Source organism: Saccopteryx bilineata, chromosome 5 (genome assembly GCF_036850765.1).
Source record: "Saccopteryx bilineata isolate mSacBil1 chromosome 5, mSacBil1_pri_phased_curated, whole genome shotgun sequence".
NCBI classification, from domain to species: domain Eukaryota; kingdom Metazoa; phylum Chordata; class Mammalia; order Chiroptera; family Emballonuridae; genus Saccopteryx; species Saccopteryx bilineata.
In genome coordinates, this window is record NC_089494.1 from 238096047 (window position 1) to 238168135 (window position 72089).

At 42.0% G+C, this 72089-nt stretch overlaps 1 protein-coding gene across 4 annotated transcripts; it reads right to left on the reverse strand.

The window, feature by feature from the left end:
* Positions 1-14583: 14583 nt before the first annotated feature.
* On the reverse strand, positions 14584-51159 carry KLF3 (KLF transcription factor 3). Of its 4 annotated transcripts, XM_066233292.1 has the most exons (7): positions 50841-51159; positions 41535-41591; positions 34980-35075; positions 27020-27506; positions 26206-26356; positions 20282-20442; positions 14584-18335 (listed from the first exon to the last, which is right to left on the reverse strand). In XM_066233292.1, exons 3-7 carry the CDS (start codon positions 35034-35036, stop codon positions 18154-18156), a joined length of 1038 nt encoding a protein of 345 aa, XP_066089389.1. In that variant the 5' UTR covers positions 35037-35075; positions 41535-41591; positions 50841-51159; the 3' UTR covers positions 14584-18153. The 4 variants fall into 4 exon arrangements, with proteins under 4 accessions (XP_066089389.1, XP_066089388.1, XP_066089387.1 ...); XM_066233291.1 differs by lacking the exon at positions 41535-41591 and having other exon boundaries at positions 50841-51157; XM_066233290.1 differs by lacking the exons at positions 41535-41591; positions 50841-51159 and adding an exon at positions 47859-47881.
* Between the last annotated feature and the right edge of the window lie 20930 nt (positions 51160-72089).

Genomic DNA, 72089 nt, shown 5'->3' on the forward strand with positions numbered 1-72089 from the left:
GCTCAGGTTTTCCCTTTCTGCCTTCTAGGAGTGTGTTATCTGCCAGCAACACAAATTCTCCTCTGCCCAGTGTTGGAGGTGGCACACCCCACCTCCTCCTTCTCCCCCAGGGCGTGTACCTAGCGGCAGTTAGTTCATATTTGAAGTACATAGGGGCTGTTAGTATCAATATTTGAAGTACCTAACCAGAAACCCACAGTTGAGAAATGTGGCTTTTACTATAAAAGTGGTATCAGCTACATCTGTTCACTGGAGTCACTGGAATTTCACCAGAAGAACCTGATAGTTGTTGCCTAGTCAAATTAGTTTTTAGATCAGTTTGTAACAGATTCCAAGGTATTAGATGTGTCATATAAATTTTGACAAACACAATCAAAATCCTTCCTGAAAGGTTTTAATCAATGGTCCTGTTAACAGCAGTAGGGAATACCCATTTCTATAACCTCAGCAACTCTGGGGACTTCTCCTCCTTTTTGTTTGAATGTCCTCCTTACTCATTCTGAAAGCACAGATGGTGATATAGTGAAAACAGTAACTATGATTTATCGAGCAAAGTGCTACATTGCACTATGCAGTTTATAAACACTATTTCACTTAATTCTGACAACCCATCTGATAGCTATGACCAGCCCTTGTTGTACCGACCGGGCGGCTGGAGTTCAGAGAGGGTAGAAAGCTTGCCAGAGGTTCCAAATGCAAAGCGACAAAACAGGAACGTGGACAAAGGCGATCTGTCCTGAAGTCTGCACATTTGGGAACAGAACGGTTTAAAAAGAAAAGAGGCAGACTTCACGACAGAGGTGGTTATTGTTTTAAAAATAGTATTTAATTGGTATTTGACTATTCAAATGGTAGTCAAGGTTATAGTATGAATATCAAATCTCTTATCCTCCAGGAATGCTGAAATAAAGCCTTCTTTTTTTTTTTTTAGGAGAAAACTCATCCTTCAGATTTAGGAGCTTCCTATGGACCACACTGATTTGCTCACTCACCTGAACTGCCTGTATAAGAGGTGAGCGGAGGTATAATTGCCTCCATTTTACGACACGGGGAGAAGACCGAGGAGTGTCAGTTTCCAAGGGGCCAGTCTCAGATCCCAGTCGATAGATCTGGCTCTGACTTAGTGTTTGCCCTCATGGTGGTAACTCAGAGAAAGATGCAAGGGGTGTGTGTGTGTGTGTCCCTTATTTAAAAGGTTCAGAATGGGAGTGAAAAAGTTGTGGGGCACATGTGTGTTTGTGGAAGAAGGGCAACGATAGTAATTTGGAGAAGCTGGTCCCGGCCATTGTTTCTTGGAATGTTACAAGACTAAAAATGAGCAGTTCACAGGTTGCTAGAACCAGCCCTGTAAATGATGGTTTCTCTTCCTTTATTTAAGATACCGACAGCTCAGTAGGTCCCCTCTGTTCTCTCCTGCCTCCCTTCTCCACACCACCTTACCCCATCCCACTTAGCTTCCCAAAGCATCACCTCCCTTTTCACTATTGAGTCAGCATCTCCAGAGATGAAAACTTAAGAGTCTGTGCTCTCCAAGGGGCTGCGGATGAGTGGGATTCTCAGCCAGGTTTGCAGCCCCTTAAGGCCAGGGATGGATTGACTGTGAGCTAATGAAGGTGCAAGGGTCTCACCTGCACAGCCGGGGATACTTTGCTCACCCACTGGGCTGGCTCAGCCTGCATCCACACGTGAAGCTGCAGGCTCAGGGCTTGGATTGCACTGAGAGTGTTCTGTGGTATTTGGTCCAGATGGGCCACTGGAAGAGAAGGCTTGAAATGTACATGGGCAGAATCTAACCCACAGAAACTTCTTTCAGTCATCAGGCACGTAAAATCATTAGGTAGGGGACTTCGTTCTCACCAACACCTGGTCCAAACAGAAGTTCTTCCCTATCGAGAATCTACTCAATAATGCAGCATATATAATTCTAAGTGAATCTTATATGTCTTTCCTTTTTGATGGAATCACATGAAATGTTTTTTTGGAATTTCTGTATCTATAGGGCACAAACCTACATTAGTCCTTCAAAAGTGAGTACATCTGTGTGTGAAGTCACATGTTTTACACATCCAGTTATTAGTAATAGAAAACAGATTTTAATCAATATACTAGAGGAAAAGACTGGCTTGTCTTTCTGTTAGAAAAGTATGAAGGTGTCGTAGAAAGGGTCTATGTAGCCAAAAGATGCAGAAAACAAGAACTGTGGAGATGGTCAGGGGGTTTAAGAGATAGTATAATATTTTTTTTTAAGAATTTTTTATTTATTTATTCATTTTAGAGAGAAGAGGGAGAGAGAGAGAGAGAGAGAGAGAGAGAGAGAGAGAGAGAGAGAGAGGAGAGACAGAGAGAGAAGGGGGGGAGGAGCTGGAAGCATCAACTCCCATATGTGCCTTGACCAGGCAAGCCCAGGGTTTCAAACCGGCGACCTCAGCATTTCCAGGTCGATGCTTTATCCACCTCGCCACCACAGGTCAGGCAGTATAATATTTTTATAAATATTGTTATAGTTAACATCGATTACCTTATTTTCCCATGTATAAGACGCACCTTAATTTTGGGGCCCGATATTTGAAAAAAAATGTATTACATAAAGTTATTGAACTCAAGTTTTATTCATCATCAAATCCAAACAACTCTGCATCACTGTCAAGCTCCCATCCATTAGCTTGTCCTCCTCTGTGTCTGATGATGAACCACTGTCATCAACAGTGAGCACAAAAACAAGCGCGAAAAAGCGGGAAATGCAAGTAAAAAATCTACAACCACTGTATAAGACGCACCCAGTTTTTAGACCTCAAATTTTTTGAAAGAATGTGCATCTTATACATGGAGAAATACGGTAGCTTTTAAATTTCATGGTTTAATGGGATTTTTCTCATTTGAAATATTCACAATCATAGCTGATTCTGTGTTCATATTTTTTAATATTCTTTTTCTTAGAAGTCACTATCCACACCCCAAATGAGTAAACTTCAAGTCCCACAAAACTTCTTTCTCTCTTGTCTAATTGTGTTGCATTTCTGAGGCCCATTTCCTGTATGGCTGCCTGCCCTTCCCTGCCAGCCTCTCCCTCTTTCTCTCCCGCCCCTTCCAATAAGGTTATATTCCTCCTTGATTTTTCTGTCATTTTCACTTACCAAGATAATCTCCTATTTAATCCCAGCCAAGTTGTCTTCCTATGTATTAAATTCTTACAAAATCAGCAGCAGAGGTTTTTGCAATGCCTGGCAGGCAAAATATTTGTAGGTATATGAAATTTGGTTTAATTAAAAGCTCAAATGCAACCAATTGTTTCACTGCATTCTTAATCAGGAAAGAGAGGCCTTGGAAAGAAATTAGTGAGATGGGTCTTTTCTCATTGCAAATATTGAGTTCATTTGATTGCTCACTATTTTATTTTTAATAAAAAAAAGTTTTGATTAGCAATATTGAAAGTTTCTATTTATTGAAAAAAATATATGTGCAAAAAACCTAGGCTGGGTTTCTGTGAGTTTTTAAGGTTATGGCAGCTAACAACTGGGCAGCTAGTATATGAGCTACTTGACTAGACATTTTTATTGTTTTGACTGGACATTTTATAAATATTTTCTAGTCTAATGTGTTTCTGCTTAGAATTGAGTTACTTACAGACAGACGGTGATCTTATGGTCTGAGCTGAGGTATAAGTCTTCTTTTTTTCTCTTTTTCCTTAGTCCCTACTCTTTCTCCTACTTCCATTGTTACACATTTTAAGTTGTGGCTTTAAATATGCAAGTATTAGAAAACATGAAGCATTGTTTTGTATGTAGGTATGCATCTAATTTATTTAAATGGAGTGCCAAATTAATATTGTTTTTCCTGCTTTTCTCAACACTGTTTCTGAGATCTATCAGTGTTGATTTACCTGTATTCTTGTATAGTCCTCATATGGATATTGGAAACATTTTCTTCCATTCTGTTAACTTTTGCTAACTTAGTCTGCTGAAAGAAATTAATTTTGATGCTGTCAGATTTGTCAAAATTATGCCACATAGTTTATATACATTTTCAGTCTAGTCAAGGAATCTTTCCTTATCTAGATCTCACAATGATGTTCTCCTACATTTTCTTAAATTAATTTTTTTATATCAGACATTTGTCTTTGCATATAAGGCAGAAAATCCAGCTTATTTTTCTCCAAATGGTGATCCAGTTCTTTTCAAATAATTTTTCTAAATAGCTTTTCATACATTGATATATGGTACTACCTTTTCTATGTCAAGAGCTTATACATGCAAGGATGCATTTCTAACTTATCTATTCAGTTCCATTGGTCTATTTGTAGTCCCAAATATCTGTAAACTAATAAAATATTATTAAGTAACAGGTTAAAAAAATAAAAATCATAAATATTTAGCACATGCAAAAGGTGTGTGGGCATAGCCTGACCAGGCAGTGGTGCAGTGGATAGAGCGTTGGATTGGAATGCGGAGGACCCGGGTTCGAGACCCCAAGGTCACCAGCTTGAGCGCAGGCTCATCTGGTTTGAGCAAAGCTCACCAGCTTGGACTCAAGGTCACTGGCTTGAGCAGGGGGTTACTCAGTCTGCTGAAGGCCCATGGTCAAGGCACATATGAGAAAGCAATCAATGAACAACTAAGGTGTCACAACGAAAAACTGATGATTGATGCTTCTCAGCTCTCTTCGTTCCTGTCTGTCTGTCCCCATCTATCCCTCTCTCTGACTTTCTCCCTGTCTCTGTAAAAAAAAAGAAAGAAAGAAAGAAAGAAGGTGTATGGGTACAGTGGTGAACTCCAGTGGGTACAAAAGCAGCCTTCACTGCAAGATGGCTCCAGGAATCCTTCAACAACATAGAGTTTGCCCCTCCCTCCTTAAAACAAACAAACAAACAAAAAACCCAGAGTCTCCACCACAGAAAATATAGGCCAGCACCAAGAACTGTAAGCACAGATTTCCCAGTTTTTTTAGTTTATTCCTACAAGTACCCGGATTCGCTTTCATATTTTCTACATTTTAAAATGGATTCATTATCAACAAGATAGGTAATAACAAATGTTGGAGAGGCTGTGGAGAAAAAGGAACCCTTATCCACTGTTGGTGGGAATGTAAAGTAGTACAACCACTATGGAAGAAAGTATGGTGGTTCCTCAAAAAATTAAAAATAGAACTACCATATGACCCAGCAATCCCTCTACTGGGTATATACCCCCATAACTCAAAAACACTGGTACATAAAGACACATGTAGCCCCATGTTCATCGCAGCATTGTTCACAGTGGCCAAGACATGGAAACAACCAAAAAGCCCTTTAATAGATGACTGGATAAAGAAGATATGGTACATATATACCATGGAATGCTACTCAGCCATAAGAAACGATGACATCGGATCATTTACAACAACATGGATGGACCTTGATAACATTATACTGAGTGAAATAAGTAAATCAGAAAAAACTAAGAACTATATGATTCCATACATAGGTGGGACATAAAAATGAGACTCAGGGACATGGACAAGAGTGTGGTGGTTACCGGGCGTGGGGAGGGGAAGGGAGGGAGTGGGGGGAGGGGAGGGGCACAAAGATAACCAGATAGAAGGTGACGGAAGACTATATGACTTTGGGTGATGGGTATGCAACATAATCAAATGTCAAAATAACCTGGAGATGTTTTCTCTGAACCTGTGTACCCTGATTGATTAATGTCACCCCATTAAAATTAAAAACAAAAAAGATCCACACAAATCATCCAGTTATGCTCCTCATACTTCAGAAAGTCAAGCACAATTTTTATGTCATTCTTACTAAGTCATTCAATTTGGGTTGGCTAAACTGCTGAGGGGTTAATGACTGCTTGGCATCAGAAGAAGACCCTTCAGATTCTACAACCATTTCCTCATGCATCTTATCAAAATACACTTGATCGCCATGTTCACTTTCTTCGTCCTTAGAAGAAATAAAACCACTGAAAACTGGAAAAAAGATAAAAATAAAATAAAATGGATTCAGTCCAGCCAGTTTTTCAGAGAAATTTTGCCAGACTTTCAAGAACCTGTATCTTTCATAAGTTGTTTTAGAAAATTAAAAAAGAGGGAAAATTGTACAACTCAGTTGAGAGACTAAATGTACAAACAGATCATGGCCAGATCATATGTAAAAATAGAACTCTGACCCACTGCATGCAGTAATCATCCTAGGAAACTAATCCATTATCCATAGTGACAAGCCCAGGAAGCCAACCTACTATTTACAAGTCAGACTTGTAGGACTTTCCGTAATCATTGGTCATATATAGCTAGGACTTGATTAATAACTGACAATTTCCTTAATTTTGTTCCCACTTCCAACTTAGGACCAACCAGTTCTGAGGTTCAACTTAGTACCAAGCCAAATATATACCCCTAACCAATTATACAGGATGCCCTGTGTCTAGTCAGCTCACCTCCCATTTCCCCAGGCCAGCAACTTCCAATCAGGGCATACTTGAAGGTTCCCTTCTTTCCTTACTGTAATGCTTTCCCCGTCTTCTGCCTGCCTTTGATTCTCCGCCAGAATGCAGTGATGCTGGCTGACTCTCTTGTTCTAGGAAGCTCTGAACAAATAGCCTTTGCCTGTTCACATTTGGTTGGTCTTCATTCATCTCCACATAGTGTGGGAAGCTGTGAAACCTTGCTCAGGCAATTATAAGCTCATTTCACTTATTGTCATAGATACAAAATCCTAAAAACAACATTGGCTAAACAAATTTTACATTTCATGAACATATACATAGTTATATATCCCATGTACAAGCAGGCTTTATGTAAGAGATGGTTTCACATGGAAAAAAAAAAGATCAGTATAATTTACCATATTAATGGTCTAAAGGAGAAAAGACATATGAATACCTGAAAAGATAAAGAATGTTCATTAAAATTTAACAACTATTTAAAATAGTAACCGTCAGAAACTAGAAGAAAGAAAACCTTTTTTTTTTTTTTTTTTTTTTACTCCAAAACAGCTAGTATACCGCCTGACCAGGTGGTGGCGCAGTAGATAGAGCGTCAGACTGGGATGCGAAGGAACCAGGTTCAAGACCTCGAAGTCTCCAGCTTGAGCATGGGCTCATCTAGTTTGAGAAAGGCTCACCAGCTTGGACCCAAGGTCACTGGCTCGAGCAAGGGGTTACTCGGTCTGCTGTAGCCCCACGGTCAAGGCACATATGAGAAAGCAATCAATGAACAACTAAGGTGTCGCAACGAAAAACTGATGATTGATGCTTCTCATCTCTCTCCGTTCCTATCTGTCTGTCCCTATCTATCCCTCTCTCTGACTCTCTCTCTGTCTCTGTAAAAAACAAAAAACAAAAACAAAACAAAAAAACCCAGCTAGTATACCAAAAGTCTTATAACAGAAATCAAACTTATTAAATAAATGTTGGGTACATTTCTGAGAAGAGCATAATGAGGCAAGGATACCACTAATGCTTAATATGAAACTGCCGAATTTGGCGAATACATAAGACAGCAGAAAAGCATAAGAGACTTGAGGATTGAAGGGAAAAGTCAAATAGTTATCGCAGGAATTATAAGTATCCTCACTTAAAAAGAAAAACAACTCAATAGCATCATCAGGTATAGTAATAAGAACTAATTAAAGTAGTTTAGACTGTTTGCCAGATACAAGATCATCTGACATAACCAACAGTGTTCCTGTACCCCAGGAACTACAGAATATAATGGAAATAAAGAGGGAAGAGCAGGCAGCAGGCTCACTCCAAACACAGGGGCAAGAATATCAATGAAGACCACATCATACATTTAAATGTCTACAGTTAAAAATTAAAGCTACTTAGAAGAAGCTGTAAAATGAGAGTACATTTAGCAGTATCCACCAGCAAGCTTGCCACTTGCTCGTTTTACTACACCGTCTGAAAGGAGACGGAGGGCCACCGCTTCTCTTTGCCCCTATGCCAATTGGCACGTCTAGGCCAGGCTCCCTGGAAATACACTGCAGGGCAGGTCTGCATACAGGTGGCGGCTTAATATGGAATGAATCTTGCATAAATGAGAGAAACAGGATTGAGCAGAGGGAGAAACTGAGAAGTATTATTTAATTTTTGGAGATAGTAAATGTTTTTTTATAAAATATGAAATATTATCTAAAATTAATATTATATAAGATCATATAACCTATTATTAAATGTTTTTCTAAAAATAAAGCCAGTGACAATTCTGGTATTTAATACCCATAGAGTAGACAATAGAAAGATTCACTATCATGTTTTATGTATGGTATGTCTAATCCCACATTTTTTTCTTTTTCATTTCCAGCAGTTTGATTATGATGTGTTTAGGTGGGGGTTTTTTCTCAGTTTACCGTTTTGGGGATTCAGTCAGCTAGTTGAATCTGTAGGGGTTTTTTGTTTGTTTTGTCTTTCAACAAAATAAGAGAGAGTTCAGACATTTCAGCATATTTCTTCAGATATTTCTTGAGGCATGGCACTTTCTCTTAGGACTTCAGTGACATGAGTGTTAGATCTTTTGTTATTTTTCCACAAGGGCCTGAGGCTGTGTTCATTTATTCAATCTGTTTTCTGTCTGTTGCTCAGATTGGATAATTTGTATTGATCTGTCTTCATCTTCGAGTTGACTGATTTTTTCCTCTGTAATCTTTATTTTGTTATTGACCCATTCAGTGAGTACTTTTATTTTGGATATTGTATTTTTCCGTTCTAAATTTCCATTTTATTGCTTTTGTAAAATCTTCTATTTCTTTGCTGAAACACTCTAATTTTCCATTTGTTTCAGGAATGTCCATAATTGCTTTTAGATTTTTCATGATAGTTCCTTTAAAATCTTTATCAGCTAGCTCCAACACTTCTGTCTTTGGGCATTATTAATACTTGTTGATTTATTTTCTCATGCAAGGTAAAATATCCCCGGTTCTTGCTAAACCAAGTAATTTTGGATTATATCTTAGAAATGCTATGTGGTATGTTATGAGACTTTGGTTCCTCTTTTAGTCTGCTGTTTTAGCAGGCAGTCAACCAATTTAGATTTAGAACACACATCCTGGCCCACTTCTGTGGGCTGTGGTTTGAATGTTAATTTACCTCTTGAACCTTTGCCATGCTGTTCTGCACTGCCCCACTGTGATGACTGGGAGGCCAGTCTGAAACCTGGGTGGTATTCCATACTGCAGTTCAGTTCTCAGAGCTTTGCTGTGTTGATTCTGGTCAGTTTTAATGATAGATCCACTCAGAGATGAGCCAGGGACTTCATACTTAGATGGAAAAGGTCTCTTTCTTCTGCTCCCTCTTCTTCATGGTCTTCTCTCAACTTTCTTTTCCCAACTTCTCCCAGTGCTTCTGTCGCCAGCACTGACGACAGGATGACACCCCGCACTCTCTCACCACTGTGCTCGGTGCTGAGAAGGAGAAGCAGTGCCTTTGCTTACATTTATCTAACATGGAACAGGGATGGCCAGCAGGCGTAAATGTAAAACTTAAAACTAGAAAACTTCCAGGAGAAGAAATAGGAGAAAATCTTGGTGATCTTAAATTAGGTAAAAACTTTTTTAAATTATTAAAATTTTTAAAGTTTATTTTATTTTTTAAATTTTTTTACAGGAGACAGAGACAGAAAGAGAGAGAGAGAGGGAAAGATTGGGACAGACAGACAGGAAGGGAGAGAGATGAAAAGCATCAATTCTTCGTTGTAGCTCCTTAGCTGTTCATTGATTGCTTTCTCATATGTGCCTTGACCATGGGGCTCCAGCCAAACCAGTGACCCCTTGCTCAAGCCAGCGACCTGTGGGCTCAAGCCAGCGTCCATGGGTCAGGTCTATGATCCCATGCTCAAGCTGGTGACCCCACGCTCAAGCTGATGAACCCATGCTCAAGCTGACGACCTCAGGGTTTCGAACCTCAGTCCTCTGCGTCCCAGGCTGTTGCTCTGTCCACTGCACCATCGCCTGGTCAGGCAGATAAAGATTTTTTTTCAGACAGAACACAGAAAGTATGATCCATTTTAAAAATTGATAAATTGCAATTCATCAAAATTAAAAACACCTACTGTTAAAAAGATACTGTTAAGAAATGAAAAGAGCCCTGGCCGGTTGGCTCAGCGGTAGAGCCTCGGCCTGGCGTGCGGGGGACCCAGGTTCGATTCCCGGCCAGGGCACATAGGAGAAGCGCCCATTTGCTTTTCCACCCCCCCCCCTTCCTCTCTGTCTCTCTCTTCCCCTCCTGCAGCCAAGGCTCCATTGGAGCAAAGATTGCCCGGGCACTGGGGATGGCTCCTTGGCCTCTGCTCCAGGCGCTAGAGTGGCTCTGGTCGTGGCAGAGTGACGCTCTGGAGGGGCAGAGCGTCGCCCCTGGTGGGCGTGCCGGGTGGATCCCGGTCGGGCGCATGCAGGAGTCTGTCTGACTGTCTCTCCCCGTTTCCAGCTTCAGAAAAATACAAAAAAAAAAAAAAAAAAAAAAAAAAAAAGAAATGAAAAGACAAGTTGCAGATAGGGGAGAAAGTATTAGCAAAACAGCACTTATATCCAGAATTGTATAGAGTTCTCAAAATTTAATCATCTGAAAGCAAACAACCTAGTAAAAAATTGGTAAAAGACTTGAACATACACTCCACCAAAGGGGATATATGGATAGCAAATAAGCGCATAAAAATATGCCCATCATAAGTCATGAGGAAAATACAAATTAAAAGCACACTGAGATGCTGCTCCACTCATTAGGATGGATAAAACAAAACAAGACACTGGACACTACCGAGTGCCGGTAAGGTTGTGGAGTATCTTGGAATGCTCCTTCACTGCTGCTGGGGGAAATGCAAAACAGTCCAGTGACTCTACAAGACAGCCTGGCAGTGATAGCACTGACATCCACCTCCACACAGTCCAGCTGTTCCATTTTTAAGCAGTTGTCCAAGAGAAATAAGAACTTATGTTAACACAAAAACCTGTCTGTGAGTATCTGTAGCAGCTTGATTCATAGTGGCCTCAAATTGGAAACAATCCAAATATCCTTCAGCTGGAGACTGTCTAAGCATATTGTGGCACATCCATATTAAATAATTAAGAGGAACAAACTACTGCTACATGTAACAACATGGATGAATGCATAATGCCAAGTACCAGAAGCCATGCCCAAAAGGTGGTGTACGTTCTGAAAAGACAAAGTACAGGGAAATCAACTCGGCTTGGAGGTGGAGATTAACTACAAAGTGTCATGAGGGAATTTTAAGGAGGATGAAATTGTCTTAGGTCCTTTCTATTTTTATTATTGATCTGAGAGCGAGAAAGAGAAACACCAGTTTTTTGGTTCCAATTATTCACGCATTCATTGGTTGATTCCTGTATGTGTCCTGAGTAGGGATTAAACCTGCAACCTCAGTGTATGGGGACAACACTCTAACCACCTGAGCTACCTGAACAGAACTTTGTCTTAAGCCTTGATTATGGTGACTACATGAGTGTATGTGTTTGTTAAACACATTGGATGGTGCACTTAAAAAAAAAAAGATTTTACTTAGTGTAAATTATACCTCGGTATACCTGACATTTAAAAAACCTATCAAGCTTCTTTATGGAAAGTGGCAAACTTTTCCCTCCTTCGCCCCTTGGAGATTTCTGGCCATACGGTTACTGAAGAACTAGCAGTATTTTTGCAGTTAAGGAATGGGGGTGAGTGGGGCCTGAGATAATGGGGAGCGCATTTCAGAAGATGGCCCCATATGAGCACAGGCAAACACATGTACGATGACTTTTGAGAGGAGGCATCAAAATAACCTGGAGGTCACTTGGAGCAGAAATCTATGTGATAGTTAAGAGCAGTTTCTGGAGTTAACAGTCTGAATTTGAACCCTGCTCTTCTTCTACTTCCTATCTTTGTGACCTTGGGTAAGTTACTTAACCTGTCTGTGCCTCAGTTTCCATCTATAATCTGTATAAAGAGAATGATAATAGTTACATGCCTTACAGTGTTGACAATTAAACTAATTAATACTCTGAGCATACAGTAAGTGCTCAATTAATGATAATAGATGAGGCTTTAGAAGGGCAGGGCTGAATTAAGAACAGTTCAGGTGCCAATGAGTGGCATGGAAGGATTTTAAAAGGTGGGACAGCCACATAATCAGACCTTGGTTTTGGAAGGACGGCCCTGGTGGCTGCAGGGGAGGAGGACTGAAGTGGGAGAGTGAGGGGACTTGGCTGGCAGTCCCAGAGGCCTGGGCCAGGGTACGAGAAGACTGGTTCTGTTTCTCTGGAGAACGCTAACATGCTGAGCCTTGAGAGAAGAAACATCAAATGTAATCAGTGTGAAAGAGATATGGATTAACAGCCTGAAGATCCAGCTTCTGTCTTCTGTCCTTAACCCAGACCATCCATAGGAAATGCAAAGCCAGGGAAATAGTGAAGCACTCAAAGCAATAAACATGTATGCCTAGACTTGGTGAGAACTGCACCCTCCCTCCAAGTAATGTTTAAAATTTTTAATTTACAACATGTATCATTCTAATTTGGGTCTCTCTCTCTCTCTCTCAGATCATAGGCAATAAATAGCAACAGGTTCAGCTTACACATTAAAATGAACCCTTGAAGAGCAGTTCATTGTTGGAGTTTTGTGCACACACACACACACGTTATTATAGTCTTTAATAGCTTAACTTACACACATCTATATTTTTATTACCATCTCAACATGTCCTTTCCTGAACAGAGCAACCTCTTTCCTTTAATGCGCATTAGAATTGATAGCTTGCCCCCAGCGAGGCTCCTCCTAATCCCTTCTTCAACCCAACATTTAAAATATTAGGCAATACAATGCAAAATAAAAAAAAAAAACCCATAAGCCTGACCAGGCAGTGCCGCAGTGGATAGAGCGTTGGACTGGGATGCCGAGGACCCAAGTTCGAGACCCTGAGAGCGCCAGCTTGAGCATAGGCTCATCTGGTTTGAGCAAAAAGCTCACCAGCTTGGACCCAAGGTCGCTGGCTTGAGCAAGGGGTTACTCAGTCTGCAGAAGGCCCGCAGCCAAGGCATATATGAGAAAGCAATCAATGAACAACTAAGGTGTTGCAATGCGCAACGAAAAACTAATAATTGATGCTTCTCATCTCTCTCCGTTCCTGTCTATCCCTCTCTGACTCTGTAAAAACAAACAAACAAAAAAACCCCATAAAATATTGGGCAATAATTATGAATGTCTGTGTGTGTGCATGCACTGAACATCCTTAATTTGTTCAACCATTCCTCAATTTAGTTTCTCATAAAATCTGTCATCATCCTCACTACTCACCTGAGTAGAATCCAACTTTAACATACCATCTTCTAGGTTGGGCCTCATTCTGAACTCAGCAAGTGTCACCTCACCCATATATATGAAGTGTAATGGGAACAACCATCTAGACTAATCCATGCCAATATTCCATTAGGACCTTAACAGTTAGATAAAACCCCTTTTCGGGCTTGCAGTCATGTATCTCAACGTAGAAGCAGTTTCCTGGAGAAGGCTGAATTCAACTTTCTCCCAACCTCCCTCCACCCTGTGAAGTCATGTGACAAGCACCAGCCAGACATTATTTCATGTTCTGTTGAAATAAAGTCCAAGCTGGAACTGCTTGAGATCTAACAAGCCAATACCTTAGTGTCAGTTAGGGGGAGGGTGGAGAAAAGGGGAAGGTCATTACATTTTGCTTTAAACAAAAGGAACTCTAAATCTTTTTTTTTTTTTTTTGTATTTTTCTGAAGCTGGAAACGGGAAGAGACAGTCAGACAGACTCCCGCATGTGCCCGACTGGGATCCACCCCGCACGCCCAGAGCGTCGCTCTGCCGCGACCAGAGCCACTCTAGCGCCTGGGGTAGAGGCCAAGGAGCCATCCCCAGTGCCTGGGCCATCTTTGCTCCAATGGAGCCTTGGCTGCAGGAGGGGAAGAGACAGACAGAGAGGAAGGAGGGGGGGGGGTGTGGAGAAGCAAATGGGCGCTTCTCTATGTGCCCTGGCTGGGAATCGAACCCAGGTCCCCGGCACGCCAGGCTGTCGCTCTACCGCTGAGCCAACCGGTCAGGGCCGGAACTCTAAATCTTGACCAGAAGTACTTGTTCCTGTGCTGCTGTAGACACAGTAGTGTCCATAGACACAGCTTACTAAAAAATGTTTATTCACAATTATTTACTTTAATGCACTGTCTTGAGCCTAATTCCCCAACTCTCCAAGTTATGAATCTTGATCTTTCATCTTACTTAAAAAGTTATTTAACACATGCCTTTTATACAAGGCACTGAAACTTCTTTGGAAGCAGGTAAGGGTCATAAACAACAAATGACCATTCCAAGAAAGCATTAGGTGAGTTCGTAGATTTATGGATTGTTTGCAGATAGATGGTTTGTGCTTTGATTTCCTGTTGGCCATTATCAGAAAACGAAGGACAGAGCTTTAGGGCTGTTAACTTTTTTGGTGCATCTTTCAGTAAGATGTTTTTCTTTTCCTCCATCAACAATGCTTGTCTATTAAAATATGATTTACTTGGAAATCCTAAGTAGGGTCTCTTACATGTCACATTGCTAAGTTTTGTCCCTTGTGATTGTTGCATGTGTAGTAATCACATGATCACACTTAATATTCTGATGGTTTTATTAACAAGTATATAATACATATATTGCATACTGTATATAGTATATGAGGACTGTACAGTACAAATTTATGTTCACAGTTTGACATGACAAAATGTCATTACTGAATTCCCATTGGACTACAGAGTAGAAACAGAGAAGGTACATTAAACATTCACATCTTTAGTAAGAAAGATTACCAAAATGTTTCAGTATCTGCAAGTATACTAATGCATGCTAAAAACCTTTACCCATTCAGTCTTATTAGCTTATAAAATATATTACACTTTATTAAAAATTTCTGCATAGTTTATACAAGTATTAAAGTACTGTAAATGTAATAATCCTGCTATACTTGCAGGTATGGTTTAAGAGATGCTAAGCAGAAAGATTATTTTGACCCTCTAACACTAAGTACATAACAGCAAACAAAAGTGCTAGTATTTGTAAAACATATTATAGCCCTCGTTTAATGCATGGGAAATGGCTTTATAAATGTAGTAAGTGAATTTGCAGTCATTTAGAAATTGTTAACCTTGACCAAGAGCAACTTCATGTATGACAGCAATCCCTTCAAGATGACTATATTTTCAAACCAATTGACATACTTAAAAACTTTAGATCTTTGAGATTGTCTTTAAAACAATCTAACCAGGAATGATGTGCAGATATACAGTATCAGCAATATAGTCTTTGATTCCACATTAGTGCAACACTGATAGTGCAGATGGGTGTTTAATAAAATATACATATACATATATAGTTCCCCTGTAAATCTGTTTCAAGGCTCTTGAAACTTCTGCATATTTAGCATTTCCTTAGTTGAAACATAGCTATGCTGCTAATACATTCTCCAAACCAGGCAATTCAGAATGTTAATGCCCATTTACGATGTAGATTCACATTTTTAAAATTCTAAAATATGATGGATATTTAATTTTTCGGACTTCTTCCCCAGATGACACTTGGATAATAACTGAAGAAATTCTATAACAATTTATACAACACTAGCTCCATGTTTAATCATTCTTATCAACTTACGTTAAGTACTGCAATTAAAATCACCATTGATAGTAACATGGCACATCATTAAAACCACACGTTTAAGGGCATCTTATCTTGTTTGAGGTCTCCCACAGTAACAGCTAAAAATGACTAAGAGACTAAATTTCTTAACTATTATAGTAAGATACAAATATATATAAAAAAGGAAAATTTGGAAGGGGCCAATTGGTAACTAAAGTATATAGACCAGCATGGGGACAGAGAATGGCTTCTCTGGTTGCTTTTTTCAGTTAAAATGGAACTTTGTTAATGAATGCTTAACATAATCTAAGCAAGCTAAATATAATGCAAGTCTCTGCAGGGTCTTGCTTGCACTTTTGAACAGGATTTTATTTCATCAGAACCCGTGAAGCTTTATATGAACTGGACTCAGACTCAAAGCTAATTACATAAAGATCAACTCTACCCTTTCTTGCCCCGCTTTCCACCTTTTGTGGGTTGGAACACACATAAACTGGTTATCCCGGTCAAACAGAAAAGCTCCTTGCATTCACTTAATTCTTCGGTGTGTTGTGGAAGAAGCATTTCAAGAAATAAACACACTTTAGTATGAAAATAACTAAGCATTTATAATACAGACAATACCTACTCTTCCAAGAGCCATTTTTATCCCTCAATTCTTACCTTAGTTGCAAACAAAACAAAAAAGCCCAATTAGGATGGTTTAACATTCGAAACAAAGTTTGCAGTGCTTAAAAAATAAAAACCAAGTGCCAGATAAATTATTTTGCATTTCTCAATTATATTTCTTTTCAGTTGGTTCAGAGAGCTGTTGAGTGGGATCTCTTAGGTGCAGTCCTTACAACTAACTTTTATTAACATGGCGTCAAAGCAAGCTCCCCAACGATTTGCAGGCCTTCAGAATCACTTGTACTGATGCTTTAGAAACAGTGTATTCCTCCCAGTTAAAGCTGTATTGGATCCTGAATTATGGCTGGGATGGATCTTCAGGATTCCATTCTTCTCTTCTCCATCCTTTATGAAGGGGCATTTGGTTATAAATGTGCCCACTTTTGACCACTGTCGCCACTCCCTTCAAATTTAGGACCAACGGCAGTTCTACATGTTTGATTATTTTTATTGGCGTTTAGACTATGGTGCTCAAAAGCCTGCTTTTGGAAAACTTCCCCCAGATAATGGTGCTATTTATTTCCAACATAAATAAGAAACACTTTCAGTTTGTTCTTCTGACAGGATACTTGATAGTGAAAGATCGCCAGCTCCAATGGTGAACATTTGGGAAATTTTGAGCTACGTGCTTGTATGAATCCCTGAACTGTGATTTTCTATACTTTTCAGAAATCTGTCCCCCAAATAAAGGTCTGTGTGCTTCAAAACTATTTACAAATAGTGTCACTTAGGTCTTAATGAATCTACTGAAGCATTAGCAGATGCTTATTTATGTGTCATGAACAGAAATGACAGCCAATTTGGCACCTTATAGCTCACACAGAAGAGTTTCTGTATGAAAGCTGTATGAGTAATTTGATATGGGAGTATAATTACCACTCAGCGTTTCCTTGTTTGCAAAAGAGCTCTAAGTAGGTTGGGTAAAGAAGGCCATTCAAACCCTTATCCAAAAGATTTTTTTATCATAACTGGGCAAGGATTTTTGTGGTGTCCCTACTTTCAATGCTTGGTCTATATTAAGGACACTGTAGGAACGGAGACAGGTACATGGGTAACCCCACGGGTATCTATCTGGCTTTGCCGGATGGTTCTGCACAGCCGAGTATGCATAGAGACCGAAGAGCTAACCAAATGATGCCATTTCTCACTGAAAACCCTGGGCTGGCTTCCTCCTTTGCCTGCCTGTTCAACAACACCCCTATGTTAACTCCATGCGAGGTCAATACGACATCCATCCCTTGAACTGATAAACACCACCCAGCTCTAGCTCACCTTCCAAAAGTGGCAAAAACCTCCTTACTAGCTGCAGGCACAAAGGAGGTTAAGGACCTAATTTAGATGAAATGATAAATCCAAGATGACAAGCACGATTGGCGAAGGATCACGGGCGAGCCTGGAATCTTGCTGCCCTTCTAGCTAACCTGGGAGGGGGTCCGCCCATCTCACTGTGCAGCACTGAATGTGATCACAGGGTTCAGAGGTATGAATGTCTCTGGCAAGGACTAGCAGGCTGGATACTGTAGTTCTAATACATTTACTTTGATATTCTTTTGAGGAATACATGGAGAAACTGACAATTGGTTCAGTTAGTTTACATGTTCCCTTGTTCTCATTACATTAAACCTACCTGTAAGAAGGGTTTGCTTAGCATCCCCGGAAAAAAAAAAAAGTGTTCACATTCTTTAGGTCTGACCCGTGGTAAGGAGAGGGAAGATTAGAGAATATTTACTACTGACCATATGGAGATTTGAATGTTCAGAGATTCAGACCAGCTGAATCAAAATTAAAATGTACATGTAAAAAATGAGTTAGACAACAGGAGGGAGGACAGAGAGAGAGCTGGGCGCGTGGGGAGCTGTGGCGGGCGGGACGGAGACATTCAGACTAGCATGTGGCGTTTCCTATGGAGGGCGAGGTGGTCAGAGCGGGAGAAGCTGCGGTCACAGTCTGGGCACTGGAAAGGTTTGATTCCAGTATGTTTTCGGAAATGTCTTGTTAGTTCATCAGACCGAGCAAATTTCCATGTGCATCCTTCCCACGTACATTTGTAGGGTTTTTCTCCTGCAGAAAGACAGAGAAAACATGAAAAGACCTTTTCCCCTCCTCAACGTATGTTCATCTACTTGTCTCTCAAAAACAGAGTTTTATAAACCATTACCAGACAAGCAAGAAATTTAACTGGCTTGCTACCCTCCCCTTCCCCAAAGGGGGAGGCAATTTTAAGAGTTCTTAAAGCACAAAGGCACTGAAATCCATTCGGAGGGGCTAAATAGTTTTGGTTTTGCCTCCAAAAGTAAAGGATTAATAACTTAAACCTGAAGTCTCTAACAACTGAAAGACCTGTTAGGGATTTCAACATCTTATCTTTCGTTTAATTGATATCAACTCTGCCTAAGTGTACTGCTTTAATTCAGAAGTGCTATAAAGATGGACCCCTCCCTCCATCAGAAGCCAGGTTTCTTCAGTCCTTCAGTCCCCTCCTGTGGCATAATGGTAACTTACAGGTGAAGAACAGAAGACCCTTGTGGGAAAATCCTAGGGAGAGCCATTATAAAGGCCCTTACAACAATTAAAAAGGCTGTTTAAGGTTATCTTACATGTTTAAATTAGTAAAAATAGGGAAAAGACACCACAAATTAATTTCTATTCCTTGTTCTCTAGAAACCTTATTAGACTGCCATTCCTTGGCATTCAATGAAATAGTCAGAATTTGTTTCTTCTGCTTTGCAGTAGAGAATATAAATACTAAGAAGTATTCTAAACGCAAGGCTAACACCTTCAGCTCTCTGTGGCCAGAGAACAGTGGTGGGGAGGTTGGTTTTCCCTGGCTTCCTTTCTCTCCCCAGAATTCACTGAAAAACTATTTCCACTCTGCCAGATACTCCCCCCCACCTTTTCTCTTCCAAATCCCAGATTCTTCTCTTTTTTAATACTCTGAATACAAATGGCTCATAAGAATAAAAAAAAAAATCTGTATTCTGATTTAAGAACACTGTACACAGAGGCAAACTGCTATTACACCAGGATTTCATATTGAAGTGTCTGAGGTTAGATCAGATGAGGCCTGCGGTAAACAATCACCAATGCTCACTGCAGTTAATCAGATTGTTTAAAACATTTTAATACAAACTCCTTAAGATATTTTGCTACAAAATGTTTAAGAACCCATGGAACAATTTTATGTTTTGTCCACCTGTACAACAATTTTCCTATATTCAATTTTTCTATATTCAAGATTGGGCAAGGTAGAAAACACTCCAGAACAAATATGGTAAGCAATTATATAGAAGTTCCCTCAGTTTTAGAAGAGGATCTACCCATTTCCATACACTGCTGCATGCATTTATTCTGCATAAAGAACTGATTTTTGCTAATAATTTGAAAATGTGTATTTACTAAATGAAGCCCAGCTGAAGACCACATCCTGATGAAACAGGCCCATGGTTCAGAGCAGTTTCCCCTCTGTTCCAGTGGAGAGTCCATCCCTTTCTCTCTCCACTGCTGCAGAGCACAGAATTACAAGTGACTGACCTTGCTACAGAGATCACCTTGAGTCTATTCTACTCATGACAAAAGCAAATCATTATCAGAAACTTCATTTTTCATGACAGAGACATCTGTAAATGACTACAGTAACTTTCTGATGCCTGAACATTTTCATTACAATAACCTCTGAGAGTTAGAACGCTTGACTTAACATTTCATTCTATTTCTCTTAAAAAAAATTTTTCCCATTGATTTGAGAGGGGGGAGGAAGATGGGGAGAGAAAGAGGGAGAGTGAGAAATGGGAAGGGGGGACGGGTAGAGAGGAAGAGAGAAGCATCGGCTCATTGTTCCACCTAGCTGTTCCATTTAGTTGTCTGCTCACTGGTTGCTTCTCTTATGTGCGCTGACCAGGGACTGAACCCATGACCTTGGCACATCAGGACAAAACACTCTATCCACTGGGCCACCCAGCCAGGGCTTATTCAAATTCTTAAGAAAGTGAGCCTTATATTTCTGATACCTGTATGTGTTCTTCTGTGCGCTTTCAAGTGAGAGCTTTTAGTGTACACTTTGTTGCATCCGTCATAATCGCATCGGTGTATCCTCCGCTTCCTTTGGGTGTCTGGAGATTCCACAGGTAAAGGTCTCTTCCCGGGCTGTACTATGACTGACGGGTGATTCCTGTGAAAGCCAATGTGAAATGCAAAATGTTGAGTGAGTGAAAGGCTCTTTGTCTTCTTCAGGCTACCAAAAGCATGAACAACACTGGGCAAAAACAAACAAACAAAAAACCCAACGAAATAAACAAAAATAAATTAGCTGATCAACCCAAGAAGCACTGCTATATTCATCCAACAAACATTGAGCGAGCACCTACCATAAGCCAGGCACCTTGCTTGGCACTGGGACACAAAGATGAATAAAAACAGGGTTCCTGCCCTCGAGGAGCTCACACTCTAGGGGGAGACAGACATGGAGATAAGTAATGACAGTAAGAAGGCTTAGGTGTGACGCTGAAGGCAGGTGCGAAGTGCCAGCAGTCCCTTTGCCTCAGTTAAAATGGGCCTATTTATAGGATTCTGTGGCACTGGGGAACACTCCACTATGTTTTCCCAGTTGTCCTTATCTTCATTTATTGTTCTTTTGGAAAAGTCACATTCCTAAGTCTCAGGCAAACCACCCTGTAAGGATGCATCTAGCTTTTATCTTTTATATAACTGGCACTTAGTTGGGAGTCTTTTAAAACTCACAATTCACATTTGATTATCAAATCCTGGCTCTTCTTTTTTTTTTTTTTTTTTTTTTTTATTCATTTTAGAGAGGAGAGAGAAAGGGAGAGACAGAGACAGAGAGGGAGAGAGAGACAGAGAGAGAAGGTAGGGAGGAGCTGGAAGCATCAACTCCCATATGTGCCTTGACCAGGCAAGCCCAGGGTTTTGAACCAGCGACCTCAGCATTTCCAGGTCAACGCTTTATCCACTGCGCCACCACAGGTCAAATCCTGGCTCTTCTAAAAAAACAACCCCCCCCCAAAAACAACGCAAAACGGAAACCTTTCCTGTTACTATTACTCCTGCTGGAGGAAGAACTTCAAGGCAGTGCGAGCAGTTAGGCAGAAGCCCCTCGCCCACGACACTGACACCGAGGTGCAGGCAGCTCCCTCAGGGACCCGACATTATCCCTGCCTCCCTGATCGCTCCTACCCAGACACACATTCCTGCATCTGCACTAATCAGACCATGTGAAACGTTACTATGGGCTTTCTTCTTCTTTGAGAAAGGTAGTTGGAGAGAAAAGGCAAATGACGGAAGAGCTGGGAAAGGTCTGTGGTTCTCAGACTTCTCTGATGATTAATGTTGAGTAATTAAAACTTCTAATCCATTCATTAACTCTAATCTGTTCATTTGCTTTCCTAATGACTAATTACTTGATACATTACAAGCTTATATAGTTGGCCTCCAACTGTGATGAAAGATTTTTAAATTTGAACCTAAAGTTCTTAAGATGTTCCAAATAACATGAGTGTTTTATACAAGTGTGTATAGGAAGAAAAAAGATTGGTGAGAAGGAAAAAAAAAAAAGAATTTAATGAGGGTACTCAAACTTGTACGGAAAAGGGATAATAAAATTTAGTCATAAAAATCAAAAGGGAGTCCATGAAACTTGTGGGGTTTTTTTGCATGCTGGTAAAAATTAAAATACACACCCTTTACCAATTAACTTTTTCAGCATTTTAGGAAGTGACTAAAAAGAGAATATTAGGTATATTTAAGTGACTTTGCTTATTTCTTATTTTTATTACTAGTGAAGGAAACTGTCAGTTTTTTGAGTATCTTTACCTTCCTGCCCTGATGCTTAGATACGGAAAAATAAAATAGCCACGTTCAGATACATGGAAAAGGGAATATGATCTAGTCAGGGGGAAAACGGCGAGAACCTAAATTTTATAAATGTACAAACAGCAGAGAAAAGGGAGAAGCGGTTTATGAACAGATGTAGTTCAATAAAGCTAAGTTATCAACCTAAAATTCTTCAAGAAGAAAGTTATGTTTACTTTTAACTTTCAACACTAATGCCATTGATTGAAAATGTTTCATCTTCATTAAGAGAACTTCAGGAGATAAAATGCTGAGGAAAAAATTACAACCAGTGAGTGCATAAATAAGTGGAACAGCAAATCGTTGTTTCTCTCCCTTCTCTATTAAATCAATAAAGATTTAAAAAATGTATCTCATATGCTCTTGGATACTAACAGGATGACTTCCAATTATTAGATTTTATGGGCTGGGAATCATCCGAATAGTTTCTGTACAGTAGTTAACAATCACTTTTTTGTTGTTGCTCATTCTGTGTATAAAGGTAAACTAAAAAGCTATGTGCTCTAGCTTTAAATCCCAGCTCTGTCCCTGGTAGTCCTTGGGACGCCGGGCAAGGTGTTTATCCTCTGTGAAATGGGGATGATGGTACAATCTCAGGAGGTGGTTCTGAGTAATATACACAAAGCATTGAAGAACAATATCTGTTCCAGATGTAAATCTACTCAAAGGCAGCTGTTCATAATTCGAAGTTTTCAAATCTATTTGCAAACTTTGCCCCTACATTATTCAATTTCATGAGGCATTTTTGGGGATGTCCCATCACCATATTAGGAAATCTCTAGACCACCTAACATCTACCTCGAAAAGCAGCATCATTCTGAGGGTGGTTAGTGGCCCCATCTCTGAAGAGCCAGCTGTTAATAGAGGCTGAGGCTAGAGATCAGGATCTTGGGATCTCGACCCTTTCTGTCTCCACACTGCTCTTTCCCCCCCTATTGATTTGAGAGAGAAAGAGAGAAAAGAAGAGAGGGGAAGAGAGAGAAGCATAAATTTGTTCCACTTAGGTGTGCACTCATTGATTGCTTCTCGTACATACCCTGACCAGGGATTGAAGCCATGACCTTGAACAACTGGAACAACGCTCTATCTACTGAGCTACCTAGCCAGGGCGCCTCACTGCTCATTTTTAAAGAGGTTGTTTGGGATCATTACAACCAAAAAGTTAGAACAGCTTTAAATACCAGAGACCTGGTAATTGTTTTGAATTAAGCTGGGTGCTCTTAAATTTGCTACCATCCATATGTCCAACTAAACGGGGAAATCTGATCTGTAAGCTTTTTATTATAAGTACACTTTTTTTGCATGAAAATATATAGCAAAAGGAATTTGCTATACATTTGAGTGCCTTTACCAATAATTCTAGAGCAGTAGCTCTATGATCAAGCAAATGGCTTTCAAAGCTGTGTTTTAAAGTCTGCCTCTAAAGCAGTGGTAGTCAACCTGGTCCCTAGCGCCCACTAGTGGGTGTGTCAGCTTTCATGGTGGGCGGTAGCAGAGCAACCAAAATATAAATAAAAAGATAGATTTAACTATAGTAAGTTGTTTTATAAAGATTTATTCTGCCAAACTTAGCGAAAATCCGACATAAAGTACTTGGTAAGTAATTATTATTATATGCTTTAACTTGCTGTAACTCTGCTCTATAAATTTCATAAAGTAAAGGTACTTCCCTACTTTATAAATCTCCATTACTGTGGAACCAGTGGTCGGTTAGAAAATTTTACTACAGAGATACAAAAGTGGGCGGTGGGTATAAAAAGCTTGACTATCCCTGCTCTAAAGGAAGGGTTTGCCAGAACCCAAGGCAAATGCTGGGGCTGGCTCATTACAATGGTACTAGGCACTTGGTTTCAAGTAATTCCTTCCTGGCTAGCTGGCTTCCTCTGTGGGCTGCTACTGGGCACACTCCAAAACATTACTTAATCGCATCTGTGAGAAAATTACTTAAAGAGTACGTATCCTGGTTGTGGCTAATCTGTTGAATTTTTTGAGAGGCAAAATGCATTCTTAGGTCAGTATTAGACTAAGCATATTGCTCATTAATCATTAAAAGCCATCCAGCTTGAGATCATCAAGAGAACATTACTCAAAATAAGAAAGAAAAAGGTATTTCTCCTTAGCAGCACTGAGAGCACAGCACATTGCCTTCAAATGTTCTTCTTCCACAATGTTTTACATTGTAATTCATAATAACCCAGACTTTGGAATAACCTCGCTCAGTCAACAGATCCCTCCCTATGTGGACAGCTGGCTTTACAGCATCTTTTCTATCACTTGTGCGGGAGCAATTATAAGTCCAAATCCCATTGCCAGTTACCTTGCCAAAGACACCTGTTATCATAACAAAAAGAGATAATGCAGACTACATGATGTGTCTTTCTCAGTTAGTCTGTTTTTCCTTTCACTCGAGTGCATGAGCAGATGCAGTCAGCTAGATATGGGTTAAAAATGGCAGGAAGAGCCCTCATCTGGAAACGGGAGATGAAGTCCAAGCCCCCTCCGCTGTTAAGAGTGTAATTACAGGCGAATTATCTAATGTCTTGGCTCCTCAGTTATCTATTTGCTCTGATTCCCACATGCTTGTTATGGGAGAATAAAATAACTCCTTTGAAAACACTTGGAAAAGTTTCTTTTGGGGATGAAGAGGATGCTAAGGAATTATGAAGAGCAAGAATGCACAAGTCCATCAGACACACTCTACTGCTGATGTGGCTAAGAAAATTCATTCTCCATCTATCAGGGAGTACATGACAACAAGAACAAACACCGACTATGATTTGGTGCAATGGGCAATTAATATGTGAGCTACCATGAAGGGACCTACTTGGGTTGAATGTGGACACAACTAGGATTTTTTGGAGTTCCAGAAAATAGCTGTTCTAAAACCAGGGAATTCACAGTCTGTTGCAGAATTAACTGTTTTAGGGAGAGGGTGGAGAAGATAAAGTAGAAAGGTGGGCAGAACATTTGTTTAGGTTGGAGAAAAGGTGACATGGGGGGGAGATGATGGAAGAGACCCTGAGAAGACAATAAGGGACCGTTGGTACTAGAAAGCTGGCCCCTATATCCAATGTTGAAAGAACCGTAACAAGAGAATTACAACGAGGAAAATTATTACAATCAATAATGAAAATAGAGGAAAACAGACAACAAGATTGAATGATTAGCCCAAGGTCATACACATGGTACAGAGCTGAGCTGGGATCCAAAACATCAGACCCAAAGGCCACTTCTTAAGTACTGCAAATATAACCTCCAGTGTAACCGCTGATAAACTTCAAAGTTATCAATAGTAGCAAATTCCATTAATGATAATAATGTTATTTATTTAACCTGTGAGGGGCACTGTCACAGCAAATTAGACCTAAAACAAACCTCTGTTCAGGACCTTGCATGGTGACCAATACAGTGTAAAATTTCTACTTCATGGCAGTTCTAGAGCAGACTGAACATTCTAAGGGCAGACGTGACTTAAAGGACTAGAGGATAAAGACTTCTTTCACTGCCGAGCTTCTCTGGGCTACGTGGTCAATTTCTGTTGCCATCCCTTATTTATAGGACTTGTTTTGGAGTGTCTTTCTCTTGGGCTTGTGGTTGGCTTGAAGATTTTAATTAAAGACATTCCTCATCACAGAGACAGTATACTCTATTAGAAGTGACAAGGAGAAATACAGCATGTGTCCACATTAAGTTTTCATGATCCAACCTTGTGGAATATTTAGAACACCAACTTGAATACACAGTAGGATTAGGATTATGGAAAAAATGTGTGTGTATAGTTTGGAAGTGAAACAAACAAACAAATAAAAAAAACCCCAAGATATAAATGATGTATATGATAAGGTGGCAAAATCATCAATGACCAATTTACTGGTAACTTGAGGTCATTGTCAAATGCCGTCTGTGTAACACAGCATTGTTTTTAAGAGAATCTCTTATCCCTGTGGGTGCCACGTACTAAAAGGTGTTGGCAATCCACACATTAGCGCTGGAAGTTTCTGCTTCCATTCCAGGTCCCAAGATGCACACTGCCACTCAAATGCCAGGTCGACTCAATGATACTTACTCTTGCAACAATGCTTGTGGGGGGGACACTGAGTTCATTAAAGGGGGTGACATTTCTTCAGGATAATAATCTGTCCTCTGTGGTTCGATCCCAGGTTCTATTTTAATTTTTTTCTGTAATGTAGGCTTCTCATATGATTCAATTACAGGTACTAAAAAATAAAAATAGAAAAGTCACTTATGTACAATTTACAATTTCAGTGTTTAAAAAGCTTACTGCATAGGTCCTATCTATAACACTGATATGTGACTATTTATCTGCCTTCAGCAAGATTTTAGCAGTGATGCATCACTGGGGGATACCAGTTTCTCTGGATCGTTATTTTGCCGGTAAGCGGAGCACACAAGAAATTGGACTTAAGACATCAGCAACCAAATGATTCTTCCTTATGATTTTTGGTTATCTCCTTTTAACCCGGTCATCTTCCCATGACCAGTCAATGAACAAGGTGCTTTTTATAGCCATGAGCGATCACCATGGTCCAAAGGTATTTATTAAATGGCCTCTCTGCATCTAGAACCATGCTGGCATTCCATGAAGCAAAATATAAAGTCAAGATTCTTACTATCCCAAAGTTGACGATTACATAGTGAAAGTGGTCATTTCATAGCTTTAAACAGACAGCCTGATTCTTGGGAGCTCTTCCAGTATCAACACTTTAAGAAAAAACAAACAAAAGGAAACACCTTAGGCAGACTCTAAGTGGATTATTTCCTCTGAAGAGCTTGGCTCTCTGCTTCCTTCACTCCCCCCAGGCCGTCTGGTGAAGACACTGGACAGACTGAGCAGCAGGGTGATCAGTGGTGGGATTTACCTTGCATGCTACTACTTGAGTTCTCCATCTCCTCGGACAAGGACACCATGAGCGGCTGCTGGAGGTGACTGGTGTACATGAAGGGGACGGGCTGCACCACGACCGGCTGTATGACCGGCAGAATCCCCGGGCTCCGAATTCCATGCCGAGACAGGGCAGCGGCCATCACTGGAGGCATGGACAACGGCACGCTGAAGGGCTGCACCCCCGGGGGAGGGGGCGAGTACTTTTTCATCGGCGGGCTGGAGGAGGGCATGCTCAGCCCGGGCGAGGCTCTCCGGTGCGAGGACTGGAACTTGAGCGAGGAAGGGGAGCTCCCAGCCGAGGGCGGTGAGCTCCGCTTGTTGACGGTGAGGTCCACCGGCTCCATCTGCATCCCGTGCGACAGGACTTCCGGGGTCTGGAAGAACTTGTCGGACAACGGTGTGGAGTAGATGACTCCGTACTTATTGGGCTTCATGGACTCCATGTAATTCGATGGGTATGACTGTTAGAAAGGAAACACAGAAAACAGCCAAATAAGTACATTTGTTTTAAACATGAATTAAGATGAAAAACTATAATGGCACTTTTTGGACTCAGATATATGCTTGACCCTAAAAAAATGCTTTAAGAGCCCTGGTCTAATAAACTTAAGAACTAAGGTTAATGTGGTAACCAAGTCACATGAAAAAATCTCAAATTTAGTTCTAAGGTGATGCCCATGGGAAATATTAACATTGAGGCTGACGCTGGCAATATTCCAAAACAGGTTATAAAATAGAAGCCTTCTGGGCCCTGGCCAATTGGCTCAGTGGCCTGGCGTGCAGGAGTCCTGGGTTCGATTCCCGACCAGGGCACACAGGAGAAGCGCCCATCTGCTTCTCCACCCCTCCCCCTCTCCTTCCTCTCTGTCTCTCTCTTCCCCTCCCGCAGCCAAGGCTCCATTGGAGCAAAGTTGGCCCGGGCGCTGAGGATGGCTCTATGGCCTCTGCCTCAGGCACTAGAATGGCTCTGGTTGCAACAGAACAACGCCCCACATGGGCAGAGCATCGCCCCCTGGTAGGCATGCCAGGTGGATCCCGGTCAGGCGTATGCGGGAGTCTGTCTGACTGCCTCCCCGTTTCCAGCTTCAGAAAAATACAAAAAAAAACCCCCAAACAAACCAAAACCAGAAGCCTTCTGGGCTTTTATCTTCAGTTGTCAGTGTTGGGGTTCACCAAGAACCAGCCAAGCCAAGTAACCTCGTTGCTTTACTGATGGGGTTTCTTAACTGGCAGGAAATGCTTTCTGGCTTTAGGGTTTCAGCCCAGCGGCAGGGCGCTGAGCATTCCTCATGATTGCTTGTCTCTAATATGAAGAAACAGAGCGGCATGGTAGTACCCTTTGGGTGGGCTTGAGCTGCTGATGAGTGCATGCCTAGGACGGCCAACAGTCCTGGTTTGCCTGGGACTGTCTTGGCTTTAGCACTAAAGTCCTACAACCTACGAAATGGCTCAGTGTAGGCAAACCACGATGGGCAGCCAGCCTACGTGCCTATATTCTGAAGGCCAACGCATCCGAGTAATTATGTCCTTGGCGCCAACTTGTTCCACAGTTTATTCAGTTTGAATGAAGCCGAAGAAGATGACTTGATGTCCAAACTGGTGGGTGACACAGAGCTGTAAGAAACAGCTGATACGAGACTCCAATCAGGCCACCTGATGCTCAAAATGACCTGCACACAAGTTGAGGCCCGGTGTTTTTTCCTCCAAACTTGGCTAACCCTCTCCCCCTCAAAAAACCCAAAAACCAAAAAACAAAACAAAACAAAACAAAAACAACATCAAAAGAAGCTGTGGAGGTTAAGCTATAAGATACTGGAAGAGAGAAAAAATAGTTTGTTTCCTCCCAAATCTAACAACTGTTCTACAACTGAACTAATTTATCTTCAAATACCCCCCTCTCTCTTCCAATATCAGGATATCTGACTTTCATCTACTGGCTTCAAATAGGAATTGGTCATAATAGCTGCACATTCTGGTTAATGTCCTTGGCCATGGAAGTCGCTAAAATTACTCTAATCCTTAACTAAAATTAAAAATATAAAGAAAGCTTGGTCGTACAATGCCTTTTAAAAAATGAAACATAAGCCATTTTCTTTACATGTAGGCATTTTAGGGAATGTTTTAGTGATAACATGCAGAGAATTACTTGTATTTTAATGTCTCAGTGAGAGTGATAAGCAACATACTGCATCTCTCTTCCAGCTGTTAAGTCCTACGTGTTTACGATAATGAGGCAATACAAACTCGTAATGTAGCTGAGAAAGCCCGCCAATGGGACCTTATAATTAAATGGCTTAAATGCACTGTTAATTTCTGAGCCTCCCAGGACCCCCCAGAGGCCACTTTGTGAGTTTTAAGATATTTTGAGTTGGTAGTGGTTCTGACTGGAATTATGACTGAGGTCACACCCTTTTCTCTCTGGGCCTTGCTGGGGGACTCTCCACCTGGCTCTGCATCAGAATCATCTGTGCTGTTTCTAAAATTCAGGTGTCTGGCATCTACACCAGGCCTCCTCAGCATCCGAGTATCAGGGAATGGGTGGGAGCCAGGCGGTATTTATCTTCATCTGGTTTTGATGTCAGTTCATCATTAAGATGAAGTATTTTGTTCTTCTGTCCTTTCTTTATCCGTATCATCATAATCTGCATGGTCTCCTGGAACAGTGATGCCTGCGGTCTGGCACCCCTCTCTGGGGGCACTGAAGATACTTAAAGATGGTACAAGGTAAACATACAGTGCTTTAAAATAGGTGTTTATTTAAATGTGTAAGAAAAAAAAATTTTTTTTACAGTAGTGATATACTGTTCCCTGTTAACAAAAGCAATTCTATAAAAGAGGGCAGAAAAAATTACTAACTAAATATTATAAGTATAGGTGCCATCAGGATATGACAAAACTCCTAGAAGGTTGTGAGGTTAAAAATAAAAAGGGATTCAGTGGGGTAACATATGTAATGAAGGGAACACACACTGTGGTCCTAGGACTCCCTTATTTTTTCTCACACAAGAGGAGTGCACTGCAACAGGCTTTGACCCTCCTAATCGTGGCTTCTAAAACTTGACTGTGCATACAAATTCACCTGGGGATTCCGTTCAACTACACACACACACACACACACACACACACACACACACACACACTTTTTTGTTGTGAGAGGAGGGAAAATAGACAAACTCCTGCATGTGTCCAACTGGGATCCACCCAGCAATCCCATCTGGGGCCGATGCTCAAATCAATCAAACTATTTTTAGTACCTGAGGCTGACCAACCTAGCTATCCTCAGTGCCTGGGGCCAACGCTTAAACCAACTGAGCCACTGGCTGCGGGAGGGGAAAAGGGAGAGAAGGAGGAGAGAGGAAGAGCAAAGCAGATGGTCCTATATATCCTGTGTGCCCTGACTGGGAATCAAACCCAGGACTTCCACACACCAGGCCAACCCTCTACCACTGAGTAAACCACCCAGGGCCTAAACTGTAGATTCTAAACAACTAGAGAGTGGCCCAAGGTACAAAGACTTTTGAACAGAACTACTCTCAATGATAAAGATATAGAATGAAAATACTAATTTTTAGTACTGAAATCTGTTAAACTGCTTAAATACAATTTAAAGGGGAGAGAGATGAATTTTCATTAATAATGCTGCTTAAAAACAAGGACATGAAGGATAAAAGAATCAGGAAATACAATATATATAAGTTGGTTTTAAAAACAACTTTGAGTTATGCATGGATAATCAAATGAAGAAAAGACTTTCTAATTTTCTTTAGAACCTGGTACACAGGCACACCACAAAGTGTGCGGGCCCCACATACAGCGTTATTAATATTAAATATAGCATATTTAAATGTAAATATTAAAAGAGACACAAGGCTCATTAACCAAAAAAAAAATTATAAATTATGTATGATGGGGGTATAAGGAAGTAACTAATACAGGGGAAATTTTTTCCTCTGGTTCTAAAGTTTAACCTGCTTTACATACAATTCTCTAAAGTGAAAAAGTTCTGGTACGAGAAACAAAAAACCTCAGGGAATGTGAGGCAGCATTAGTTGTCTTCTACTCACCAAAATGTAGCTTCTCCCTTATTTTCAGCCCCATTCTTCAAAGAGCTCCCTATGACCTAGATTTGAATGCCAAGTTATCGGCAGTTCCATGGGAAGCAAACGAGGACACACTGTTACTGCCGTCACGGCTGGGCTTTTCTATCCGCAGCCGTGGGTGTGCTGAAGGAAAGTGGGAACTCAGAACTTGGAAAATCTGCAAATTTAACAGTATTCCCAGGTTTAAACCATAAAGGAAGAGACAGCCACAGAGAAAGGCAAGTTTTCTAAACATTATGCACAGTTTAGCCGAGAGTCTGCTCTCCAGTGAAGGACCCCTGTGCCCTATATTGACAGTGGTGTTTGTGAGGCTGCAGGGCGTAAAGTAAGGGAACACATTCAGGCACACTGCTGAGTACACAGTCAACCATTTCCAGTCTGACTGCCTCACACAAGGCTGAAGAAATGTGGTTCCTCAAAGCGTCTCACTAGCAATGTTGATTAGAACCTACCATAGGACACGTTTCATTAACTGGGTGGAGCACACAAGCTCATGCAATCAGCTTGCAACAATCTGGTTCCCCACAGTGCAAGGACTGATACAGGGTTTGCTCGGGGTGTGTGCCTGGGGTGGGCACACCCTGGTAAATAGTTGTTCCCTTTCGGTTCCAGACCATTCCTGTCTTCCAACCTAGCAATGCAAATAAGTGTGACCACACTGGCCCCCAAGCCAAATCAGAGGCAAGTGTTGATGCAGCTGAAAAAGCGCCTCTGGCCATCGATGGCCACCCAGTGCCACCCCCTCCCCATGCTGCTTACAGGAGGCGGCTAGGAGACGGGGCAGAGCAGCTTGAAGACGAGGCTCAAGCAGGGGCACCCGCCACCCCCCAAGCAGGGGTGGCACTGGGTTTACTTTTCAAAAAGATTTGTTGGTTTAGATAATTTTCCAAAGCTATCACTTCATATTTAAGTGAGAATTTCAATGGTTTCTTATTTTATTGGGAATACTTTTGGTGATTTTTCCATTACAAGATGGTTTAAGTGGGCGCAGTCTCTATTTCACTATTCATTAACACTGAAAAAAAAAAAGGGAACATCCATGACAGGGCGATGGCAAGTCAAAGGAATCTTCATACCAAGGGCGGGGTTCTAGCGCAGGAAGGCGTGGCACTCTGGAAACAGCAAATGTCATGCCCCTCTATGCAAACAAAAGTAAAAAGCTCTCTTTCTACCAGACTCAGAGGAGTCATGAAAAGTTTCTGCTAGGACAGAGCAGAGGATCTGTTAATTAAGTACTTTCTGATCTGTGAGGAGTCTGTTAGATAACAATTCTCATTTAAAAAAAGGGGAAAAAAGGAATGTCTTTTCTTCAAAAGTAATCTTACAGAAATACAATGAGAATATTTTTTTTAAAAAACTTATTTTCTTTCTCGCATCCTGAGTTAAATGCTTTAATTTCCAACCGTCTTTGGAAATAGATGGGTAAAAATAATTCCTTTACATGTATATTTTATATTCACATGCTGTCTATGGTTTACAAATTGTAATCTCCAATTCTACAAATAAAAAATAAATAAAGAGGCAGGCTCAGGGAGCTGCTGGCGGTTTTGCCAACACTGTTCTGAAAATAGGTAGCAGAGGGCCGGCCTGGACCTGCGCGGGCAGGGCGTCTGCTGCTCCCTGCTCCTGCAGATTTGAACGAGACAGTATGAAGGATCCCTTACCATTTGCTTCCAAATCCCAGGAAGGTATCAAGACTTGTATTTGAGTAAGAGAGAATAACATTTTCTCACTTTCTCTAAATTATAGCAAAACACCAGATAGGTAGATTGCTCCTGCTGCACTCTCAAGAAAAAGAGGGGTGGGGTGGGGAGAGAAGATAAATCACTATAAAGTATTTTTATTCATATATGGACCTAAAACAAAAATTCCCTCACAAATTATTCTATACTGCCTTTAATGGTTAGAACACTGACTGGAATAACCAAAGACTTCAACCTCCAGATCAAAGATGGAATTAAAAAGAAAAAAGGAACAAAAAAATAATTAGAGAAACTTCATTGTAAGGATTGACACTAACTTTTGGTGAAACAATCTAATTTCTGCAAGCATTTAATGAAGTTCAAAATTTGCGCATGAAAGAGAACGAGACCATTAATTGCAAAAATACTTCTATATAGTCTAAGTCCATGTATTAATGTTACAGCATTACAAGCACACTTATTTCAAATGCATTTTATTTCCTTTTTTCAGTTAAGTGCATTTTCTTGCATTTAATTATATCCTAGCTAACTTAGCAATGTGGATCTTCATTTTTTGCTTTAAATTAGGCTCTTGAGCCCTCCTATCTCATGCTTGATTAAAAGCACGGGAAGTACATTGAATCGTAAAGTGCGTCATTGATTGTTCTGCATCACTTATAAAACCAATCATACTCTCTGGTACTAAAAACCTATTCATAGTTCAAAGATATAATAAATGGAGAAATTCTATACCTTACTTTTCCTCCAAGGTGATTATGCAGTAGTTCGGGGAAAGGGGTTGGTAAGTACAATGACAGCACTGAATAACATCAGAAATCAGTTCACTTTTTGATTAACAAAATTCTTATTGCTCAGTTACCATATTCAGACACTCGGTTATCCAGTTATTACACTGGAAGGTAACTGTTATTTCCTTAAACCCACTCTGACTTGACTTTTCATTGCACACTATGATAAACACTTCACTGGCTTAGTAATAACCATGGCAACTCGGTTCCAAGGGCCTCACAGTGACCCCCATGTCTTGTATAAACATTTTTGGCAGGAACCCCCATAGCCAATGCATAAGGATGATCTAATTTTGCAAGTGTGTCATTACCAACCTTCTCATATACAACTCAGGCCAAGTTTTTCCCCTGTGAATATTTTCCAAGCCGTGGAAGAAAAGAGCAAGACAGAGAGTGTTGTTGCCTTGCTATTTCATATTCACTAAACCAGAGCCCCTCAAGTCTAAACGACTCCCTGCTTTGAAATGGTCACTCAGGTCCCATCTCCACAGCACTAGCACTGTATCTGTAAAAACGCCTGGACTAATGACTAGTCTCCGGCGGCTGAAAAGCATCTACAAGGGCCTGGCTCACAGAAGGGCCAGTTTAGCACTAGGTGTTGAAATCAAGACAACGAACGTAATTCCTACCCACCCAGACTCTTCCAGGCGAAATCAAATTCCTCCTTACCGCCAAGTTCTTCCACTACCTTCTTCTCTGTCACCTCTCCATCACAGCTCCAGAGAGCTGTTGTCATTGGTCGTTAAACAAACCATTTTTGAATGGAAAAGGACTGGGGGGGGAGGTTCTTCTTTTTCATCGACTCCGTGAAACACACACTCTACACTAGGACACAACGGAGTGTCTTTTTCTTCTAGTATTAAAATCGTCATGTTCTTGACACAGATTTTTTGTAGGCACATTTGGAAATTGCTTCCTAACCATTCTAAATACAGTGCACAAGTTTTTAAAAGAATGTCCCTGGATACACATTAATTAAAAAAGAAAAAAAAAAAATCAGTCTAGCCTTTTTTTTTTTTTTTTTTTGCTATGACCAATAATCCTGAGAGCTCGAACCAAAAACTGGTAACTGAGTTGTTTTCATAAACCGACTTCTGAGGTGCCGAGATCTGCTGATCACATCTGGAGGGCTGTGGGACACGGGCCTTATGGAAACGCGGACCCCATTTACTAGAGGGAGGCACAGTGCAGGGAGGATACTAACCTCATAGACCACAAGGAGCTCTGAAAAACCTGCCGGCAAACCTGTGAAGTACTGAGTAACTTTGAGGAATAACACGACACATGATAATGTGATTACCACTTGGAATGAGTAAGAAAATGTCCAATTCTGGAAAACTTACCACTGAGACAGGGTCCATGGCCTCTTGCTTGACAGGGACTGGGTCAAACATGAGCATTCTTTTAGTTAAGCTTTCTAGGGTGCTCTGGTGTTGGGCCTAGAAAACAAAACAAAACAAGATGTCCATCTAAATCCCAAGGTTACTTTAAACATAAACTAGTAAAAATAAAATACAATATTCCTTAGCCTCCTCCTCGCCTCCTTCCTTCCCTGACCCCAAAATGGCTGGAATTTGTTTCCCTTACCTATGAAAGATGCCATTTTGTATAATTAAAACCAGACTTCATGGTCATAAGCAGATGAGAGCCAACTGGCATTCCTAACTCAAATACATAAACCCTGACATTTCTGGAACAATATGTACAGCCCCTTCCGAGCAGCAAAGCTTCTTTAAGACTGTAGTGCAACTCAACAGAGGTTCACATTATATGTGCATGATACACACTTTTCCTTTTCCGTTCAGAAAAATCGGGAAAAAAGGAAGACAGCAAAAACCAAACAAACAAAAAACCTAGACCCAACCATCATTAATATTAATAGTTTTGTATTTATCCTTCCAAACTTTTAAAAATGGGATTATAGTATGCACTGAATTTAGTATCAATAATTTCACTGGACAATTTATTGTGAAAAATTTTCTTTTTGATAATTATGGTTCTGCACCATCAAATTTGGTGTGCCACATCAGTTTACATAAATTATTCCTTTTTATTGGGCACTTAGGTTGCTTCTATATTTTTACCATTATAGAGAGCAATGAACATCTTTATAGTTACATCCTCCTGCACATACTTAATTTTTAAAATAAGTTTTAGTATTGGGTGACAAATGTGTACATTTTCCAAAGCATGTGATGTATCACCCAGCAAAGGTGCTCTATTATTTCTATCAATTAAATAGAGCCTGTTTCCTAATATTTCTACCAGCAACGTGTATTACCACTTAAAGAAAAACAAACAAAAAACCCTCTGCCAGTTTGTTAGCATTAAAATGGCAAATTAAATTACCAAATGAAAATGCTCATCTCTAGGCCCTAGCCGGAGAGCTCAGTGGGTTATAGTGCTGGGTTTCCCGGTCGGGGGACATACAAGTCAACCAATGATGGCATGAGTAAGCGGAACAACAAACTGATGTTTCTCTTTCTGTTTCTCTCCCTCCTCTCTCTAAAAATCAATAAATAAAAAAACTAAAAACAACATAAAGTTCTCATCTCTATTTACCATTTACATTTCTTCTTTTAAGAAATGTGTATTCAGGTCTTGCGGTGCCTCCATCTCTTACTGTTTTCTAACCACTTTTTACACATGAGGAATATTAGCTTGGATTCACTCCCATTCTTGCAAATTTCTCATTAGGAAATCAGCTATTCTATAGCCAGATGCTTCTTCATGTCGCTTAGTCTTTCTCTTCTCTGCTTCTATTGTTCTGCTCGTGTTATCCATGTATTTTCTTCTTTGTTCTCTACTAGTCCATTTCTAGCACACAAGTCTGCATAAAGCCAACTGCTTCCTTACAGGACAAAACATTCAGTCTCCTTGCTACTCAACTGCGTTTCGCATGTGATGGCATCACCACCCCGCTACTGATCAGATCGTCAACAATCTGTTTCAGGCACTTACTATCCAAATTTGGTTTAACTGTTCAGTGCTTTGCTTAAAGGTGAGGTGTATACAGACCACTTTGGTTTGGGTGGGAAAGTGAACAAGTTCTAGAGTGAATTCTACCTGAAAAAGCTTTACAAGTCCTTTGTTCTAGGTCACTTCCTATATTTCATTCAGTACTACAACTCTGCATCCCCACCCACCTCCATGACAGCAGTCCTATAGTATGCTGTATCCATGCTTTATGGCAGGGGTCGAAATCTTTTTGGCTGAGAGAGCCATGAACGCCACATATTTTAAAATGCAATTCCATGAGAGCCATACAACAACCCGTGTACATTACGCATTATCCAATAAAAATCTGGTGTTATCCCGGAGGGACAGCTGTGATCGGCTCCAGCCACCCGCAACCATGAACATAAGCAATAGGAAATGAATGGATTGTAATACATGAGAATGTTTTATATTTTTAACATTATTATTATTTTTATTAAAGATTTGTCTGCGAGCCAGATGCAGCCATCAAAAGACCCATATTTGGCTCACAAGCCATAGGTTCCCAACCTTTGCTCTATGGCTTATACTAAGATATCGTCATAGTCTGACCAGGTGGTGGCGCAGTAGACAGAGAGGGCCGGCCTGGGATGCTGAGGAACCAGGTCTGAAACCTTGAGGTTGCTGGTTTGAGCAAGGGATCATAAACATGACCCCATGGTGGCTGGCTTGAGCCCAAAGGTCCCTGACTTGAGCAAGAGGGCTCTGGCTCAGCTGGAGCCCCCAGGTCAAGGCATATATGGGAAAGCAACCAATGAACAACTAAAGTGCTCCAAGTATGAGTTGATGCTTTCCATTTCTTTCACTTCCTGTCTGTCTGTCCCTCTCTCTTGCTTAAAAAAAAAGATATCTTCACATACAATTATAAAAGTAATACTGTGTAGTTCTTGTGTTTTGTTGCTTCAGTGAAGAAAGCCTGTTTCTGGTCTCATGACAACATGTGAATATCATTAACTCAGCATAAGAACCTGACTTCAAAATTCTATTTTTCTGTATCACAGGATAATTATAATCTGTGAATACAATCTGATACCAGGGTGCTCAAATCAATGGTGCTACCACCCGCTTATGCATTCTAGCAACACCAAAACCCTAACAGCCAGTGAAAAATGGATGATTTCATAATGAAGGATGAAAACCCCTTTTGTGCCGTGAGATCTATTATTAACCAGTTCCCAGCCTAGCAGCTGTACAGATGGATACGATTCTAAAAATTGCTGTCCAGTGCCCCCACAGTGGACCTTAAACAAAAGATGTGAGATGTGCTTATATCAATGAGTTCAGCAGCCCTGACCTATGGCTAGCCACCCTCCCCCAGGCCTTTTAAATTGTACTAACTCTTATATATCCACCCACTCCACCAACAGTATTTTGATACAGATCCTTCTCAATAAAAGCACTCATATTCTCAGGTGTATAAGACTCATGAATTGCAATGAGTTGCACCCAAGCCCTGCCACGAGGCAACTGTTTTCACACGTAAAATGAGACCTCTTTTATCTACTTCCTAAAATCTTTACTCATGATGTTTTAGGAAGATAAAAGTAGGATTACAGAACCCAAACAAAAAAGCTTCTTTGCCCTCTAAATAGTTCATATCAACACACAATTTTTCAAGTCAGTTTAAGAGTTAAAAGCTGCCAGTGTGCTCACTGCGATCTGATGTAGGGCCCTGTCCCCTTACAACGAAGGGCACCTCCACCACCTCCACCACCACCACCACCACCGCCGCCGCCGGAAAAGCTTCCCAGCGTAGCCTGCATCCTTACTGTGCCAGTCAGAGCAGCCCAGGGGGATTAAGATGATGGGCTCTGAAGTGCATTTTGGTTCAAATGCTAACTCCACCATTTAGCTCATAAAACCTTCAATGAATTTTCTAATGACCACTAAATTCATGTAGGAATGAATTAAACATTAACCTGCTATTTCTTGTATCGTTTAAAGACATTACTTTCATTTGTTCATTTTTATGTTTTATCTAAACTTAAGAAAATTAGTGCTCTGCAAGACTGGTAATTATAAGAGAAAAAAGTCTAACATAAAACATCTGTTCAACAAAACCTGATTCATTTTTATTAAAAAAAAACAACTGTAAAGGTATGCTTATTTGTTCAGACTGTACCTTAGGGTAACTCAGTAGTGATGAAGGGATAGTTCTCACTACAGAAGTTATTTCAGCTAATAAATGAAGAAGGAATGATTAGGTTTACAATGCCTCATTTTGCAACTCAATAATACATCACTGGACAAAGAAAAAGTGTGCAAAATTAAAATATCACCATGAAGAGAATCCAACTCACATGTTTAACAGCACGTTGTTTCTAACTTGGTAGATTCTAAAATGACTTATACTTTTAGTGACAGACACAGGATATAGAATAAGATAAAGGACAGGCAAAGAGAATGACATACCCAAATCTGTTAGCAAGAGCTTCTTAGGAGCTGGCATGGGGACGGGGCAGCTTTATACACATCTGTGTGCCAATTTTTATATGAATTCTACAATGAAAACATGACAGGGAAAGTACTACAAAGGAACCAAATTTAGGAAGAGAATCACACATTAACACAAATTAAAAATTTGTTTATTTATTTGCAAAAAAGTATACTCTGTTCCTAAGGTACTTTTTTTTTTTTTTTTTTGCATTTCTTTGAAACTGGAAATGGGGAGGCAGTCAGACAGACTCCCACATGCACCCAACCGGGATCCACCCGGCATGCCCACCAGGGGGCGACGCTCTGCCAATCTGGGGCAACGCTCCACAGCAACCAGAGCCATTCTAGCACCGAAGCAGAGGCCACAGAGCCATCCCCAGCGCCCAGGCAAACCCCACTCCAGCGGAGCCCAGGCTGCGGGAGGGAAAGAGAGAGACAGAGAGGAAGGAGAGGGGGAGGGGCGGAGAAGCAGATGGGCGCCTCTCCTGTGTGCCCTGGTGGGGAATCGAACCCAGGACTCCCGCACGCCAGGCCAATGCTCCACCACTGAGCCAACCGGCCAGGGCCCCTAAGGTGCTTTTTAAATATCTGTATGTACTTTTGCCACATGTATTGACTATCTTTGGGTGAGAAAAGAGGGACTTCAATGTCGCCCAAGTTTCTTCCATATAACTGAGAAACAGCTTAAACACTGGAAGAATCAGGGTCTCTTAACTTGGTGGTTTTAGTTCCCCACGAACAACTCAGTACTCTAGGGATGTTACTATCATTTCTTATGAGCTTAGTATCTTTTAAAAATGTTAAAAAATGAATAAAAATGTTTTTAATTTATTGTTAACATGGTTTCAAGTGTCTCACTCAATTTAACACCCTCAACTCCCCACTACTATCATTTTTAAAGAATGTTAAAAGCTACAAGTGCTGTAGAAAATGTTACACAACACTGACAGCAATCTTAAGTACAACCAGTAGGTGGCGCGCTAAAACAGGCATTAGAGACTAGGACACTGGCAGTGAATTGAGCTTGCTAATACTCAGAAGTCTTTAAAATCTAATGGGGTTTAAGCCCTCAGGAATTCTGTTAACCATTTTATGTAGGTATCACAGACACGAGGAGGCCCCATATGTGGTTCTGTTTTTTTCTTACAACTATTTTCCAGTCATAATCACATTTACATCTTAGTTGTATGCAGCCTAGCAGAAATATATTCTAAACTATGCAATCCCAAGATGATAAAATTGCATTTAAAAGAGAAAAAAGGGGCCAAAAACAGTTTAAAAACTTCTAATTTGTTGAGGTATTTAAAAGCAAAAATATAGAAACATCATCATTGCCAAGACAATTTTCCGTAACTGGAGCAAATGTCATCTTTCCCAACTATGTTATTTTGCTGGGAAGGGCCAAGACAGCTGAATTTTCCTCCAAAAGGAAGAAACAGATTTCCCTTCACTCTCTCTACTTATACTTCTGACTTTTCAGATGTTGAAATAAGGGTCAGACTTTTGATAAAAGGAAAAAACTGCCTGATTATGTATTAAAAAGCTTCAGTGGATCACTTCCATGAGGTTTCAGAAGTAACAGAGTTGGGTGTGACCTCCTATTCAGTCCTTTACGCTTTATGAGGGTACAAACGTGCTACTGAGCTTAGAAATGTGCACAGCCCTTAATGCAAGGAGGTTATGATTTACCAAATCTCCTCCGAAAGTCGCTTGTCTTGAAGCTAGAGCATGCTTACTACAAAAACTTTATAAATGACTGCCCTTTCTTTAGAAGTACGAGAGACAGAGAGTATGAATGTGAAGAGACTGTGTCTCAAGCAAATTGCTTGGTGGCAGAGAACTTGCCTCTGATAGTCTCTCTTCTCTCATCTCCTTTTTTACGCCCTTGAAACCTTATTTTTCTTTCTTTCCTTATTTCCTCAAAGGGTCCCTGCATTATCCTTCCCCAGCCCAGCTGGACCTGATCCTTAAGGCTACAAATTACCTGCCTCCCTCCCTCAGCCAGGTGTAAAGAGAAAAACAGTAGGATCAAACCGAACACACCATCTGTAAACTGCCTCTACCCGACTCCCCTTCCTCCCAGCTTTTAATTCTCCTAAGTATTTAGATGTTAAAGGAGGAGGCTTGTTACCTCCCCCCACTCTTTACCTCCCAAAGGAACTTCAGGGAAAAAAGGAAAGAGGAAAAAAAAACAACAACTCAATACACCCCCAACCCCCATCTCTCTCTGTGTGTAATTCTTGGCCAGGAGACCAGGGCAGGCAAGCAACATCCCTGTAGCTAAACTTCCTTTCCAAAGAAACTTTTCTTTCTTCACTTCTGTACCCAAACGCTTCAAGCTCCCGAGGAGCTGAATATTTAATAGCAGTTGCTCCGGCCAGAAATACAAGGGGCCAGGCAACAGATGTCAGTAGGCATTTTGAAGTTGGAAGCTCTTTTCAGAGCAGCCAAGTGCTGGCACCTACCTGGAAGTGTGTCCCGCTTTCATAGCACTGGCCGGCTCTCACCTACCTCAGTCTTCTCTAGTTGGGTTGAAAGGAAAAAAAAAAAATCCATGGAATGTTTCTAAATCTTTGCCCCTCATAAATTAGTTATTTTGCATCAAAATGTTTTGTAAATGGTAAAGAAGTTAATTATTTAGTTTCAGATTAAATAGAATGATCCAGGGAGCAAACAATCCGCCCTCTCTCCTCTCTGGCTAACAAGCCACCCAATTTTACTTTCCTGCCTCCACCCATCTGCTCCACCCTATGGCCAGTTGCCAAGGCAAGTCCAACTTGTCCAAACAGGACATGGCTTCAGATAAGATTCTGCCCACACCCTGTACTTCGGAAAGACCGAGTGAAGCAATTGATTTTGCATGTAAATAAGGACAGGTGCAAAGGTAACAACTAAGCAAAATCTCTCCACTTTTGCAGAAGGAGGCCCAGCAAAGCAGGGGTGGGGCTGGGGTGGGGGACCCAACCCATACCCTGTAGGTAAACTCGCAAGTTCACAGCCACCTGGTTAGTAGCATTCCAGACCTTTCTGAAAGAAATTTTAGCAAACCCTAATCATTTTCCCTACTAAGGTTACACACCTGGTTTCCTTCTTTAGGCTGACAATTTTGTATTTTAGTTTTAAGGGCAAGCAACCCAGGATAAATTTAAAAATTCCCATGATGCATAATCCTGCTGTGTACGTATCTTAAAAGGCCTCCCTAAGCCCTGGCAACTCTCTTCTGTGCAGCGTTATATAATCAAATCCAGAAGGGCTGTGCGAGGCCAGGCTGCCTCTCTGCTGGTGCCCTATCACTGGGGACCCACCCGACTCCACCCAAAGGGGCCTCCACCCAGGGAGCCCCACCCTGGAGGGAGTGGGAAGCTGGGAGGGACCAGTTGGCTCCACTCAGCAGCCAGTTCCTGGAAACTCTGGCCTCAGCAGTGATGGCTGGAACCTTAAAAATAACCAGAAAGAATTGTCAGGGTGGTGGTAATTCCCTGGGCTTCTGAAGATTCTCCATTAAAAGTTTATCTCATAGTGCCCCAGAACCTCTGGCTATGAACCATGAGCTAAACTGCTCTCTCCTTTCAAAAGTAAACAAAAAGGAAACGAAAAAAGCATTTGAACCACTGCTCTGTAAGAGAATTAATTCATGTAAGAGAATTAATTCAAATCCAAATCCTCCTCTTCCTCACTCCCGCCTCAGTAACGCTGCCCGCCTGCCACCCCCACCTCCTCCCATTTGCCTTGTTTTCTGGTCATCGAGCACAGAAACCTTGCAGGCCTTCTTCACCAACTTTTCTTCCCCTCTCTGCTCTTGCCATGGAAGGCCAGGCCCTAGGTGCCTCAGGACTGTTCCTGGGGTTTCTCCTCCACTGGTCTCCCCACCCCCTGCTCCTTGGCCCCTCCAATCCATCCCAATCCCCTTGCCACCCACATTTCTCAAAGCCCTCTTCTCACTGGCTTTCCTAAGCTCACAAACCTTTCTCCCTTCAACAGGGTCCCCAAAGTTTGGGGAGTGGGTTCAAGTACCCGTGCTCGGCACCCCTCTAACCAACCAGCTGCCCCCTGCTCCAAGCACCCTGCATGCTGGCTGCCCTGCCCCCACCCCCAATGCCTTTGTTCACTTTCGGCCCTGACGCTGGGCAGCCTATGTGAATGCCCCGTCCCCTTCCGGCTTATCTAAATCCTCCTAATTCTTCAAAGACCAGCTCAAGGTCCTCCCCACTCCGTGCAGCCAGCTGACTGCGCCCAGACAGATCTGAGGCCGCCTTCTTACCTAGAGAGGCAGGCCCTTTTAACCGGCCAAAGGCATGCCTCAGACCAGCACCCGAGCCCCCCAAGGACAGGAGTGTCGCATGCTTCCTGGGAGGGTGCCTTCCCACTCCCCAGAGGGGGTCAGGCTCGTTCATGTTTTTGGCTTGCTTTTTTTTGTTTGGTCAGGCATAGGAGCCAATATAAGAGAAATGAGTCCATGCTAGAAGTTCCATAGTCATTTCCCCTTCCCTTTGAACGCACTTGAAATCTCTCTTAAATATGTACTTAATGGCCATGAGGGGGACCTAACCGGAAAGGAAACTAAACTTCTCTATAAAAGAGTTTTTGGTCCTAACCTTAACCTTGCCTGTTAGGGGTCCTCCAGAGACCTTATTCGTATCAGTCTCAGAGAATTTTTAATTACCCACCCAGAGAGATCTTCTAAACAAGTTTAGTGTTAAGGTCTCTGCTCTGCTTTAGAGCCTGAAATAGAGGGAAAAAAGAGAAGAGGCAACTTCATGAGTAGGGAGAGGGGGAAGAAGGGTACACATGTATCAAAAACACCAGATTTTTTTTTTAAATAAAGGATACTTCCCTTGACCAAGGAAAGCTAGAGGTTTCCTGTGGATCCTTACCACCTTTATGATTACCTATCTCCAGGTGCTATTCTTTATATGGACTGTGTCACAACCCATGAGGTCAGCACTACAGTCCCATTTTACTGATGAGAACACTAGAACAGAGAGGGAAAGCAATCTGTCCAAGACCACACAGCTAAATTGTAGAGCCAGGATTTGAACCCAAAGAAGCCTGACTTCAAGGCTGGTAGACTTGGCACCCCACTCAACTGCCTCCGCAGGGGCAGAGGGCATCACTCACACCACAAACAACAATAGTGGGACAGCAATTTCTGTGAACAGATATACCCACGGGGCATATGTAACTGGGGGATAGTGTATTTACAGTAACTGCTTTCAGCCCTCCCAACTGGCCCCTGATGCCTACCCTCTCAGAGTGCATGCTTGGACACAAGATCAAAAGACACATTCTGAAGGCCCCAACTTAGGCCATTATTCTTTCCTAGCCAAAGCACCTGCAATTGGTCCATAAAACTGCTGAGAAAAATTGGCAGCTTTACTCAAGTAAATACGGAAATCCTCATAATAACTGTACAAAGGTGGAAGGGTCAGGTCCTCATCCTCATTTTAGAAATGAGGAAATGGAGGAACAGAGGTGAAACGGCTCGCCCAAATTCTCAGAGCTGGTTGGAGCTGCAGCCAAGAACAGAAGCGTGTCTGCCTGCAGACGGGCTCTTTCTGTTCTGCTCCAGTCTGCTCTGGGACCAGCTTTTAAAGTCATTTCACACTAGGGTCACTCCCTGGTCCAGAGGGAGTGGGCCGTGCACAGCACCACACTGGGCCCTGCAAGGCAGGGCCACAGGGAGGTTCCGGCAGGCAATTAAGATTTCAAAACCCCTTTTCAGGTTAGAGCACTCTGGACCGACTCCATCCTGTGGCACAACTAAGAATGACTGCACATAATTTGATATTAGCTCTAATGAGTAGGTGCTCAACGAACACTTGTGAGATGAACAGATGTCAATCTACACTTCACACATGCCAGGTTAAAATGAAGGGTGAGGGCCTCAGCATGACCTTCTACCAGGTGTCGCACATGCAGAATTTGCCCCAGGGGGCCAGCGAAACTAGCCTGAAAAATCATTTTCTAAAACCTAACACACAAAGTAAATGTGAAAATTTTTCCAAGGCTCTGGAGAGACAAACTCTCTTGTTTGGAAAACTAAGTGGCACAGGAACTTGAACTGACTAATGAAACCCATTTGGGGTGCAACGTGTTAGGAGGTACCAGGGTATGAAGTGCAGGAACAGATAAAGGAGTGGATTTCGGTAATTAAAGAACAGTAGTTAGTAGAAAGAAGAGCGTATAGGCCAAAGGAGAAAAAAACCCACACCTGAATCACAGGTCGCTCTCCAGGGTAGGTAGACACGCTGACCTCCACGTCCACTTGATCTCGTGTGTCTAGATTTGGCCAAACTCCAGTGATCTGGGTTGAGACTAGCTCCAGGCTGTCCCTGGAGATCCTCTGGCTTGCCAGAGATTGGTAACTATCTTGAGCATGGCTAAGCTGGGCTCTTTGGGGTCCTCCTGGAAGGAGGCAGCCTCAGGAAACACCCCCTTCATGGAAATCAAGGTAAGAGACAGACCCAGGGTTACAAGGAATTACCTGGGCTGAAGGGCCGCTTAACTTGCTACATTCTGTCTCCAGCTCCCCTAATAATTAGATGGGGAACATGATAATGTATTCCGCCTGCCAACACAATGGAGTGAGTTTCAAAAAGCTCCAGAAACCTGTTTTGCTAGCGAAAGAACTTTAATATTAAACATTCTGACTGAGAGATACAACATATACCAATAATTTTTTTTTAATGTTCCACTGGTGACATTCCAGAGAAAGCATAGAGCCTGTTTAGAGATTTTTTTTTTTTTTTTTTTTTTTGCTTTGGAAGAAAACCACCAGTCCTAGTTCTGGTTCAGAAACTGTGTGTCTCTAGCATTGTGTCTCTTTTATTACTGCTAAATTTCAAGGAAGGATAAGGGGAGGTTTGGGGGGTAGGCGGAGGCTGGGCTACCTCCTTTGGACAATGCTCTCGCCTATCCGGGCAGACTGCTGTCTGGTTTCCTGTCTTGAGCTCTGCTTCAAATGACAAACCAGGCCTAAAAAGGGACAGATCTGGCTAGAAAATGAGAATGCTAAAAACCATCTTCATCCTTCCCTTCCACCTCACTCCAAGATCAATTCTGACTAGAGTAATACATATTAGCAAAGCAGGTGACAATTGTTTTATGACTCTAGGGAGATAAATATTTAAACACGGAACCAATGACAAATGAAACACTTCACAAAGAAACCCCATTTCCAGAATAATGTAATTCCTAGTGTTGAAAAGATGAGGTTTTCCATATTTATTTTTCCTTAAACACAACTGAGGGTGAAAACAGAGAGTAGGAAATACCACCTCAGAAAGCTCTTCATTTTATAATAGAAATGTTGACTTGGAAATACTATATTAAGATGACAAGTATCTAAAGGGGAGGGTGGAGATAAAATGAAATTGAGTTTGGAATGATGACTTACATGGTCAAGAGATAAAATTATTGTTCCCATTTTTTTTTTTTTGTAAGTATAGTAACTTTCAGACTGTAATCTATTTTTCCTTATTTATCTCAGCATTTAGAAGCCTGCAGATTTTATTTCCCTGGCCTAATGGAATATATGAGACCCTAATCATCTCTATTAATCACCTACCCCTCCCCCAAAATGAGGAAGAATAAAGTGGGGTAAGCCAAATTTAAAAAACTCAGTCTACCAAATCTATTTGTATTGTTAACAACTTTGGAACTAAAACAAAAGAAAAAACTTGTTTCAGTTTGGGTAACTTACAAAGTTTAGTTTAAAGGCCTCTTGTTCTACAAGTCAGCTTAATATTTCAGTACGCTTCTTTCAAAGAAAAATCTTATTGAAACTTTCCAAAACTCCTATCTTTTTTCAAGGAAAGGTTATCAGCTGTCTACTATTTGATCCTAGTAGTTTTCTTAATATTCTATTGCATATTTACCCTAAAGAAAAATGTGGTGGAAACAAGACATTAAAACCAAAGTACTGTTATCAATTTTTGGAAACACAGGGCCTGACTTGCTGTCTCAACAATGCTTTCAATTTATTCCATTAGATAACAATGTAAATAATTCCTTTAGGTTTCAAAGAAAATCTAAAAATAATAACTTTAAAAAAGAAATTTGGCAAAATTCCTCTTTTCTAACTACTTCTTTAAAACCAAATTTATGGAGAGCCAAGAGAAAAATAATGTTGTTTTCAATAGTTAACCCAGAAATTTGTTAACCCACAACTGACAATATAAAAAAGGGGGAGGGGAGGTTATGAAAAAGGTGTTGTAAAACAAAATAAAAGCATTTTTCTGTTTTTAAAATATATTAAAAATTTCCAAACTATCCTTAAATGAATTTATTTCAATTTTTTTGACCTTTTTATTCTTAAAATAGTTTGGAAATTAGATGTATAAGACAGTAAATCCTTTGTCTTTAAAAAGATATAAACCTGGGGTTTCTTCCCGATATATCTTTGCTTTAATACTTTTTCTAAAAATTTCTTTCTTAACATAAGTAAGACTTTCAAGTCAGTCCAGGATGCCAAGACTGGTTAAGTTCTCCATCCAATTAAGCTTCCTATGCCTTGAGCGTCCCTTGCTAAATTTGAACAAGGACAGGCCACATCTTTCAGATAACACTCGACCTTCTAAACTGTAAAGTGATAATCCTGATCCAAAATTGACAGCTGCAGGGCAAAATGCCTATCTCAAAACAAACACTCTATGCACCTCAACACAAGAATTAAAACCAACCAACTAAACAAAAACAACCTCCTTTAGACTTCTAGGCAGTATGTGCACAAATTTCTCAAAACCACCATTGGCAATGATAAATTTTAAAAGGTAAAAGTCTTTACTCACCCACATAAACACACTGGAGCAAAGGGTGTATGTAAAAAGGTTAACTGACTTCTCATTATGACATAACACGGGCATCTTAAGCAATAGCAAGTGTGTAGAGACATGATAACTCCCTGGGTGGGGATCGGGAGTTTAGGGGCAGGGACCAAGGCCTGGTCTAGGCTACTGATCTACCAGAAAACAGCCTGAAACAGGAAAGAGCACACATATGCCACTTGGAATGTATGACGCAAACCCCAGCCTTGAAACAAAGAACAGGAAACAGCTCTGCTGGCTGTGCTGGAGAGAAAGCACAGAGAAACATTTAGCCGGCCCTCCCTGACCCTATATTCATGAGCAGCTGGAGTTTTTAAAGACAACAACAGGGGGGTGGAGGTGTTTGTTCTATGGGTGTGAATAGTAACACCAGCTTTATACAGGGGACCTGCCCTATTTACAAATAGGAGCTTCTATATACAGTAAACATCATAAGTGAACATGGCATTTTATCATATTCAAGCAACAGAGACCTTCCAATTTCTTTTGTCTCTTAACCCCCACCCCCCCCATCCCAATGGCTGGTCTCTAGCCATGATCAAATTCTAGGTTAGGGTAATAATTACTGTTCAGCCTCAGATCATCAGTAGGAAAATGAAGATAGAACACTTCTGTTAAGAATTCATATTACAATGGGGTTATCCCACACAACTGAAAATTGAACCATTTTTAAGTGTTCCATGGCCATAGAACTAAATTCTAAGACACAAAGTGTGGGACAGCTAGAGTCACCTCAAATTTTCTGTCCTTTTCAACTGCGTGATTATAAACTCATTTGCACACAACTGCACTTCGGTACACACATCTATTAGAAATTCACCTTCTGAGAATGTGATCCTGTTCCTGACATTTATTTAATCCAAAATTGTTATACAGTGTGTAGAACATACCAGTTTTTATAAGACATGCTAAAATGTTTCCTTTCAGTATTTTTAAGGTAGTAAAATCTTTTCATATTCCTTTCCCCATTATTTATCTTTATTTTGTTAGGGCGGTTTAACTCAGGTTTCCATTATCAGAGACTTAAGAATCTGTGTGTAGATGGAACTCCAGGAAAAAAAAAAAAAAAAAAAAAAAGAAAGAAAAAGGCATCACTGCCTAAAGCAACCAGAAGATTGGGTTTTAATTTAGAAACTTTGCAGTGAAAAAAGAAAAAAAAAAGAAAAAAAAAACAACCACCTTTCTCCAAAGCTATGTTGCTATGTTTTATATCTGACAAATCTGACAAGGTTTTGTGGTCTAAGCAGCTACTTTTCTTTGTTACTGTCACATTAGAATTTTTATACTTACATTCTCCTTCATGCAAGCCAAATGTTCCTCACAGTATATCTTCACTGAACTTACAGTACATTAGCTTTTTTTCCCCCCTTCTAATGATTCTGTAGCAAATCTCACTGCCTGTAGAAATTGAGATGTTTCTCTAGGGAGTTTAAATTAATGAAACATCTCATTTTAGGTTTCTCTTAACAGTCTAAGGTCAACTAACATACTCCATGTTTCAAGCCAGAAGTAACTTATTCCTCCACTCTTCCTTTAAAAAACAGTCACTCGCAAAATTTTGGAACGTTACTGCTATCACATTTTTTCCCTGAAAGGTTAAGCAGATTATTATCTAGATGAATTTTTCTTACAAATAAAATGCTCCTCAGACTCATTCATAAAACACTCACAAAAGGACATCACAAAACTGCTCAGTGGAAAAGCCTATAATGAACAACTGCCCTATGCCTCACTTGGTTTGGCTTATAATTACAGGTAACTAAATCTAAAGAATCAATCATTGCAGACTCACTCTTTTCCCCATATACCAGACTCTATTGAGAATATAATAAATGTATCTCTAAAGTGTCTTGGTGATCTTGAAGGAAAAACTACATTCTGAGTTAGTGAGAAATTCAGTGCAAAATATTTATTTTAGTGAAATACAAAAAGAGCAATTTTCAACATCCATTTAACCTGACTTAATTAAAAATAAGTCCCATTCACATGTTTTTCTTCTACGTTGCTATAAAATTTAAGGCAGAAAAGATTCTCCCTGTTATCTGCCAAAGAAGCGGTTATGACAATTCCAGGTATTATCTGCCATCTCCAGGAAAGCCGCTCTTGATCAACCCCTCGGTCTCCACCCGGCTCTGGTCCCTAACTGCAGGCAGCAGCCTAAAGCGATCTCCGCCTCCAGCCACGCTGCAATCTTTGCTCCAGGCACTGCGGCAGGTTCTCTCCGTGCCCCCGAGGAGGACGCTCCAAACTCGGCCAGCCCCGGAGGATCCAGATGTCCAGGGAGCTCTTGGGCTCCAGGACTGAGAATGGGATGCTGCCCCAGTCCCAATAGCTCGAAGTTTCTTCCCTGAGGGATTGGGAGGCTGTTCCAAGTTTGCTCCGGCGGGCGGCCGCGCGCCCCGTCCGAGAAGGGGGGCGGCGAGGGGCGCGGGCGGGGGCGGAGGAGGAGGGCGCGGGAGAGGGGGGTGGTGGACCCGGAGGGGGAGGAGCAGGAGAGCGGCCTCCGCGCTACCTTTCTCCAAACAACGTTGCCACACGCGGAGAGCACTGAGATTTTGGGGGCTTTGGAGGGAATCGCGAACAAGCGGGCGGGCGGCGGCCGGGGGACCACACAGGTGAGCCCCCGCCCGCGCCCTCGCTGGGGCCGAGGCGGGCGCTGCCAGCCTCGCTCCCCCGCACCCGCGGAGCCGCACGGTGGCTCCCCCCAATCCCACACTTTCAACCGCTGAACCCCGGGCTTCCTCCCCCTAGTCGCTCCGTCTCCACCCCTGGCTACGAGGAGCTGTTGCACTTTCCCAAGCCCACAGGCGCCCCCACCCCCGCGTTGCACTCCTAACCCATTCACTGAGCTCCCCCATGAAAACAAGAAAAAATGAAACCAGACGACCCAGAAAGGGGGGGCGGCAGAGTCCGGAGAGAAGGAAAGGTGAGGGAGAGGGGACTTACTTTTCGCGGCGCGGTGCTGAGCGCTGCAGAGGAGAATTAAAGGCCCGGCTCCGGGCTGCCTTGAACCCCGCGAATGCAGCAATGTCAGCGCTCGAGTCCGGGCGGCGGTGGCTGCGGCGGTCGCAGGGGACGGGGACTGGCGCGCGTGCGGCGGGCGCTGCTCGACTCGGCGGGCGCTCGCGCTGCGCTCCGGCTCGGGCCCCGGCTCCGCGCGGCTCCGCTCCCGGCTCCCCTCTGGCTCCTGGCACCGACTCCGGGCAGTCACATGACGCCGGCGCCGCTCGCTCTGCGAGCCTCCCGGGGCTGGCGGGGTAAGTAGAGGCTGGGACCCAGGGTGGGAGGGTCAGGGAGGGGAGAGGGAGCCGCCGTGGCCGCCCGGGCTGGGCGGGTCCCCACCCACTTGGGTGGAGGCAGCCGCCGGAGGGGTCGACCGAGTCACTCGCGCAAACACGCACCCCGCCCTGCGCCCTTCCCCCGCCACCCCCGCCTCCCGCGCCGCCTCCGCCCCGCCCCGCCCAGTCACCCGGGGACGGCCTGACAGACACTCATTATTCCCCGGAGCCGGGCGCCGCCCCGCCGGCCGAACCTGTCCCGCGAGGCGCGGCGCGGCCGCGGGGCTGGGCGTGCGCGCCGCGGTCCCCGCCCCGGAGCTCCCGCCCTTCGGCCCCCGCCCGGGCCCGCGCCCCCTCCGCCCGGGAGCCCTCGCGCCCCGCCCGCCCTGGACCCGCCGCCGCCCGAGCCCGGGGGAAGGAAGGGCGGCGCTGCCTGCTCCGGGCGTCACGGGGCAGCAGCCCGCTGCGCCGCTTCCAAAACACACAGCCGGGCTCGCGGGCGAGCTGCGGCGGGGGACCGGGGCCGGCCGGGGCCATCCATCATCCAGCACGGGCGGGCAGGGCGGCCCCGGGCGGCGGGAAGGGCTGGGCCCCGCGGCCAGCGCGGCCCCTCCCGGGCCGAGTGCATACAACTCTCTTAAAGAAAAAGCAGGAAACGGCACCGGTGGCACAGGAGCGGGGGCACCGGCCAGATTCTGGAGAGGAGTGGCGAGGAAAGGGAGTGCAGTCAGGATGACTGAAACCCTAAAGTGGTCCCGAGTTTCCAAGGTCATTGCACATTGTTAGCGCGCTGTTTCTTTGTGCCCGGGGGCGCCGGCTCCCCTTCGTCGCCCGCCGCAAGGAGGGACGGCCCCGGTGGCGCACGCTGCCTCCTAGGATTTGTCTTTGAAGGCCTGGGGACCCCGGGAGCAAACTTCCCACGGGCCTGGCCTGCCGCTGGAACGAATAGGCCACCGGTAGCAGCCGCCTTTGCTCAGGCGGGCCTGCCTGAAAACTTGGCAAACTTCGGTCCGGACCCTCTCGGCCGGAGGGAGAACTCGGGGGCCGCTGAGGGCTTTGTCCCGCAACCTTTCAGTTCGCTCCGCTTCCCTGGGACCGAGCGCGAGGGGGCTCGGTGGCCTTCACAGAGCTCCGAGCCTGGCGGCGGAAACGCGTTCCTGTCCCAGCCAGGCCCCTTGGAGGACTTTGTATGGCTGTGGTAAAGAGTTCAATGCTTGTGGGTTTCTTTTAAAACAGTATTAATGTAATAAAGAATGCAATAAAAAAGAACAAAAGACAAATTGGTTCAATTGTTTTTAGTTCTGTATAATGTTTGAAAACACCCCTGCTTCAGTCTATGGCTTGTTATTGCGTCAAGATGTTTTAAAGGCCCTTTAAGTTCACTATTCTCACTCTGATGCTTCGTCCAGACATGGTACTACTTGAAACGTAGGGATAGAGTATATTCCAAGCCTCATCATTTAGTTATACAGTAATATAAAATTAGTAACGGTAACCTCAAGTAGTAAAATTGCATATTGCAAAAAAATGCACATCAAAGTCCACCACATGGAGAACTCCCTGAACTGACACTGATATGTGAGCAATCATGCTTTCTCACAAGATTAATCTTTAAAATGTAAAAGGTGAAGTTGTCTTTTTGTTTGTTTTTGTTTTTTAACAAATAAGAGCCAAATGCAAGGGAGAAAATAGTTGAGTTTGTGTCAATTACTAATTGCAATCTATTGATGGCTGACTTCATTAAATGCCTGATTGGATGCTTTAGATTTGAATTAGCTGAAAAACTTTATTAGTGATGACTGATGGAATCGTTTTGCATTTTGTTGCCTGGCTCATAGTAGGGGTTAAAAATTATAGGCTTCACTCCAGGGACAAAGTGGTGAAAACCTGAAGCGCAAAAACCATGTTTTTTACATTGTTCATGTGGGTGTGGATCCAAAGGAGAAGCTGTGAAATAGGTCTATCTGAGGGCAGTGGGAGTGGCTTTGACAGGAGGGGTGGGGGAGGGAGGAAAAAAGTCATCAAAAAGATTAATTAATAAACACATTGTGTTCAGTGCCCTGTGGGAGGCAGGTCAAATGCAGCTTGTACAAAAATGAATCCATCCAGGGAAGGCCACCACCATCCCCCAGGTGCCCAAACTAGAACTGCCTGAAGTCATCCTTGACTCCTCCTCCCCCCTAGCCAGTCACAGCCTGTTGTTATTCACTGAATCCTGGACCTCCTCAACTATATACTATCCACTCCTTGGCTACTACCCTGGCCCAGCCTATTGCCACAGTGCCTTGTTGGCCATCCTGTTTGTAGTGTGGCTGAAGTGTGGGAAAGGGAGCAAAGAGATAAGAATGCCTTTTCTAAAATGCAAATCTATATGTGTCAATACCTTCAATGGCTTCCCTCCAGATAAATCCAACAGTTGACCACTGTGCGGACCTGGCCTCCACCTATCGTTTTAGGTTCATCTCCCCTTGTTCTCCCCTCCCACTCACCTCCAGCAACACTGAGCTTTCTTTTCCTTTTTCCCAACTCACTCTCCCTACCTCTAGCCCTTTGCATGTGCTCATTTTTCTAGGTGGGCTAGTCTCTTTGCCTTTCCCCCCAACTCCTGATATCCACTCTCATTCCCTTAAATTCTACTCATCCTTTTAATATGGCCTTAAATGACATTTTCAACAAAATATATTACCATCCCTCACCCCACCTTTGGACAAGCGGAGGCTCTCCTCGGTGCTCAGATAGCTCTCATGCTTCGTGTTTTGTAACATTTTTTATTCTTTCCTGTAATTGGCTGTAACACTCTATGTGCCACTGAAATAGAAACTTGGTGATGGCATGGGTCTTGTCTTTTTAGCAAAATTGTATTCCCCTGGTCCAGATGTTCAATGAATATTTGCAAAATGAATAAATGTGAACTATGAGTTGTGAAGAAGTCATTCACAACTAAAAAGATGAGAGGAACCTGAAACCTATATAATTTTATCAATTTCACCCCAATAAATACATTTAAAAAAAAGATGAGAGAAGGCTTCAGGGTGGCAAGTCACCATGAACTGTGCCTTTGAAATGTTGAAGAGGAAGGAAGAGGGAGTTCCCCTCACTGAATGTTTTTAAGCAGTAGAATGCAATGATGAAAGTGGTACCTAGATCTTTTTATCCCTGACACTAGCGCAGTGCCTGGCACATGCATAGGTGTTCAGTAAATCCTAGATAAATGAAATAGCTCAAGTTTGGTTCCTGTAACTGCTCTACTCCTGTTTTTTTGAGGTCAGGAGGCTGGTTTAGGTTTGGGGCAGCATATGCTCAGGGAAGGATACCCCCTTCTGGTCCCAGCATCATTGCTGCCTACCAATCGTTGTAATCCCAGTCTCTTCTGCCATGACTGTTTGGAGAGTAGGTATATGACCTAGTTCTGGCCAGTGAGACATGAAGGGACGTGTGCTGGGACTTATAGGGAATATGTTTCTTCCTGAGAAAAGGAGTCTCTTACAAGGATAAGCCTCCAGACCTGCTTTGGAAGCTGTGTGAGGATATGATGCTTGAAGCTGTGGCAGCCATCTTGCAATCATGAGAGAAAAGCAAGGTTTCAGATTTCCACAGGGATAGCGCTTTTTTCCATCATTAGTTTTCAGCCTAACTCTTATCTCTTCAGGGATGACTTCCTTGATCACATAATCTAAAATATCCCTCCAGTAGCAGTGCCCTCGGGGGTCCAACGGATCTGTCTCACGTCAACAGTGTTTTGACAACAGGCCCAGAGGGCCCTGGCTGGTCTGCCCGGTGTGTGGAAGTCCTGGGTTCCATTCCAGTGAGTTGGCTCCAGGATGGCTTTGCCTTAGGCACTGAAATAGCTGGGTTGCAGTGGTCCCAGATGGGCAGAGCACCCCCCTGTAGGGGGCTTGCCGGGTGATCCCGGGTGGGGTACATGCGGGAGTCTGTCTCTGTGCCACCTGCCTCCCACCTCTCACTTAATAAAAAAGAAAAGAAAGAAACTAAAAGGAAGGGAGAGAGAAAGGGAGGGAGAGAGGGAGGGAGAGAGGGAGGAAAGAAGGACGAAAGGAAGGAAGGAAGGAAGGAAGAAAGGAAGGAAGGAAGGAAGGAAGGAAGGAAGGAAGGAAGGAAGGAAGGAAGGAAGGAAAAGGAAGGGAGAGAGGAAGGGAGGGAGGGAGGGAAGGAGGAAGGAAGGAAGGAAGGAAGGAAGGAAGGAAGGAAGGAAGGAAGGAAGAAAGGAAGGAAGGAAGGAAGGAAAAGGAAGGAAGGAAGAAAGGAAGGAAGAGAGAGAAAGAAAGAAGAAAGAACACACCCAGGGACACGCCTTTTTCCAGCTCCCCCCACCCCCACCCTTCAACCTTTCCCAGTCACCACCTCCGGGAGCAGCGCAGCCATCCTCGGCCTCCGAGACCGGCCATCCTCGGCCTCCGAGACCTGCCACCCTCGGCCTCCGACACCAGCCACCCTCGGCCTCCGAGACCTGCCATCCTCGGCCTTCCAGACCTGCCAAGGCTGTGTTTTGAGTTTAACTTCTTATTGCTGAGCAACCGTAGCTCCCAAATTCATCAGAATTATTCCACTGACATGTACGCTGCTGTGAACTGGTCAGCCTGCACCTGTGGGCCTCTGACACCTACCTGTCTCTAGGCTTCTCTTTCCTCTTGGTGTGGCCCTGGACGACAGAGGCCACTTCTTCGCGAGGTGGCCGAGGAGAAGCGCTCCTCAAGGGCACCGAGCCTCTCTCGCAGGTGCAAAACCAGCATGGCTGCTGCACTGTCCTCCAGGACTTGCTTCTCCAGAGGAGTGGGGTGACTAGAACGCAGGACACCGTGGAAGTTGCCATGGCCCTAGAGAACTTGAACCAGGCCCTTTGGGATTGGCATGCTCTGGGTTCTGCCTGCACAGACCCTCAGCTCTGTGACTTTATGGAGAACCACTTCCTGGGGAGGAGGTGAACTCGCCAGGAAGAAGGGCCACCGCCTGACTACCCTCTGCAGGCTGGCTGGCCCCCAGGCTGAGCAGGGGGAGTAACTCTGGCAAAGGCTCGTTCTCCAGCACGAGGCACAAGGAGGAGCCTTTGGATTCCATAGGCCCTGAGGGGCCCCTCTGCATCCCCCTGGTGTCTGCCTTCTGCCTTGAGCCTTTCCCTGAGACCACTAGGCACCCTTTAAACCATGCTGGAGCCGTCTCCCATGCCTTGGACCAAATGGAAATGATAAGGCTTTTAGCAGCAAATAAATAAATAAATAAATAAATAAATAAATAAAATATTGCTCCCTTCCCCATTCACTGTCTAGTCATCTTTGTTTGTTTGTTACCTCCCACCCTCCAATTATACCCTGGGCTCTATGAGAGCAGAAACATTGCTTCTTCAGTCCTGTTTCCAAAGTTCCTAGAATAATGCCTGGCAAATATAAGGCATTCCAAAAGTATTTGTTGATTAATGGATGACAACTAAACACTAACACTATGTTGAGACCATTTCAGGGCCCAGCAGACACAAGCCACTGCAAACTCCATTTTCTCTCTTATGTCTTATATCACAGTTCCGTTTCAGGCCGTCTCTTTCTGCTACACAAACACATACATTCATGAGATTTCTTCTTCCAACTCCACTCTCTTTCGGAGCTTTTCCATTCCTTCCCCAAGAAAGTTCCTTCTCCTTTTTGATAATGGACAAAGTTGTGAAGGCAGGAAAGTGTCCTGTGCATGTGAAATTATGAACAACACAGATACATTTGCCTTAAAGAAAAACAAAGCCACGTGTTTTCTTTTCCTCCAGCTTTATTGAGATATTATTGACCATAACATATGCAAGTTTAAAGTATGCAACATGATAGTTAGGTACACACATGTATTGCAATAAGGTTAGTTAACATCTCCATCCCCTAATATAATTAATTATCATTCTTTTGTGATTATAAGATTTACCATCTACTCTCTTAATAACCTGGAAGTACATAATAGAGTATTATTAATTTTATCCACCATGCTGTACATTAGATACCCAGACCTTATTCATCTGACAGCTGGAAGTTTGTGTTTTTTGACTAACATCTCCCCATTTACGTCACCCACTCCCCCAACCCTTGGCAACCACCAATCACATATAAGTGAGGTCATACAGTATCTATTTTTCTCTGTCTGACTTGTCTCACTTAGCACAATACCCTTAAAGTCCACACATGTTGCAAAAGACAGGTTTCCTTCTGTAATGGCTGGATAATATTCATATATATCACATTTTCTTTACTCATTTATTCATTGGTGGACACTTAGGTTGTTTCCATATAATGTTGCAGGGAACCTGGGAGTGCAGCTATATCTCCTTGAGATAGCGATTTCATTTCCTTTGGATATGTACCCAGAAGTGGGATTGCTGGATCATATAGTAGTATTATCCTTAATGTTTTGAGGAACTTTTTGTACTGTTTTCCATAGTGATTTTACCAATGTAAATTTCCAACAGTGCACAAGGGTTTCCTTTAACACTTGTCTCTTGCTTTTTTAAATATATAGCTATTCTAACAGGTATAAAGTGATATCTCTGTGGTTTAAATTTGCATTTCCCTGATGATTAGTGACGTTAAGCATCTTTTCATGTACCTGTTGGTTGTTTATATGTCTTCTTTGGAAAAATGTTTTGTGGTGGTTACAGGGTGGGGGGGTGGGGGGGGGAAGGGGAAGGGGAAGGGCACAAATAAAACTAGATAGAAGGTGATGGAGGACAATCTCTCTTTGGGTGATGGGTATGCAACAGAATTGAATGACAAGATAACCTGGACATGTTTTCTTTGAATATATGTACCCTGATTTATTGATGTCACCCCATTAAAATAAAAATGTATTTATAAAATAAAAAAAAAGGTTGAAAATCGCTGTGCTAAGTCAAAGAAGGTAGTCACAAAAAGACAAATACTGTGCTATTCTACTTATATGAGATATTTAATGTTGTCAAACTCTTAGAAATAAAGTAACCTAGTGGTTGCCAGGGGATGGGTAGGGGGAAATGGGACATTGCTGTCTAATGGGTACAGTTTCAGTTTGGCAAGGAAAATTCTAGAGAACAGCTGTACAACATTAGGAATATACTTAACACTACAAACACTTCAAAATAGTTAAGATGGTAAATGTTATGTTACCTATTTTTTTACTGTAATTAAAAAAAATGCCATTGATTTTGAGACATTAAAAAAATGTTTATTCAAGTCCTTTGTCCATTTTTAAATTGGATTGTTATAAGAGTTCCTTGTATATTTTGGATATTAACTCCTTATCAGATAGATGGTTTGCAGATATTTTCTCCCATTTGGTAAGTTCCATTTTCATTTTGCTGATTATTTATTTTCCCCACACAGAAGCCGTTTAGTTTGATGTGTCGTTCTTGTTGATTTTACTATTGTTGCTTGTGCTTTTGGTATCATATCCAAAAAATTGTTGCCAAGACAAATGTCAAGGAGCTTTCCCCCTATGTTCTCTACAAGTAGTTTTACAGTTGTAAACTGTAATCCATTTCAGGTTAATTTTTGTGACTGGTATAAAATAAGGGTCCAGTTTTATTCTTTTGCATGTGAATATCCAGTTTTCCTAACATTATTTTTTATCAAAGAGGCTGTCCTTTCTCCATTGAATATTCTTGGCTATTTTATCAAATATTAATTGACCATATACATGTGAGTTTATTTTGGGCTTTCAATTCTGTTCCATTGATCTATGTGTTTTATGTCAATACCATACTGTTTTGATTGCAACAGCTCTGTAATATAGTTTGAAATCAGGAATTGTGATGCCTCCAACTTTTTTATTTCTCATAATTTCAAAGCCATATATTTTGAAGTAAAATTAGAAGTGCTAGACTTAATGCCATTCATCTTAAAAGCATTATAAAGTGTTCAGAGATTCTGTTTAACATGTCTACATGTTTCCACATATTATCCATCATCCACCCATTTGTCCATCTGTCCATCCATCCATCCATCCATCCAATTTAGGATTGCCAGTAAATATTAAGGGTGAGTTATGTGACCAAGAGTTATAATAAGTGTCAAACTGCTCTGGCCAGTTGGTTCAGTAAATAGAGGATCAGCCCAATCTGTGGGTGTTGCAGGCTCAATTCTTGGTCAGGGCACACATGAGAAGCAACCATCTGCTTCTCTTCTCCTCCCTCTCCCCCTCCCTTCTCTCTTCCTTTCTCATAGCCAGTGGCTTGATTGGTTCGAGCATTGGTTCCAGGCACTGAGGATAGCTCAGTTGATTTGAGCATCGCCCCACATGGTGGTTGCTGGGTGGATCCTGGTTGGGTACATGCGGGCGTCTGTCTCTCTATCTCCCTTCCTCTCACTTAAAAAAAAAAAAAAAGGTCAAACTGGATGTATGATCATCACCCCCCTGACCCCACCCTAAGAATCTCTCAGCATTTCTATCTAGTGCAGATGAACAATTGTAATTGTTCTGGATTATGTCTGACAACAATTCAACTGAAGGACAATGGTAGAAAAATAGTTGTAATGTTGGATCTTGGAATTTAAGTTGGAGAAATGAAACGGGAGACTCTAGAGACCTAGCCAGGGACAATGAACTGGACATTTCTAATAGATGAAGAACTGGCATGTTGGGAATAATGTAGTACATGACCTGGAATTTTAGGAGGTGAGTAGTCAGAGAGTAGGGATATGTTTAAAGGTGATGCAGTCTTGCACATAGCATGGTTCAGGGTGTGCCTGTGGTAGTGTGAAACTTGAGGGGGTGGAAAAGATCCTCAAAGATGAAGAGACAGAGGAAAAGAATCACTGGAATATTGAACATAGTTCCATGTGGATCCTGAAATCACTCAGAATTGTGACCACATGTGGGATCAAGAGTAAGACTTCATTCCTTAGGGCACACTTTCATTTCATGAGAGAAGGTCTTCAAGAAATGGGTGAATGATAGCAACCAGAAAAGAATGGTTAGATATAGCCTCCTTTTTCTATGGTTGAATCTGCTTTCTTTGAGTCATGATTATTCAAGTTAAAATAATCACTGTATTTGGTTGTTTGTTGGTTATTACTAGGAAAATATTCAGTAGTTTTATTTTCAACTTGTTATTGCAAATATACTATTTCTGCTTCATTGAGAGCTCAGATCAGCTTTTGGGGTCTTGTCAGGGATCTTAAACACTATTTATACTATTTTTTCAAAGGGAAGAGAATCGTAATTTTTAAATCAATGACTTATAGCCATGGCTGGATAAGTCACTTGGTAAGAATGTTGTCTGGATGTGCCAGGGTGGTGGGTTCGATCTCTGGTCAGGGCACATACAAGAATCAACCAAGGGGTGCAAAAATACGTGGAACAAGAAATCAATGTTACCTGACCAGGCAGTGGCGCAGTGGATAGAGCATCAGACTGGAATGTGGAGGACCCATGTTTGAGACTCCGAGGTCACCAACCTGAGCGTGAGCTCATCTGGTATGAGCAAGGCTCACCAGCTTGGACCCAAGGTCGCTGACTTGAGCAAGGACTTACTCGGTCTGCTGTAGCCCCACAGTCAAGGCACATATGAGAAAGCAATCAATGAACAACTAAGGTGTCACAATGAAAAACTAATGATTGATGCTTCTCATCTTTCTCCGTTCCTGTCTGTCTGTCCCTATCTATCCCTCTCTCTGACTCTCTCTGTCTCTGTAAAAACAAAAAACAAAAAACAAACAAAAAAATCAATGTCTCTCTCTCTCCCTTCCTCTCTCTCTCAAATTAGTCAGTCAATAAAAATTTTTTAAAAAATCAATGACCTATACATATAAAGATGTGGAATATAACTTGTTTCTAAGTAGAAGGTTTCCTAGATTTCTTCTGTGCCAGCAGACAGTAGAGAATGGAAGACCCACAAAGTAAGATCAATGACTTCTCGTTTTTCAGTTTCTTTTAGAATGAGCCTGACTTACGTTTCCAACCTTCTCCTCTGTGTTACAAAAAAAATTATTGGCATTTAAATCTTGGATTTAAGTTAGTTCAGTGAGTATTGATTGAGCATTTAACAGAGGTCTGGGCTGGGTGAAAGAGTGCAAGAAATATGTACCATATGATCTTTGCATTTGAAGAATTTGAGAGAATATATACAGTGGTGGGCAAAAGTAGGCTTACAGTTGTAATACAAACAAATAATACAATAATTAATAAATAATAAGACAAGAATAAATTCTGTTTAACATACAACTGTAAACTTATTCTTGTCCACCACTGTATATTATAATTGCTTAATTAATTATCACATAATGTAGAATATAATGAGTAAAATTTAGCCCTGGCTGGTTGGCTCAGTGGTAGAGCGTCAGCTGGCGTGCAGGAGTCCGGGTTCGATTCCTGACCAGGGCACACAGAAGAAGTGCTCATCTGCTTCTCCACCCCTCCCTTTCTCCTTCCTCTCTGTCTGTCTCTCTCTTCCCTTTCCGCAGCCAAGGCTCCACTGGAGCAAAGTTGGCCCGGGCGCTGAGGATGGCTCCATGGTCTCTGCCTCAGGTGCTACAATGGCTCTGGTTGCAACAGAAAACGCCCCAGATGGGCAGAGCATCGCCCCCTGGTGGGCATGCCAGGTGGATCCCGGTCAGGCGTATGCGAGAGTCTGACTGCCTCCCCATTTCCAACTTCAGAAAAATACAAAAAAAAAAAAAAAAAAAAATTAGAAAAGGACTGTGATATGGGAGTTAAAGCGGTTAAAAAGGTAAATTGGTTTGTTAAAAAACTATGGTTTGTTAAAAAAAACTATGTCTTCAACGAACTTACTATCTTACAAAAGAAATTATATCAGGTCAGGAAATTCTCTAAAATCTTCATGGAGGAGATATATTAGTGCTAGAAACTTCACTGTTAGAGGGAAAAGGTTCTACACCACGCTTTAGGGTCTGAAAAGGACACGGAGCAAAAGGTCTGGCGGGGCACGGACCTCTCAGGAGCGGTGTGAGGTGAGGTAGGGAAGGTCAGCTGAGGCCATACTGTGGAGTTGCTGGTGAGCAGCGGATTCCTTTCAGCAGATGTGGGGAAGCCATGGAAGGTTTCTGAACAAGTAAGTTGCATGACAGCTTATAGAATGACGCTAAATGTAACTCAAATGTTAAGTTTCAACAGTGTAATACAGGAGGCACTCACTGTGGTACATGTAAATACACACTGATGTATATATACCTGCTCTCTACACACTCACACTCTCTCTCTCTCTCTCTCTCTCTCTCTCTTCATGTGCCCTCCTCAGTCACTGAGCCAGCAAAGAGATAGTGTGTGACTTACCCTGTAGGGAAGTGGCCTTGCCACCTTCCTTTTTCTGCTCATTCCGAGTGTGTCTCCTGGCTGCACCCCACACCCTGCAGTTGGAAGAGCTTCCCTCTGTGTCAAAGCGCAGGGGCATAGGCTTCCCCAGTACCTGCCTGGGCAGAGGACTTCGGCCTTTCATTCCTGAGCTTCCCAACCTGGCAAGCCGGTCCACGCTCACAAATGCTTTAGAATTCTTGCTAATCTGTTGTAGGAAAAAAAAAAGAAAAGCATATGGTTGGATCACAGAGTTCTTCATCGCTCTTGTAATTCAAAATGATTTTCTAACAGCAGACAATACTAAGATCATAATAATGGTTGTATGAAAGCGATAGGGTTGAGGGTGATATTTTTTTCTTTGTCTTTCAGTGCACTTCTGTTTTTCTCTTTTTTGTATTTTTATGAAGCTGGAAATGAGGAGAGACAGTCAGTCAGACTCCCGCATGCGCCCCACCGGGATCCACCCGGCACGCCCACCAGGGGCTATGCTCTGCCCACCAGGGGGCTATGCTCTGCCCCTTCGGGGCGTCGCTCTGCCGAGACCAGAGCCACTCTAGCGCCTGGGGCAGAGGCCAAGGAGCCATCCCCAGCGCCCGGGCCATCTTTGCTCCAATGGAGCCTTGGCTGCGGGAGGGGAAGAGAGAGACAAAGAGAAAGGAGGGGGGTGGGGGTGGAGAAGCAAATGGGCGCTTCTCCTATGTGCCCTGGCCGGGAATCGAACCCGGTTCCCCCGCATGCCAGGCCGATGCTCTACCGCTGAGCCAACCGGCCAGGGCCTGTTTTAATGAACTTATATTACTTTTGTAATAAGAAAGAAGTGTGCTTCTAAAAGCAGCTAAGAAGGAAATGTACACATTGTGTATAATTCATTGTGGGACCTCAAGCCCGTTCTGCAAGGTGAGCCATTTGCTCACCTGGACTTAGAGGTGTAGTTCTCTGCTGGAAGGGAGGGGCCCGAGGAGAGGAGGGAGGGGGGAGATGGGGAGCGTCCTCCTTTATTGACTTTTGAGCTTTTTCACAGCTGCTTGAATAACTGGAGCTTTTGCAGGTTCTTGAAACTGGAATCCTTCCTCAAATGACATGTATGTACTTTAAAAACCACTCCAAGGAGGAAAAAACTTTTAAAAACAAAACCCGGCACACTGGACTGAATAGAGCCAAAGTTCCTATTTCTCAAGAGATAGAAATATACTTCCTGGAGCACAAGGTCCACTCACCCTCTCCCCGTGATCTTTCAGCAGGATCTGTTGATTCAAGGGAAACAGAAGCGTCAGCACTTGTACTGGATATGAATGCAATGGGAGGTTCCCTTCAGCCTCCTAAAAGCATCATTAATACAGGGGGGACCACAACGCCTCAGCTTGTGGGGTTCCAGCTCCTCTCATGTTTCTTGCTAAGCTACATTTGTTTGTCTGTTATTGTTCTTAAGGTTTTCTGGGTAACTATAAGCAACAGACCTTGTTAGTTCCTCTTGAGATTGCCCACTACTCTCCACCCTTATTTCTCACCTCCCAGCATCCTGTTTGTCTCCCTGACTCTGTCCCCCGCCCCATCCCCACCCCCACTCAGCTGCCAGTTCCTTTAGCCGTGTTTTTCTTCCCTTGGTTAACTTTAAATCTCTATTTTCTTATGTGTTCTCGCACCAAAGGAGGCATGCCACATATTCAACTTTTTATGTATTGACTTGTGCTTTCCTCTATCATAAACACCTTCAAATGATGTCTCCAAGTGTATTCCGGTGTTTGCCCACCTCCCTTCCCTTTTCTTGAAGGCACTGCATTTCCAGCAGCTGATACAAGAAAATACGGGGAGCTTTGGACCATGTACAGGACATTTTTGGTAATTTTTTGCCTATTAACGTTACTCTGTTATGACTGAAACAAAAATCTACAGTGTATACTGTGCTGATGCTCACATCAATATACTCTTTAGCCTGACTAGGCGGTGGCGCAGTGGACAGAGTGTCAGACTGGGATGCGTAAGACCCAGGTTCGAGACCCGGCGATCGCCAGCTTGAGCACGGGCTCATCTAGTTTGAGCAAAAGCTCACCAGCTTGGACCCAAGGTCGCTGGCTTGAGCAAGGGGTTATTCGGTCTGTTGTAGCCCCACAGTCAAGGCACATATGAGAAAGCAATCAATGAACAACTAAGGTGTCGCAATGAAAAACTAATGATTGATGCTTCTCATCTCTCTTCGTTCCTGTCTGTCCCTATCTATCCCTCTCTCTGACTCTCTCTCTGTCTATGTATGTGTGTATGTGTCTATATATATATATATATATATATATATATATATATATAGACACACACACACACACACGCACACACACTCTTTAGTTTCTTAAATTTTAAAAATATTCTGGCCCATCAATAATTTTATGTGAACTATTGAGACTTATATTTTCATTTTGTTCGTTATTGTTGCAAATAGATCTATTAGTTATTAAGCATTACGGAATCTCTTGAGTTTAAGAGATTTAACCTCTTACCTTTTGCAGGTTTATGAGACATATTTTTAAGAACTTTAGAAAACCATTATAAAAGAAATCATTAGTACCACTGACTATGTAATCCTGCCTAATAGTCACAGCATCTTCACGGGAGAGAAAATTTATTTTCTAAAAGAAGGAGAGAAACACTTTCAGAACTCATTGAATCAACTTTTGCTACACAGCCATTTATCTAATCAGTTTCCTTTTCTGTACTGAACAACATAAGAAAAATGAAGGTTAAAATGAAGCAGAATCCTAAACTCATTTCTCTTACTACTTGGTGCTTGTCACGGAAAGCGAAAGTTTCTTTCCTTTTCCATATGTTTGTTCATTTGGAAAAATTTTCAAATATAATTCACTTTCACTTGGTGTTGAGAAGGGGCAGGCATCTTAGAGTTGACAGCATTCAGGAAGAGAAGGGTCTTTCTTTTTAATTGGACATAATTGGGGTGACACTGGCTAATAAAATTATATAGATTTTAAGCGTACCGTCCTATAACAGAGCGTCTGTATATTGTATTGTGTGTTCGCCACCGAAAATCCAGTCTCCTTCCATCACCATCTCTCCCCCTTTACCCTCTCACTCCCCTACCCCCCTTTCCCTCTGGTCATCATCATAACGTTGTCTGTGTCTCTGCATTTCATTTTTTCTCCCTCAATCCCTCATTACCATGTCCCAGGAAAGATACGCCGTGTAGAATCTTACTTTGCTTTCCCTCATCAAACGTCAGATATCTTGAGGCACCCCCTGTTCTGTTGCATTTGGAAGCGCCTTTCCGAAGTCCGGTGCTCGGAACTGCGAGGTTATGATTGGGTGGTAGTACTGTCAAAGGAGTAGTGCCATCTGGATGACTAAATTTGTCATATTTCTTAATATGCTTCCCTTTACTTTCTTCTGGACTTGAAGTAACAGTACATTTTGATCCTTAACAAGATGTCTCAGTTAATTTCATCTAGACGTGTTGGTACAGATGACCTGACAAAGGTGCATTGTCTAATCTCAGACACAGTGACTGAGATTATGTCAGGTGCCCTCCCTAATAACACTGCTGATTTCATTACTTCAATTCTAGATACCGTATTTCCCCATGAATAAGATGCACCCTTTTGCAAAAAATTTGGGGTCTAAAACCTGGGTGCGTCTTAGACAGCGGTTGTAGTTTTTTACTTGCATTTCCCGCTTTTTTGTGCTTGTTTTTGTGCTCATTGTTGAAGACAGTGATTCATCATCAGACACAGAGGAGGACAAGCTAATGGATGGGAGTTTTGACAGTGATGAGGTGTTGTATGAATTTTATGATGAATAAAACTTGAGTTCAATAACTTTATGTAATACATTTTTTCAAATTTCGGGCCCCAAAATTAAGGTGTGTCTTACACATGAGAGTGTCTTATACATGGGGAAATGTGGTAACGACATTTCTATTCCAGTCTTTAGAAACTAGGGGAGGAAGGCAAAGTTTCTTTAAAAAAAACCCATCTCTATCATTATTTTTTTAAGTGTATAATTCAAATTTTCTTTTTAAATCTAAAAAAGAAATCTTTCAAAAAAATGTTAAAATTTGTTTATACACTAGAATTACCTCCCATCTCAGCCCCCAGTACAGGTTGAACTCCAGTTAATTGTTTGTAAGCTCTTTAGGGTAAGGGCTTTATCTTTTTACAGTTCCTGATACAACTCTTTATACATAATAAACAGTTCTATATTATTCCAACAACTCATTTCCTTGACCATGTAAATGACTTTTTTTCATTTGATATTATGTATAAGAGGATGTATGGACTCTAATTTACATAGTATTGATTTGTAATTTTATATTTTATACTTTATTGCAAATTACTTGCTTTAGTATCTCTGTCATATGCCTGAAAATATAAACTTTACTCAAAATAGTCTTATTAGATCTTACTTTCCCAAGGCAAATACTATAATTAAATTTAAAATATTATAATTTAAAAGTTAGACTGGGGATTAAATGAGGAATGCTTACTAAAATAGTCAAAGATGGTGGTACCCATGCTTATGTGTGAGGTTAGGACCCTTCCTTCCCAATTATCTTTATCATTATTGCTGGGACCCAGTTAAATGAAAAGCATTACAAAAGGATTTTTTGCAGGTCATATGAAGGCAAGACAAGTGGTCAGAAAGCAACTTGAGGAATAGCACCCTCATTTTTTTTCTAGGGTTTTGCGTTAAATGAAAAGACTTTTCCTCACACTGGTTTGTGTTTCATATCAAGGGAATCAGAAAAAATCACTGACAGTAAAAATTAAGTAATTCATTCCCTAAAGTACTGGTTTTTAAAAGCTATCACTGCATAAACAAACATTCTCTAGCTGTTTGCCAAAGCTCAAGGCAGCAGACAAATTTCCAATTCCTACTACTGATTTGGTGATCTGAGGAAAGTGGCTATTTGATCAAAATACAGCCAGAGGAAAAGAACAGTAAGAATTCTCGGATAGGAAACTCCCAGCATTCATCAAATAGGCATTATTTAAAAATAAGGAATGATATATATACTGATTAGACTGATGTTAATGGTCTGTACCTTTTGGATGCCACAGCACACTTCTAACCATGTTAATTATAGTTCTCCATCTCCCACTCTTAGAAGGACTTGTGCCTAAGTTGTTAAAGAGACTTGGATTGCCTGACCAGGCGGTGGCGCAGTGGATAGAGCGTCAGACTGGGATGCTGGGGACCTAGGTTCGAGACCCCGAGCTCGCCAGCTTGAGCGCAGGCTCATCTGGTTTGAGCAAAAGCTCACCAGCTTGGACCCAAGGTCGCTGGCCCTAGCAAGGGGTTATTTGGTCTGCTGAAGGCCCACGGTCAAGGCACATATGAGAAAGCAATCAATGAACAGCTAAGGCGTCGCAATGCGCAACTAAAAACTAATGATTGATGCTTCTCTTCTCTCTGTTCTTGTCTGTCCCTCTCTATCTCTATCTCTGTCTCTGTAAAATAAATAAATAAATAAATAAATACTTTATAAAAAGACTTGGATTGGCCAGTACCTTCTCTGGCTCCTACCACTGTCAGGGCTGTGGTTGGGTGTGAGTGCTGACCGCTGTTTTCCAATAATTTAATTAAAAATCTATAATATTTGCTGGACCCTCTATGTAGATAGGGGTAGACTAGAGTAATTTAAAAAGTACCTGTCCTCAGAGAACTTTCAATCCAAAATGGGAACCAGACAGATATCTTCACACAATGATAACTAATGGTATGAAGAAGTAAGTGATATATATAGATATATTTAAAGTACTCCAAATTAAGAGTGGTACCAGTTTGGCTTCAGAAGGTCGGGAAAGGCTTCATGTGGGAGGAGAGATCTGAGCCAAGCCTAGAAGGATGGTATATCTGAAAGTCGTGCCAAGTTGTGCCAAGTCGTGCTGTGTCGAACCTCGGCATCCTAGTTCGACACTCTATTCACTGCGCCACCGCCTGGTCAGGCTCCTAAGCCTCATTTTAGATGACTACTTTGGTAAAATCTTATTTCCAAATATGGGTTGTATTCTGAGGTACTAGAAGTTAGGGCCTCAACATATGAATACTGGAGTGGGGTTGAGGGGTGCATAATGGAGCCCACAACAAGTGAGCATTCATGATAGAGCAGTGACCAAAGCCTAGAACAGGAGTGGTCCTGGTTGCAGTGTATCCAACTCTATACCAGACATGCTCATTGTACTTAACGCTGTAGCCAGTCCATGATGTAAATACTATTATCCTGCCTGACCAGGCGGTGGTGCAGTGGATAGAGTGTCGGATTGGAATGCGGAGGTCCCAGGTTCGAGACCTCAAGGTCGCCAGCTTGAGCGCGGGCTCATCCGATTTGAGCAAAAGCTCACCAGCTTGGACCCAAGGTTGCTGGCTCAAGCAAAGGGTCACTTGGTCTGCTGTAGCCCCATAAGAGAAAGCAATATGCCCCATAAAGGCACATATGAGAAAGCAATCAATGAACAACTAAGGTGTCGCAACAAAAAACTAATGATTGATGCTTCTCATCTCTCTTTGTTCCTGTCTGTCTGTCCCTATCCATCTCTCTCTGTCTCTGTCTCTGTAAAAATATATACTGTTATCCCCACTTTACAATGAGGAAACCAAGGGCAGAGCACATTAGTACATGGGGGGGGGGTGCTATAGTGATCTTGTGTTTAATGTTTTTATTCGGTTAAAACCTCAGAAATTGAAATGTGTAGGGCATATTATTTGTGGTTAATTCAGAGCAGAACCGACTGATTTCTGGGTGTTAACATAGGGAGTAGAAGGTTTTTTTGTGCTTTTGTTTTTTACATTAGGTTCTAAGAATAAAAACCAAAGATAGGAGTAATCTTTGATAATTAAGTATGTTTTGTTCTCTGTAGAAAGCCCAATACATTATATTGTCATAACACATATAATAACACATTATTATAAATAACTAATTATTCATAATAAATATATAATTATTATGTGAATCCTACATTTGATATAGCAATGACCATTTCCTTTTGATTATCTAGATTCCAATAAAGTTACAGGTTATTTCTGACCTGTACCCTTGATCTAGCAAGACCGCGTCACCACTCTGAGGGAAGGAATCCTCGTACTATCTGTTTTGCCTATTGATTCAGTCACGCTGCTCCTCTGGTGGACAGATTCAGATTCAGCAAACATGGAGAACCTACTGTCATGTGGCTGGCCATTTCACACAAATCCCTGCTTCTCATAAATAGGGAATACTAAAGGATAATATGGTGCATTTTTTATGGACATCAATTGCATTCAATTATTTTATGGAAAAATGTTAAGTAAATCACCAGTGAATAATTTAAATATTGAAACAATATAGGTATATAGTATGGTATAAAATGCAAAATTTGCATGAACTTTCAAGATGAAACTTATTTCAAAGAAGTTGCTTTTGTTTTGAGTTCAACAGAGATGTTAACCACACCCCCCTCCTTCCTGAAGTGTTCTTGGGACCTTGGAAGGTTCTGAACACTTTTTTTTTTTTTTTTTTTAACAGAGACAGGGAATGAGTCTGAGAGAGGGATAGATAGGGACAGAGAGAGATGAGAAGCATCAATCATTAGTTTTTCATTGTGCGTTGTAACACCTTAGTTGTTCATTGATTGCTTTCTCATGTGTGCCTTGACTGCGGGCCTTCAGCAGACCGAGTAACCCCTTGCTGGAGCCAGCGACCTTGGGTCCAAGCTGGTGAGCTTTTCCTCAAACCACATGAGCCCGCGCTCAAGCAGGCGACCTCGGGGTCTCAAACCCGGGTTGTCTGCATCCCAGTCTGACGCTCTAGCCACTGCGCCACCGCCTGGTCAGGTGGTTCTGAACACTTAAAATTCAAGCTTCATAATAACTGTGTGAGGTGTATTGGCCTCATTTAAGAGATCAGAAAATAGTAGCTTGGATAAATTATGTTGCCCTACTTAGCACAAGTAAATAGCAGAGACAGGTGTTAAACTCAGACTTTCTGACTCCAATCCCAGGGCATTTTATCTTTCAGCACCGCCACTCCTTGGATGAACAGGCTTTAATCCTCATGAGGCTGGATAGGACCTACTCACAGCTCTCTACTTACATGAGTCCCAACCTCCTTCATTCAGGGATTCATGCACTTATTTGTGCATTACATCAACAAGATTTATTTCAATTAAATTTTATTTGTTTAACAAATATCCATTGGGAGCTTAGTATGTGTTAGGCTTTATTCCAGGCCCTGAACAGTAGATAGCAAAAAAAGACACAATTCTTTCCCTCATGGACCCTACAGATATTAAGCAAAAGATTACCAAAAAATATTTGTTTACAAACTGTGATAAGTGTTATAAAGCAAAAATACAGAGCCATGAAAAGAAGAAAGAACAGGTGAATTAATTTACATTAATGGTCAGACAAGATCTCTTTAAGGAAGTGAGTTTTGATATAAAGTCTTAAGTGTGAGTTAGCTAGGAAAACATATTTGCACTTAAAATAGTTACAAATTGTCATCCTATAAAACCCACCACTACAATCCTCTCTATTTCTATTATTTCCTGGTCTACAATAAGAATGAATTCTCACCCTCAGCCATCACATCTATCCTTTTTCCATTATATTCTTCTGACTATCCATTCCTCCATCTGTCTATCCAATCCATTCATCATCTAGTCATCATTCATCCAACCCTTACTAAGCATCTAGTGTGAACTTGGCACTATTGTATTCTAAATCCTTTGCTTTTGCGTCTTCTCTCTCCTCTCCTTGTCATGTTTGACTCCTTAATTTTCCCCCCTTTATCTGATTCTTGAATCTCCTATTTTTGACTCATATCATCAATGTTACGCCCTTCCAGCCCTTTCTGTTACTTCCCTCACTTCTGGCTGAACTACCATTTTTCATCTTATTTTCAACAAATGAATTCTGTCTCCACATTTCTTTGAAATTTTTCTAATCAGAAAATTAATATATATTTTTTGCCAATGAATTGTAGTTTCATCCCTTAGCAAAGAAATGCCAGTAATATAAAAATATAAACCTCTATCTATCTATTTATCTATCTATCTATCTATCATCATCTACCTACTTACCTGTCTATCTAATCTATCACCTATCTATATTTTGATCATTTTTTTTCTTTTAATTATAAGCTCCTGGAAGGACACAGTTTAACTTACCACAGTATCTGGAGCTGCTGGTAATCACTTCATAAACTTTTTACATGTTTTTAAAAGAAACACATTCTTTCTGGGCTTACCAACATGTTTATTGTATCCCTGATATAAATGCACAAATGTGTTCAGAAGTGCATAGGTCAAGATTAACCTGCTTTCAGAGTCTCCTATAAAGTCATCTCTGTCCCTTCTGTCACAGTCTGCTCTTCCTGTCATAACCTGGACATGAGAAATCCAGGTCAGCAATAATATACTGTATCATCAACTACTCAGGCAAACTTACCAGGAAAGATTTTACACTTGCTTCTCTATCTCCACACAAGCCAGTCAACTCGAACAAATCTCCTTTGGAAATTCTGAAGAGCCAGTGTGCTATCTAGAAACTTCCACTTATCAAAAGATAAGTAGAGGGTATTTTCCCTTCAAGGCATGATGGAACAACAAGAACCAGACTTAACCACCCATGAAAAATAATTAGAAAGCTGGATAAAACATGAAACAAC

Bases quoted from the DNA above. Each gene is read 5' to 3' on its own strand.
- KLF3 (XM_066233290.1), bottom strand. The intron at 27,507-34,979 runs GTAAGTTTTCCA...CCTTTCTAACAG, and splicing joins CCATGGACCCTGTCTCAGTG to TCATACCCATCGAATTACAT. The intron at 20,443-26,205 runs GTAAGTATCATT...TGGCTTTCACAG, and splicing joins CCACAAGCATTGTTGCAAGA to GAATCACCCGTCAGTCATAG.